The sequence below is a fragment of the Oncorhynchus keta genome, chromosome 15 (assembly GCF_023373465.1).
Source record: "Oncorhynchus keta strain PuntledgeMale-10-30-2019 chromosome 15, Oket_V2, whole genome shotgun sequence".
In the NCBI taxonomy this organism is placed as follows: Eukaryota; Metazoa; Chordata; class Actinopteri; order Salmoniformes; family Salmonidae; genus Oncorhynchus; species Oncorhynchus keta.
This window is the reverse complement of record NC_068435.1, coordinates 14981264-15042211: the sequence shown is the minus strand read 5'-3', so window position 1 is coordinate 15042211 and position 60948 is coordinate 14981264. Positions and strand designations below refer to the sequence as shown.

Sequence of the window (60948 nt, the reverse complement as noted above, 5' to 3'; positions counted from 1 at the left end):
AGGCAAGACTGAGCAAGTCCGAGTATGGGGGAAGAAACTACACATATAACCTAAATCAAATCTAATAACATTTTATTGGTCACATACACATATTTAGCAGATGTTGTTGCGGGTGTTGCGAAATGCTTGTCTTTTAAACCTCATTTTGCCTTGGGCCTACTTGTTCAGCGGTGGGAAATAAATGTCACTAACAATGCATGAAATTTAAGACGTTGAGTCACCTGTAACTCATCATACATGACCCGAAGTCTCTCTGCTCCATTATGTTTTTATGCCCCCCTTCTCACACACACACACACACACACACACACACACACACACACACACACACACACACACACACACACACACACACACACACACACACACACACACACACACACAAAATAAAGTGTGTTCATGCAATTGTTTGTTCGAACTGATAAAGCATTGTTTGACATGTCCACAGATGTGCTCATCATGAAATAATCAACGGAATTATCCCACAAGATTGCAGCATAAATATTTTGGTAATGTGCGTATTTATGTGTACAATTCAACTTTTGATGTAATTAGAATGATATTTATTCTGTTCCTATGCAGGGTGTAATTAGAATTATATTTATTCTGTTCCTATGCAGGGTGAAACTGAAAGGATTTGGTGGAGAGCAGAACAGAAAGGCTTGGCCGCATAGAGGGAGGCGCCTTTAGTGCTCTCCTGAAACCAAAGCCTTTGAAGATTAAAAAAAAAACTTCAAGCAAAGAGGACATAACCTGAAAAGTTGGACGCATGAGAATTATGTACCTTTAAAGGACATCGTTGTGTGAATTTTCATCGCCAAGCCATGCTCCACGGCCGACCAGGGGCTTGCTGGGGAAAAGTGTCTGACCTCACTGGCGCGCACGCAGATTGGACTAAAACGCATTGGATAGCAGGTAAAGTAACGCACCATTTATGATTGAATTCTACAAATAATAATATTTGTTTGATTAGGAAATAATGCATTACGACTACATTAGGCATATCATTCATTTAAAATTGTGACATAGGTTAAATGTAAATTACATTTAATTACATTCCTATTCGTTTACTTGTGCGTAATTGTACATGGTTGCCATGAAAGCTACAGTCCTCGCCTGTCATTCGTTATTTCCCTTGTCTTGGTGTTTGCTTTGACAACAATTCAATAGCTGGTTTGATGTCAAAGGCATTCTTTTCACATCAGCTGTTTTTGTCATACATAACTCTTTGCTCACAGCTGCCATCTATATTGCCCTGACTTTATGAGTCACCAGATTTTCTATGCAGACCTATTGGTATTTTTATCATAAAATGTTTATCTATTATACCCTCTACTGATTGTGTATCTGTAAACCTATTGAACACTAACTATCTTTATATTAATAATTCAGCCCTTTCATCTTTGTGTTTCAAATTAGCTCTGAAAAGCTCACTCTGTGTGTACATTGACAATGGCCCTGCCCAATGTAGGCTAGATTGACTACAATATATGTTCTCCTTGACCTTTGTTCTTGTGCCAATTCCCCAGTAGGGCCAGATAATCTCTTACTTTGAGGAAATAGTAGCAGTCAGGAAGTATTAGTGAGTGACCCTCCCCAGCGGTGGGCTGCAATCTGAATATCAAATCGTCATTCACACACACCTGCTAATGTTCAATGTGTGTCCCCCTCAGAGCGTGCACACTACCTCACACACAGGAGTATGCATTTCCCTGATTTCCATTGCCTCCCAGGTGCTAGAGAACTGTGAGAATTGTTGGCCTTGGCTGGTCTCTCTTGGGTAGTCTCTCACCTCCTCATGGTTACCTGCATGGTGTTCAGCTGTTTGTACCTGTCTGATTGGCAAACCTCTTTCAATCTGACCATGCCCTCTTATTGGTAATCAATAAGCAAACACATACATGCAAAACGCTTCATTGCCTTTTCTTTTGATGCTGTGTCATGTTGATGTTCTGGTGCTCTTGGGACTGTCAAAACCCTGTGCCCTACATGTTTCTCTTCATGCTATCTAACTACAGGTCTCTAACTACAGGTCTCTAACTACTGGTCTCTAACTACTGGTCTCTAACTACTGGTCTCTAACTACTGGTCTCTAACTAATGGCCTATAACAACAGGTCTCTAACTACAGGTATCTAACTACTGGTCTCTAACTACTGGTCTCTAACTAATGGTCTATAACAACAGGTCTCTAACTACAGGTCTCTAACTACTGGTCTCTAACTACTGGTCTCTAACTACAGATCTCTATCTACTGGTCTCTAACTACAGGTCTCTAACTACAGGTCTGTAACTACTGGTCTCTAACTACTGGTCTTCTGTCAGTTGACCTCATACTCACCTCTAATGGGAAGGCTGCGTGCTGATGCAGTGGCGGCTTCGGTCTCAGTGTTCGGCCAGCAGCACTGTGTAGATTGGGGAGGTCAGGGAACTGGGCTATGTTGATTTAAGACTGTCCATTTACTTTGGAATCTCACTCCCGGGTAGTGGTGTGTGTGTGTGTTTGAATAGTAAACAAACAAACATTTGACCAACTGGGAACATTTTGTTGGTCCCCACAAGGTCAAATGCTTTTTCTAGGGGGTTTAGGGTTAAGGTTAGAATTATTGTTAGGGTTAGAATTAGGTTTAGGGTTAGAAGCTAGGGTTAAGGTTAGGTTTTTGGGTTAGGGTTAGGGTATGGGTTAGTGTTAGGGAAAATTGGATTTTGAATGGGACTGAGCCTCCACTGGTTCCAATTCCTCGGGTCAAAGGTCATGGAGGTCTGCACCGCGGTTAGTAGTGGTCAGATCAACTGGACACTCCTTTTCCCTTTGACTGCGACCTCCTTCTGGCCTGCATGGTCTTTTTAAACACGCTTGGAGTTTATGGGTATGAAAAGCTGCTGTTTGGTTTAGAGGTGTATATCTCTACACTCTGATGCTTCTTCTTCGCTCCTCTTTCATTGCTCATTGCATCTTAATATCTATCCGTATTGCCTCTGACAGGCAGTTAGTTCCAGCGCAATGTAAAAATGGATCAACATGTTATATATTTTGTTATTAACCCGCTAGTCACTAAGCTCAAGTGTTATTCAAGTTCTAGTCCCTCCCCCTAGTGGTAAGCAAATATTAGATCATTTAAAAATTGGTATCAACTGCAGGTTTTACATATGACTTCCTGTAAGATCTAGAAATCCAGTGTAATAGATTTATATGTAGAAGTCTACGCAGGGGAGGCTTGCCTTGTCTGTGAGAGTGTGACTGACGTTACTGGATAATGTCACCCTGATTGAGCCTTTAAGATGAGATGGAGGAGAATAAGTCATGAGAAATAGATTATACAACCCGGAGTGCCACAGGGCAACCTCAACCTCAATCTGGAATTGTTTAGAGAACTCACTGAGCCACAATACGTATTTTGGGGTGAAGTGAAGGAGGCATGCTCTGACTAAAATACATTTCAATTTGTACTTAAAAAAACCAACTGCTCACTCTTCCATTTGTGTCTTACTTTCTTGCAGTTGACACAAACTGCTAAGTATACTAGAATTATACATGTATTATTGCTCTTAATGTCTATTGCTGATTTAACAGACTTACATTTAGAACAAAGCGATAGTTACCACAGCTCCATTCATCATGGTGTCATGGTCTGCTTTGAACTGACGGGCCAGCAGGTCATTACGAGAGGGGCTCAAGACAAGTGGGCGACACGGAAACGCTTTGCAGGGCATTTGTTCATCCAGACACACTAATGGTCAGCTTTCCCTGGGCCTGGACCCACACTGAACTGAATTTAAATAAATTAGTGAGGGAGGGTGTTGGGGGTGTTTGTGTTCTCTCTCTCTCTCTCTCTCTCTCTCTCTCTCTCTCTCTATATATATATATATATATATATATATATATATATATATATATATATATATATATATATATATACAGTTGAAGTCAGAAGTTTACATACACCTTAGCCAAATACATTTAAACTCAGTTTTTCACAATTCCTGTCATTCAATCCTTGTAAAAATTCCCTCTCAGTTAGGTCAGTTAGGATCACCACTTTACAAATTATGTCAATTAGCCTATCAGAAGCTTATAAAGCCATGACATAAATTTCTGGAATTTTCCAAGCTGTTTAAAGGCACAGTCAACTTAGTGTATGTAAACTTCTGACCCACTAGAATTGTGATATAGTGAATTATAAGTGAAATGATCTGTAAACAATTGTTGGAAAAATTACTTGTGAAAGTAAATGTCCTAACCGACTTGCCAAAACTATAGTTTGTTAACAAGACATTTTTGAAGTGGTTGAAAAACAAGTTTTAATGACTCCAACCTAAGTGTATATAAACTTCCGACGCCAACTGTATATATCTCTCTCTCACTCTCCCTCTATCACTCTCTCACTCTCTCTCACTCTTTTTCTCTCTCTCCCACTCTCCCTCTCTCATTCTCCCCCTCTATCACTCTCTCACTCTCTCACTCTCTCTCACTCTTTTTCTCTCTCTCCCACTCTCCCTCTCTCATTCTCCCCCTCTATCACTCTCTCACTCTCTCTCACTCTTTTTCTCTCTCTCCCACTCTCCCTTTCGCACTCTCCCTCTCTCTCCCTCTCCCTCTCTCCCTTTCTCATTCTCCCACTCTCATTATCCCTCTCTCTCTCCCTCTCACTCTCTTCCATCACTCTCTCTCTCCAACTCTTCCTCTCCAACTCGTCCTCTCTCTCTCATTCTCCCTCTCTCAATCTCCCTATCTCTCCCTTTCTCCCTCTGTCTCTCCCTTTTTACATGTTTTAAATTGAACCTTTATTTAACCAGGTAGGCCAGTTGAGAACAAGTTCTCATTTACAACTGCGACCTGGACAAGATAAAGCAAAGCAGTGCGACAAAAACAACAACACAGAGTTACACAAACAAACGTACAGTCAATAACATAGTAGAAAAATATATGTACAGTGTGTGCAAATGTAGAAGAGTAGGGAGGTAAGGCAATAAATAGGCCATAGAGGCAAAACAATTACAATTTAACATGAACACTGGAGTGATAGATGTGCAATGATGACGTGCAAGTGGAGATACTGGGGTGCAAAAGAGCAAGTAGATAAATAACAATATGGGGATGAGGCAGTTGGGTGTGTACAGGTACAGTGATCGGTAAGCTGCTCTGACAGCTGATGCTTAAAGTTAGAGAGGGAGATATAAGACTCCAGCTTCAGTAATTTTTGCAATTCGTTCCAGTCATTGGCAGCAGAGAACTGGAAGGAAAGGCGGACAAAGTAAGTGTTGGCTTTGGGGATGACCAGTGAAATATACCTGCTGGAGTGCGTGCTATGGGTGGGTGTTTGGCTATGGTGACCAGTGAGCTGAGATAAGGCAGGGCTTTACCTAGCAAAGACCAATAGATGACCTGGAGCCAGTGGGTTTGGCGACGAATATGTAGCGAGGGCCGAGAGCATACAGGTCGGAATGGTTGGTAGTATATGGGGCTTTGGTGGCAAAATGGATGGCACTATGATAGACTGCATTCAATTTGCTGAGTAGAGTGTTGGGGGCTATTTTGTAAATGACATCGCCGAAGTCAAGAATCGGTAGGATAGTCAGTTTTACAAGGGTATGTTTGGCAGCATGAGTGAAGGAGGCCTTGTTGCGAAATAGGAAGCCGATTCTAGATTTCATTTTGGACTGGAGATGCTTAATGTGAGTCTGGAAGGAGAGTTTACAGTCTAACCAGACACCTAGGTATTTGTAGTTGTCCACATATTCTAAGTGAGAACCATCCAGAGTCGTGATGCTAGTCGGTCGGGCGGGTGCGGGCAGCAAACGGTTGAAGAGTATGCCTTTAGTTTTACTAGCATTTAAAAGCAGTTGGAGGCCACGGAAGGAGTGTTGTATGGCATTGAATCTTGTTTGGAGGTTTGTTAACACAGTGTCCAAAGAAGGGCCAGATGTATACAGAATGGTGTCGTCTGCGTTGAGGTGGATCAGAGAATCACCAGCAGAAAGAGCAACAACATTCATATATACAGAGAAAAGAGTCGGCCTGAGAATTGAACCCTGGGGCACCCCCATAGAGACTGCCAGAGGTCCGGACAACAGGCCCTCTGATTGGGCACACTGAACTCTGTCAGAGAAGTAGTTGGTGAACCAGGCGACGCAGTCATTTGAGAAACCAAGGCTGTGGAGTCTGCCAATAAGAATGCTGTGGCCAGGTCGATGAAGAGGGCTGCACAGTACTGTCTTTATCAATGGCGGTTATGATATTGTTTAGGACCTTGAGCGTGGCTGAGGTGCACCCATGACCAGCTCTGAAACCAGATTGCATAGCGGAGTAGGTACGGTGGGATTCTAAATGGTCGGTGATCTGTTTGTTATCTTGACTTTACAAGATTTTAGAATGGAAGGGCAGGATGGATTTAGGTCTATAACAGTTTGGGTCTAGAGTGTCTCCCCCTGTTGAAGAGAGGGATGACCGCGGAAGCTTTCCAATCTTCGGGAATCTCAGATGATACGAAAGAGAGGCTAGAAAATAGGGGTTTCAACAATTTTGGCGGATCATTTTAGAAAGAGAGGGTCCAGATTGCCGAGCCCAGCTGATTTTTAGGGATCCCGATTTTGCAACTCTTTCAGAACATCAGCTGTCTGGATTTGGGTGAAGCAGAAGCTTGGGGGACTTGGGCAAGTTGCAGCGGGGGGTGCAGAGCTGTTGGCTGGGGTAGGGGTAGCCAGGTGGAAAGCATGGCCAGCAGTAGAAAAATACTTATTGATATGTTTGATTATCGTAGATTTATCGGTGGTGACAGTGCTTCCTTGCCTTAGTGCAGTGTGCAGCTGGGAGGAGGTGCTCTTATTCTTCATGGACGTAACAGTGTCCCAAAAGGTTTGGGAATTATTGCTACAGGATGCAAATTTCTATTTGAAAAAGCTAGCCTTCACTTTCCTAACTGACAGAGTATATTGGTTCCTGACTTCCCCGAAAAGTTGCATATTTACATTTACATTTAAGTCATTTAGCAGACGCTCTTATCCAGAGCGACTTACAAATTGGTGCATTCACCTTATGACATCCAGTAGAATAATCACTTTACAATAGTGCATCTAAATCTTAAAGGGGGGGGGGGTGAGAAGGATTACTTATCCTATCCTAGGTATTCCTTAAAGAGGTGGGGTTTCAGGTGTCTCCGGAAGGTGGTGATTGACTCCGCTGTCCTGGCGTCGTGAGGGAGTTTGTTCCACCATTGGGGGGCCAGAGCAGCGAACAGTTTTGACTGGGCTGAGCGGGAACTGTACTTCCTCAGTGGTAGGGAGGCGAGCAGGCCAGAGGTGGATGAACGAAGTGCCCTTGTTTGGGTGTAGGGCCTGATCAGAGCCTGGAGGTACTGAGGTGCCGTTCCCCTCACAGCTCCGTAGGCAAGCACCATGGTCTTGTAGCGGATGCGAGCTTCAACTGGAAGCCAGTGGAGAGAGCGGAGGAGCGGGGTGACGTGAAAGAACTTGGGAAGGTTGAACACCAGACGGGCTGCGGCGTTCTGGATGAGTTGTAGGGGTTTAATGGCACAGGCAGGGAGCCCAGCCAACAGCGAGTTGCAGTAGTCCAGACGGGAGATGACAAGTGCCTGGATTAGGACCTGCGCCGCTTCCTGTGTGAGGCAGGGTCGTACTCTGCGGATGTTGTAGAGCATGAACCTACAGGAACGGGCCACCGCCTTGATGTTAGTTGAGAACGACAGGGTGTTGTCCAGGATCACGCCATGGTTCTTAGCGCTCTGGGAGGAGGACACAATGGAGTTGTCAACCGTGATGGCGAGATCATGGAACGGGCAGTCCTTCCCGGGAGGAAGAGCAGCTCCGTCTTGCCGAGGTTCAGCTTGAGGTGGTGATCCGTCATCCACACTGATATGTCTGCCAGACATGCAGAGATGCGATTCGCCACCTGGTCATCAGAAGGGGGAAAGGAGAAGATTAATTGTGTGTCGTCTGCATAGCAATGATAGGAGAGACCATGTGAGGTTATGACAGAGCCAAGTGACTTGGTGTATAGCGAGAATAGGAGAGGGCCTAGGACAGAGCCCTGGGGACACCAGTGGTGAGAGCGCGTGGTGAGGAGACAGATTCTCGCCACGCCACCTGGTAGGAGCGACCTGTCAGGTAGGACGCAATCCAAGCGTGGGCCGCGCCGGAGATGCCCAACTCGGAGAGGGTGGAGAGGAGGATCTGATGGTTCACAGTATCGAAGGCAGCCGATAGGTCTAGAAGGATGAGAGCAGAGGAGAGAGAGTTAGCTTTAGCGGTGCAGAGCGCCTCCGTGATACAGAGAAGAGCAGTCTCAGTTGAATGACTAGTCTTGAAACCTGACTGATTTGGATCAAGAAGGTCATTCAGAGAGAGATAGCGGGAGAGCTGGCCAAGGACGGCACGTTCAAGAGTTTTGGAGAGAAAAGAAAGAAGGGATACTGGTCTGTAGTTGTTGACATCGGAGGGATTGAGTGTAGGTTTTTTCAGAAGGGGTGCAACTCTCGCTCTCTTGAGGACGGAAGGGACGTAGCCAGCGGTCAGGGATGAGTTGATGAGCGAGGTGAGGTAAGGGAGAAGGTCTCCGGAAATGGTCTGGAGAAGAGAGGAGGGGATAGGGTCAAGCGGGCAGGTTGTTGGGCGGCCGGCCGTCACAAGACGCGAGATTTCATCTGGAGAGAGAGGGGAGAAAGAGGTCAGAGCACAGGGTAGGGCAGTGTGAGCAGAACCAGCGGTGCCGTTTGACTTAGCAAACGAGGATCAGATGTCGTCGACCTTCTTTTCAAAATGGTTGACGAAGTCATCTGCAGAGAGGGAGGAGGGGGGGAGGGGGAGGAGGATTCAGGAGTGAGGAGAAGGTGGCAAAGAGCTTCCTAGGGTTAGAGGCAGATGCTTGGAATTTAGAGTGGTAGAAAATGGCTTTAGCAGCAGAGACAGAGGAGGAAAATGTAGAGAGGAGGGAGTGAAAGGATGCCAGGTCCGCAGGGAGGCGAGTTTTCCTCCATTTCCGCTCAGCTGCCCGGAGCCCTGTTCTGTGAGCTCGCAATGAGTTGTCGAGCCACGGGGCAGGAGGGGAGGACCGCGCCGGCCTGGAGGATAGGGGACATAGAGAGTCAAAGGATGCAGAAAGGGAGGAGAGGAGGGTTGAGGAGGCAGAATCAGGAGATTCTGGGTTGGAGAAGGTATGAGCAGAGGGAAGAGATGATAGGATGGAAGAGGAGAGAGTAGCGGGGGAGAGAGAGCGAAGGTTGGGACGGCGCGATACCATCCGAGTAGGGGCAGTGTGGGAGGTGTTAGATGAGAGCGAGAGGGAAAAGGATACAAGGTAGTGGTCGGAGACTTGGAGGGGAGTTGCAATGAGGTTAGTGGAAGAACAGCATCTAGTAAAGATGAGGTCGAGCGTATTGCCTGCCTTGTGAGTAGGGGGAAGGTGAGAGGGTGAGGTCAAAAGAGGAGAGGAGGGGAAGAAGGAGGCAGAGAGGAATGAGTCAAAGGTAGACGTGGGGAGGTTAAAGTCGCCCAGCACTGTGAGAGGTGAGCCGTCCTCAGGAAAGGAGCTTATCAAGGTATCAAGCTCATTGATGAACTCTCCGAGGGAACCTGGAGGGCGATAAATGATAAGGATGTTAAGCTTGAAAGGGCTGGTAACTGTGACAGCATGGAATTCAAAGGAGGCGATAGACAGATGGGTGAGGGAGAAAGAGAGAATGACCACTTGAGAGAGATGAGGATCCCGGTGCCACCACCCCGCTGACCAGAAGCTCTCGGGGTGTGCGAGAACACGTGGGCGGACGAAGAGAGAGCAGTAGGAGTAGCAGTGTTGTCTGTGGTGATCCATGTTTCCGTCAGTGCCAAGAAGTCGAGGGACTGGAGGGAGGCATAGGCTGAGATGAACTCTGCCTTGTTGGCCGCAGATCGGCAGTTCCAGAGGCTACCGGAGACCTGGAACTCCACGTGGGTCGTGCGCGCTGGGACCACCAGATTAGGTGGCCGCGGCCACGCGGCGTGGAGCGTTTGTATGGTCTGTGCAGAGAGGAGAGAACAGGGATAGACAGACACATAGTTGACAGGCTACAGAAGAGGCTACGCTAATGCAAAGGAGATTGGAATGACAAGTGGACTACACGTCTCGAATGTTCAGAAAGTTAAGCTTGCGTAGCAAGAATCTTATTGACTAAAATGATTAAAATGATACAGTACTGCTGAAGTAGGCTAGCTGGCAGTAGCTGCGTTGTTGACACTACACTAATCAAGTCGTTCCGTTGAGTGCAATAGTTTCTGCAGTGCTGCTATTCGGGGGCTAGCTGGCTAGCTAGCAGTGTTGTTTACGTTACGTTGCGTTAAAAGAACGACAATAGCTGGCTAGCTAACCTAGAAAATCGCTCTAGACTACACAATTAAAGACGGCTATGTAGCTAGCTATGTAGCTAGCTACGATCAAACAAATCAAACCGTTGTACTGTAATGAAATGAGATGAAAATGTGATACTACCTGTGAGTGCGACAAGGTTGTTGAGTTCAGTTCAGTAGACGTTGGCTAGCTGTTAGCTGTTAGCTGTTGGCTAGCTAGCAGAGTCTCCTACGTTAAGGACGACAAATAGCTGGCTAGCTAACCTCGGTAAATTAAGATAATCACTCCAAGACTACACACTCTAAACTACACAATTATCCTGGATACAAAGACAGCTATGTAGCTAGCTAACACTAAACTAATCAAGTCGTTCAGTTGAGTGTAATAGTACTACAGTGCTGCTAATCTGTGGGCGTTTGCTAGCTGGCTAGCTGCTGGGCGAATAGCACTGAAGGCTACGTTAGGGCGACGAAATACAATAATTATGCAATTATCTCTGATACAAGGACGGCTATGTAGCTAGCTAAGAAGAAATTGCTAAGATTAGACAAATCAACCGTTGTACTATAATGAAATGTAATGAAAAAGTTATACTACCTGCGGAGCGAAGTGCGATGCGACCGCTCGCTCCAACCCGGAAGTTGAATGAGCATATCACAGGGGGCTTTACGATGCTAATGCAGAATGCCACAGGATGTTTTTGTGCTGGTCAAGGGCAGTCAAGTCTGGGGTGAACCAGGACCTATATCTGTTCTTAGTTCTACATTTTTTGAGTGGGGCATGCTTATTTAAGATGGTGAGGAAAGCACTTTTAAAGTGCCACCAGGCATCCCCTACTGACGGAATGAGGTCAATATCCTTCCAGGATACCCGGGCCACATCGATTAGAAAGGCCTGCTCGCTGAAGTGTTTTAGGGAGCGTTTGACAGTGATGAGGGGTGGTCGTTTGACCGCGGACCCATTACGGACACAGGCAATGAGGCAGTGATCGCTGAGATCCTGGTTGAAGAGAGCAGAGGTGTATTTAGAGGGCTAGTTGGTCAGGATGATATCTAAGAGGGTGCCCATGGTTACAGATGTATGGTTGTACCTGGTAAATTCCTTGATAATTTGTGTGAGATTAAGGGCATCTAGTTTAGATTGTAGGACAACCAGGGGGTTAGGCATATCCCAGTTTAGGTCAGAAACAATAACAAATGCGCCTGAGGTGACCAGTGGCGTTGTTTCATCTTATGCTTCTCTCAGCTTTAAGGATTGATGTTCAGTTGTACTACTCTCTCTCCCATCCAGAGCCATCCAGAGCCAAACAACTTAATTCCATTTCAGAATAAGGATGTAATGAAATATGGGGACAAAGTCAAGTGGGTCTGAATACTTTCTGAAAGCAGTGTAATAATGTTCTTCAGAGTCCAAAACATTGATAGTGGACCCTCTCTTACCTTACTTAGTCTTCAGTCCTCACGGGTGTCTTAACAATGACCCTACGCTGGTATAGCCTGATCTCAGATCTGTTTGTGCTGTCTTGCCAATGCCTAGCATGAAAAAGAATGTGTCAATGTGGTGTGACAGTTACCTTAGGAGTTGGCAAGACGACACAAATATAAATGGCACCAGGCTGGGGCTGTTCAGCTTGATGAAGCACTTTTGATACGAATCTCTTAGTATGAATGAAAGCAGTAATATCTCATTAGCCGTCTTTGATCTGATATGTAATGGCTCTTCTGTTGTGTATCTTCGTGTGATATACCTGAGAAATACAGCCCTCTTACCTAAGACTATGTCAAGATGGTCACATAGGGCAGAAAAGTCTCCAGTAAGTAGAACCCAGAACCATATCTTGCTCACCAGAGACTAACTTTCATAGAACTCTTCAATGCAAGAAAACACACTGACATTGTCTATCCGGATACTCTAGCTAGCATCTCCTCCAGGGATCTCCAGCCCAGGGAAGTGTTGTACACACCTTCTGATTGGCTGCTTCTGACCAGGGTTATCTGAGCCGCAAACATTGGCAGGTATCTGTTTCTCATTTTAGGCAGAGTTCTGTGGGTTTTTGACAGGCGACAGCTGAGCTAAAGAGTGGAAACTGGCACTAACAAGCAATTACCTCCGCCTCTCTCCAGCCTGGAAGGCATTAGGGGATTATGCAGCATAATCAGATCCTCTGGTTTTGTCGCTGCTGACTACAGTTTAGTCTAGCGTCAGTTAGAAGGACATATCTGGCACATTGTGGTCAGAGTGGTATTTGGTATTTTATTAGGATCCCCATTAGCTGTTGCAAAAGCAGCAGCTACTCTTCCTGGGGTCCACAGAAAACATGAAACACAATAGAGAATGACATAATACAGAACATCAATAGACAAGAACAGCTCAAAGAACGACTTTTTTTAAAGGCACACATAGCCTACATATGAATGAATGCACACAAATGATCTAGGTCAAATAGGGGAGAGGCGTTGGGCCACGATGTGTTGCTTTATCTGTTTTTTGAAACCAGGTTTTCTGTTTATTTGAGCAATATGAGATATAATACTGTACGCTTTCTTGAGTTTGTTCTGGATTTGAGGACTGTGAAAAGACCCCTGGTGGCATGTCTGGTGGGATAAGTGTGTTCTGGACCTGGGGACTGTGAAAAGACCCCTGGTGGCATGTCTGGTGGGATAAGTGTGTTCTGGACCTGGGGACTGTGAAAAGACCCCTGGTGGCATGTCTGGTGGGATAAGTGTGTTCTGGATTTGAGGACTGTGAAAAGACCCCTGGTGGCATGTCTGGTGGGATAAGTGTGTGTGTCAGAGCTGTGTATAAGTTGACTATTCAAACAATTTGGCATTTTCAACACATCGTTTCTTATAAAAAGAAGGTGATGCAGTCAGTCTCTCCTCAACTCTTAACCAAGAGAGACTGGCATGTATAGTATTTATATCAGCCCTCTGATTACAATTAAGAGCAAAGCGTGCCGCTCTGTTCTGGGCCAGCTGCAGCTTAACTAGGTCTTTCCTTGCAGCACTGGACCACACGGCTGGACAATAATCAAGATAAGATAAAACTACAGCCTGTAGAACTTGCTTTTTGGAGTGTAGTGTCAAAAAAAGCAGAGCATCTCTTTATTACAGACAGTCCTCTCCCCATCTTTACAACCATTGAATCTATATGTTTTGACCATGATAGTTTACAATCTAAAGTAACGCCAAGTAATTTAGTCTCCTCAACTTGTTCAACAGCCACACCATTCATTACCAGATTTAGCTGAGGTGTAGAACTTAAGGAATGATTTGTACCAAATACAAATGTTCTTAGTTTTAGAGATGTTCTGGACCAGTTTATTACTGGCAAACCATTCCATAACAGACTGCAACTCTTTGTTAAGGGTTTCAGTGACTTCATTTGCTGTGGTTGCTGATGCTATATGGAATAAATCATCAGCATACATGGACACACATGCTTTGTTTAATACCAGTGGCAGGTCATTGGTACAAATAGAAAAGAGTAGATGGCCTAGAGAGCTGACCTGCGGGACACCACACTTTACATGCTTGACATTAGAGAAGCTTCCATTAATGAAAACCCTTTGAGTTCTATTAGATACCGTAGATAGCTCTGAATCCACAATATGGCAGAGGTTGAAAAGCCATAACACATAAGTTTTTCAACAACAGCTTATGGTCAATAATATCAAAGGCTGCACTGAAATCTAACAGTACAGCTCTCACAATCTTCTTATTATCAATTTCTTTCAGCCAATCATCAATCAGTTGTGTCAGTGCAGTACATGTTGAGTGCCCTTCTCTATAAGCATGCTGAAAGTCTGTTGTTATTTTGTTTACAGAGAAATAGCATTGTATTTGGTCAAACACAATTTTTCCAACAGTTTGCTAAGAGCTGGCAGCAAGCTGATAGGTCTGCTGTTAGAACCAGTAAAGGCTGCTTTACCACTGTTGGGTAGCGGAATGACTTTGGCTTCCCTCCAGGCCTGAGGACAAAGACTTTCCTCTAGGCTCAGATTAAAAATATGACAGATAGGAGTGGCTAGAGAGTCAGCTACCATCCTCAGTAGCTTTCCATCAAAATTGTCAATGCCAGGTTTGTCATTATTGATCGATAACAATAATTTTTCTAACTTTACAAAATTCAAACTTGAAATACTTTCCTTTGCATGAATACAATTGCTCACTGTTCGTTGTTGGCATTTCCTGTCTAAGTTTGCCTACTTTGCCAGTGAAATCATCAATAAAATAATTGGCAACATCACATTTTTCATGATGAATAAGCCATCTGATTGGATGAAAGATGGAGTTGAATTTGTATTTCTGCCCATAATTTCTTTTAAAGTACTCCAAAGTTTTTTTTCATCATTCTTTATCACATTCCATCACATAATTTCTCAATTTGCTGTACATAAGCCAGTCAGATGTGCAGCCAGACTTAATTGCCACTCCCTTTCCCCCATTTTCAACCATACAGTTTTTCAATTCCTCATCAATCCATTGATCCTTAACAGTTCTAACAGTCTGTTTCTTAACAGGTGCATGTTTATCAATAATTGGAAGAAGCAATTTCATAAGTTCATCAAGTGCAGCGTCTGGATGCTCCTCAATAATCACATCAGACCAACAAATATTTTCAACATCATCCACATAAGAGTCACAGCAAAATATTTTGCATGATCTCTTATACACTATTTTAGGCCCAGTTTATGTAACTTTGGCTTTCCTGGATATAGCCACTATATTGTGATCACTGCATCCAATGTGTACGGATACAGCTTTAGAACAAAGTTCTACCGTATTGGTAGAAATGTGATCGATACATGTGCATTATCTTCTTCCTGTAGTGTTTGTAAACACCCTGATAGGTTGATTAATAACCTGAACCAGATGACAGGCACTGGTTAAGGTAAGAAGCTTGACGAAAACCAGTCAATATTTAGATCCCCAAGAAAGTAGAACTCTCTGTTTATATCACATACACTATCAAACATGTCACACGTATTATTGAGATACTGACTGTTAGCCTATAGCAACACCCCAAAAGAAAAGGCTTTGGATGTTCCAAGTGAACCTGCAACCACAACACTTCAATAACACTTGACATAAGATTTTCTCTAAACATTACAGGGATATGGCTCTGAATACAGTATATACAGCAACACCCCCATTAGCATGTCTCCTCTATAGATGCTATATCCTTGTATTGCTACTGATGTATCATCAAATGTATTATCTAAGTGAGTCTCAGAAATGGCTAATATATGAATGTTATCTGATGTTAACAAGTTATTGATTTCATTAACCTTAAATCTAAGGCTACAAATATTAATATGGGCTATTTTCAGCCCTTTCCTGGGTAGCTTATCAGAGATATACATAATACTGAAAAGAGCAAACAAAGCACATTCTGCAGTCCATTAATCAATTGGTGTGTGTGTGTGCTGCAAATTTGAAGCTACGAACCCATAGGCTTGGCTCTCATCCCTTCCAGGCTTCTGGTGGACAATGAGCCTGTCATAGCGGATGTAAGCAATGTCCCTACTCGCTCTGGCAGCTTTCATGACTGGGATCAGTTCTTTCCTCTTTTGGCGCACAGCTTCAGGATTGTCCTCATTGAGGAAGATATAAGTTCCTCTCCAGTACTTGGCTCTCTCCAGAACAGCTACCTTGTCCTTGAACTTCAGAAACTTGACCACTATTGGCCTGGGTCTGTCACCTGGGCCGGTGGTGGGTTCTCCAGTCCTGTGGGCGTGCTCCACCTCAATCTTCCTGTGGTCCATCTTCAATGTCTTAGAGATCAATTCCCTCACTTTGTCCTCAGACTCTGTCCAGGTCTCATGTGGAGATTCTGAAATTCCATCCACAACCATGTTGTTCCGCCTTGATTGTCCCTCGAGATTTATCCGTCATTGTTATCATGGATTCACACACAGAACTGATGTCCTCTCTCAATGACTTACAGATTGCTGTCATTTTGCCGTTCTCCTGTTTCAACTCATCAAGCTGGGAGAACTGCAAACTATTCTTCAGGTCCTGGACCTGTCTGGTCAGCTCGTCCATTCTTTTATTTGTTGACTCCACAAGTATTTGGCAAAACACTTGAAGCTAATGGCTTGTTGTTGTAACATTTGCTTGTACTGTAGGTTTCTTTTTGTTAGTTTAAAGGATCCTACACGTGTGATAGAGAGACACCACTGTCCTCAACAGTACTCCCGCTGGCTTTGGCCTTTGTCATGGTAGCTAGCAACGTAGGTTATGCTGTTACTCCTCGCAGTTCCAGACAGGGCAGGTCACAGCGAAGATTGAAAACAACAAACAGCAGGGATCTCGACAGACACAAACCCGGGCCGCTCCGCAGTCCCAACCATAATGGCTAACCGCGTTGTGGGCTGTGCTCAAGGCTACCCTGCTAGCTTGATATGCAGCTAGCTAGCAGCTAGGCTAGCTTCGACGCCAGATAGCTCCTCAGACCCGTCCTTGGTCGGCAGGATCACTGGAAAGAGACAAGCAGTCCCAGCAACTGATGCCAAATGCGTCGCGGGATCCAAACTAAGAAGCTAGCCCGCTACCAAGAACTTTCCAATGCACTTTCAAACAACAAACTTTCCAAACAATCAAAACCGCAGCTCTTCCTCGTTCCGCGTTCAACAAGAAGTGATGTGAGGGAGGGTATGAATCGAACCCAAACCCACCACTTTAAGGGATGAATCAAACCCAAACCCACCACTTTAACACATAAGAACACACAGTACGGGACTGTGGAGATTATGGGTGTGTGTGTTTGCTGCCAGCATAGTACAGAATCTGAAAAGCAACAAGTTGTCAACTGCCAGGTGTACAAATGGTCTGTTCTGACTGGATGGACTGGACATATTAGAACAGGTTTGCACAGGAACCAGAATGAATAAGGAACATACATGCCGTGTATATCATCATAGGTGTTATGGAAGTGTCTGTACCCAGATAAAAGTGTGTCTGGTAATGATCAGGGGAAGACACGATAGTGGCTAGTAATTGAATCTCCTCTTTCTCCCCTTTTATTGTGATGGTGATTTAGTGAGCTCCGTCCCCCTGCTGTAGGGCTCTGTCTTTGACAGGTAATGCTGGAGGATAGAACACCTCTAATGGGCTTCCTTATAGAAGATTGTTCTGTTCTGGAGAGACTGGATCTGGGCTGTTAAAGGCGAAGTTCATGATTTTACAACTCGATGTTAAATGGTTCCTCACCTTAAAAGTAGTCTATTGACCTGGAGAAACTGTAATCCATGGTCTGGTTTTCTTCAGCCACTTCAAACTTCAGTTAACTTTAACCACCGCTAACTGAAATTCTAAAGTAGTTATGGATATAGCTAGCTATACCCAACTCAGTGATGATAATGTCAAACATGTTTATGTTCAAGCAATATCATTTGTCCATATATTAGTCTTGGGTGGAACACACTCCAGCCAAGAGCAAATATCAACTTAGTTTATTTACTATGAATGTGTCATTATTTATTGTTTAATACTGTTTACAATATTTGTATATAAACATTTCAGTCATTTAGCAGATGCTCTTATCCAGAGCGACTTACAGAAGCAATTAAGGTTAAGTGTCTTGCTCAAGGGCACATCGACAGATTTCGTTCACCTAGTCGGCTTGGGGTTTCGAACCAGCGACCTTTCGGTTAGTGACCCAAAGCTCTTAACCGCTAGGCTACCTGCCACCCTCACCAATAAGGATAGCTTACATTTTTCTTCCCATCTCATTGCAAACCTAACCTTACTCAGAGCAAATTTACAATTCAATGTGTACGTATGTACAGTACCAGTCAAACATTTGGACACACCTACTCATTCAAGGGTTTTTCTTCATTTGACTATTTTCTATATTGACATCAAAACTATGAAATAGCAAATATGGAACAATGTAGTAACCAAAAAAGTGTTAAACAAATCAAAATATATTTTAGATTCTTCAAAGTAGCCAACCTTTGCCTTGATTACAGCTTTGCACACTCTTAGCATTCTCTCAACCAGCTTCACCTGGAATGCTTTTCCAACAGTCTTGAAGGAGTTCCCACATATGTTGAGCACTCGTTGGCTGTTTTTCCTTCACTCTGCAGTCCAACTCATCCCAGTCCATCTCAATTGGGTTAAGGTTGGGTGATTGTGGAGGTCAGGTCATCTGATGCAGCGCTCCATCACACTTTTTTGGTTACTACATGATTCCATATGTGTTATTTTATAGTGATGATGTCTTCACTAATATTCTACAATATAGAAAATAGTCAAACTAAGAAAAACCCTTGAATGAGTAGGTGTGTCCAAATTGTTGACTGGTACTGTAATTCGTGGGTGTATTCAATAAGGGGAGGAAACTGTACCAACAACACAAATATAAGGTGACAAGCAATCACCTCTCCTTGTTTCAGTTCTGCGAATGAAGAGGCTGCTGACCAAACCAAAGCCTTTAATCAGACCAGTGAGGCCAATCACACACACACACACACACACACACACACACACACACACACACACACACACACACACACACACACACACACACACACACACACACACACACACACACACACACACACACACACACACACACACACACACACACACACACACACACACACACACACACACACACACACACACACACACCATGATCACAGGCTCTGAAGTTCTGGAGGTCTTCAGGACTCGGCTAGCCCACCTCCACATTCTACCCCCTGAGGGGCTGGAGGCGTTGGGCTGTAAACAGCTCCAGAGCGATGGGGTGAAATGAGCCGGGCAGACAGGCCCACATACACCCAGCATACAAGGCTAAAGGAGGCTAAACGCTCCCAGCTGTGGCATTAAGGACTCAAAACAAGGCCTCTCAAGGGACCAAGAGGGGATCTGTTGAAAAAGCCCCTTTAGCCTCTCTCTCTCACAATGGTCAGCTTTTAAATCAGGTTAGGGGAGAGGGAGTTGGATTGCAGTCTCTCTGCATACACACAAACACACACACAAACACACACACAAACACACACACACATTTCCCTCTGCTTTTCAGGTTCCATTTTGTAAGAGACAGACGTCTGCATTCTCCCTGGTCCTGATTTGACTTACTGTTTCTCAGTAACTATATTGATATAGTCAAGCCTCTGAAGCAGGTTGGAGATGCACACACAGTCCCTATCGTACCGGTTGTACTGTCTGTCATCTTGTCAGTACTCCCTCGTCCTGGGTAAAGATAGCATTGTGATGATTGTCTAGGATGCTTCCCACATGGCATCCTATTCCATTGATGGAGCACTTCGTTTGACCAGAGCCCTATTTTTAACCAAGGTCCCTGTGGTCCTTGGCCAAAAGTAGTGCACTATGAAGGGAATAGGGTGCCACTGGAGACATACCCTGAGGGTTGTATTTAGAAACATTGCCGCAGAGTTTACATACCTCGCTTCTATCTGATGGATGATAGATTACTGTTGATGCATCTTATATAGATAGGCCTATGCTTGTTTTCACTGAATCATGTTATGTGGCGCTGTTTTTGGTCTTTCTGTGCTGAATTTTGTTTGGCCATAGCATCTGTTGATGATGTCGAAATCAATCTTAAATGGGCTTTGAGATTCCCAGAGGAGATTGAATAAAGATTTTCTCGAGAACACGAGTTGTTTCTAGTCAATCCCTCCACATGTGAACGTTTCCTATGGTGTTACTTAAATGGCACATCAGCTGGGGTATATATGGAGAGCTGAGAGGACAGAGAGAACCAGTAGGATGGAAGATGAATGTAGTGTAGGAGGATGCTAAATCCATGAATCTAAAGTGACACCTCAGCCCTTTGGAGAGAGACGGAAAGGTGATGTCACTGGTTTCTGTTTCTGAGCTGTATTTATTTAATAGTCTGCTGTTCTAGCAAAAGGTGCTTGACTGTCTTAACAAATTAAGTGGAACAAGCACCCTTTCTTTTTTTTTTAGCATAATCTGTCTTCAAGTTCAGTGAGTGTGAATCTGCACTATTAGTGCTATTTACTTGTTTGTTTTCCTTTACTGTTCACCTCAAAGTTGGTGCTGAAAACCCGGGGTCAAACCAGGGACCTTCAGCTGATGTGCTGAACGCCAATCAAATGTGTGTTTGAGCCTTTGAAGGTTCTTTACAGTAACAGTCCTTAGGTGAGATGTGCGGAGCTATCATTGACATACAGCTAACCCGGTCACACCGTACGCCTCCTATAGAAACATCTACATTTAATCCATGCTCAAACCCCTTATCACGACCTCCTCATCTCTGTGGTTTCCTCTAAGATCTCTGTGAAGCATCACCGCTGTATGTGATCCCTGTGTTCCCCTTCAACAGAACCAGCTCTATCTCCTTCTAAAGAAGTATTTGACAGGTATCTGACTGCAGGTAGCCTTTATCTGGACAGGAGCCGTTCTGTGTCTGTATGTACCGACAAGATGACACTAGCAGCCCGCATCATGTTGTTAGTTTATGTTATTCTTGTAAGAGTGTGTTCTTAAGGTCGGGACAATTGACAGAGCGAGGCCTTGTTCTGCTTTCTCTCCAGGTGGGCCAAGATGGAGGACGAGGAGGAGAGACAGACCAGGGGTGACCACCAGACCATCAGCAGGTGCACCTTACCACCTGAGGAATGTGAAGGTGAGTTACTTATTAGCTTTACCGTCATCATAATAACCACCAGATTCATCATGATTTACTTCATCATCCATAATCATCATATTTATCATCCTCCTTATTTATAGTTGTCATATTGTTGGCTGCATTGGTCCTCTGCTCCGTGTACCAATTATCATGGACTGTCCTCTCCTGTAGGTGCTGCTGTGGATGGTTGTCTCTCTGCTGCCCCTGGTGGAGGGGGCCTGTATGGGTGCTGGTTTGGAGGCAGACTCTGTCCAGGCTGTGGGACTGGTGGGAGGGATGGGGGAAAGGCAGCTCCCAGACACTCTACCTGAGGTGGATGAGGAACAAGAGGAGAAGAGTGACCCGTACTCCCCCTGGCATGGCCTCTATGGTAAGAGTGGAACTAGATCTACATGTTCAACAGGACCTTCAATTTAAGCCTTGCACTTGTTAATCAGGCATGATGTTCTCCATGAAAAGAGAAGAGTAAACAAAGGGTGTGCCATTCGATTCTAGAGTATAAGCCACTGATCTTAACTTTCTCTCTCTCTATCAAATTCATATTGCTTTATTGGCATGAAGTACAATTTGTTGATATTAACAAAGCAATTGTACAGCATTTCAGAAAATTAAGTACATTGCAATGAGGAAATGAAATACAATTCAGTAGTAGTAATAATAATAGTACATATAATAATGTATGCAAGTACAACACTACTGCTATTGTATTGTCTAATTTTCAGGTCAATAAATTGAATTTAAATAAAAGAAGATTAAAAAGAAGAAGAATTATGGCTAAATAAAACAACAAAATCTCTCTCCCCCTCTCTCTCTCAGACCTCTCTGTGATGGACGAAGTGGACGACCACCCTAGTGGCCGGTGGGGGAGACGTTCCCCTCGCAACACCGACGCCGAACCAAAAGGCTCGGCCAAGAAAAAGAAGAGGAGGAAGAAGAAAGAGAGGGATAGAAAGGGCAAAGGGAAGGGCCGGCAGCCCCAGCAGAGCAGCCCAGACTGCAGGGTGGAGAAACGAGAGATGCGGGTGCGGGACTTGGGCCTGGGCTTCGACTCGGACGAGATCGTCCTATTCAAGTTTTGCGTGGGATCCTGCCAGTCGTCCAGGACCAACTACGACCTGGCTCTAAGGGCCCTGATGGAGGACGGGTCCCTGCCGCGGAGGACCTCCCGGCGAGTCAGCGCCCACCCCTGCTGCCGGCCCGACAGCTACGAGCCCGTGTCCTTCATGGACGCCCACACCGCGTGGCAGACCATCCAGTCACTGTCGGCGGCCAGCTGCATGTGTATGGGCTGAGGGAGCCAGCCTGGAGGAGGGAGAATAGGAGGGGGTGGCGACTGGCTGTCACTCACCCCTGCCTGAGAATATACAAATGGTGGCTCGCCATTGAGGCCTAGGGAGAGCCTCTGGGTTCTGGAAGGGCAGAAGTGGTCGCTCCGAAACATATGCAGCGGGGCTGGTCCCCAGTACAAAGCAGAATGGAGATTCTGTAGTGTCTATGATGGTGGAGCGAGGCCACGCCTCTTCCCGTTGTCAATTTCTTGTTGAGGATAAGTGGATTTGTTGGCAATGGGAAACTGTCATGAGTGAATGGCAAGACGGTGACCACACAATGGTGGGATTTGAATATTCACAGCAGTTGGGATATGTATAAGACTGACCTGGGGTACTGCTGAAAATATTGACTCAAAGGTCTCAAAGAGGACCACATCGCATTGCATTTGACCACAGGTCGACAAGCTCAAAACACTTTTGACAATGTCAACATACAGTATGTTAATTCCTTCAAAACAGAGATCTTCCATACCATAATTGCATTTTTCAGTGTTGACTTGAACTCTACCAAATGGATGCCATGCATCTCTTTGAATTACTGTATTATAACCAACATATTTATCACAAATAAGTTATTTATTTATTATTGTTTCATATGAGATGGACTGTAGATTTATATTTATTGTCATGATCACATATCCCGTGGGTTGTGTTGCTGGGTCCTTTGTCATTGAATTGTGTGGGATGTTGTTTTGAAACATCAAAAAGATCAGAAGAAGTGGCAAGAACCTCAACCAAGGTTGGGGGAGTAATGGATTACATGTAGCGGATTACATTTTTTTATAAACTGTAATCCGTTACATTAACAGCAAAAATATTGTTATCAGATTACAGATACTTTTGAAAAAACAAAATGATTACTTCTAGGATTACTTTTACCCCATTCACGTCCTTGTACTATATTTAGTACAATATCAAAATGCACCACTGAACAAATTCTGTTTGGTGTAAATGCATGAATGCAAGTGTCTAGACAGGACACATTGAAATGTGGTGTCAACATAGTTACTGCAAGTGTCTAGACAGGACACATTGAAATGTGGTGTCAACATAGTTACTGCAAGTGTCTAGACAGGACACATTGAAATGTGGTGTCAACATAGTTACTGCAAGTGTCTAGACAGGACACATTGAAATGTGGCGTCAACATAGTTACTACAAGTGTCTAGACAGGACACATTGAAATGTGGTGTCAACATAGTTACTGCAAGTGTCTAGACAGGACACATTGAAATGTGGTGTCAACATAGTTACTGCAAGTGTCTAGACAGGACACATTGAAATGTGGCGTCAACATAGTTACTGCAAGTGTCTAGACAGGACACATTGAAATGTGGTGTCAACATAGTTACTGCAAGTGTCTAGACAGGACACATTGAAATGTGGTGTCAACATAGTTACTGCAAGTGTCTAGACAGGACACATTGAAATGTGGTGTCAACATAGTTACTGCAAGTGTCTAGACAGGACACATTGAAATGTGGTGTCAACATAGTTACTGCAAGTGTCTAGACAGGACACATTGAAATGTGGTGTCAACATAGTTACTGCAAGTGTCTAGACAGGACACATTGAAATGTGGTATCAACATAGTTACTGCAAGTGTCTAGACAGGACACATTGAAATGTGGTGTCAACATAGTTACTGCAAGTGTCTAGACAGGACACATTGAAATGTGGTGTCAACATAGTTACTGCAAGTGTCTAGACAGGACACATTGAAATGTGGTGTCAACATAGTTACTGCAAGTGTCTAGACAGGACACATTGAAATGTGGTGTCAACATAGTTACTGCAAGTGTCTAGACAGGACACATTGAAATGTGGTGTCAACATAGTTACTGCAAGTGTCTAGACAGGACACATTGAAATGTGGTGTCAACATAGTTACTGCAAGTGTCTAGACAGGACACATTGAAATGTGGTGTCAACATAGTTACTGCAAGTGTCTAGACAGGACACATTGAAATGTGGTGTCAACATAGTTACTACAAGTGTCTAGACAGGACACATTGAAATGTGGTGTCAACATAGTTACTACAAGTGTCTAGACAGGACACATTGAAATGTGGCGTCAACATAGTTACTGCAAGTGTCTAGACAGGACACATTGAAATGTGGTGTCAACATAGTTACTGCAAGTGTCTAGACAGGACACATTGAAATGTGGTGTCAACATAGTTACTGCAAGTGTCTAGACAGGACACATTGAAATGTGGTATCAACATAGTTACTGCAAGTGTCTAGACAGGACACATTGAAATGTGGCGTCAACATAGTTACTGCAAGTGTCTAGACAGGACACATTGAAATGTGGCGTCAACATAGTTACTACAAGTGTCTAGACAGGACACATTGAAATGTGGTGTCAACATAGTTACTGCAAGTGTCTAGACAGGACACATTGAAATGTGGTGTCAACATAGTTACTGCAAGTGTCTAGACAGGACACATTGAAATGTGGCGTCAACATAGTTACTGCAAGTGTCTAGACAGTACACATTGAAATGTGGCGTCAACATAGTTACTGCAAGTGTCTAGACAGGACACATTGAAATGTGGCGTCAACATAGTTACTGCAAGTGTCTAGACAGGACACATTGAAATGTGGTGTCAACATAGTTACTGCAAGTGTCTAGACAGGACACATTGAAATGTGGCGTCAACATAGTTACTGCAAGTGTCTAGACAGGACACATTGAAATGTGGTGTCAACATAGTTACTGCAAGTGTCTAGACAGGACACATTGAAATGTGGTGTCAACATAGTTACTGCAAGTGTCTAGACAGGACACATTGAAATGTGGTGTCAACATAGTTACTGCAAGTGTCTAGACAGGACACATTGAAATGTGGTATCAACATAGTTACTGCAAGTGTCTAGACAGGACACATTGAAATGTGGTATCAACATAGTTACTGCAAGTGTCTAGACAGGACACATTGAAATGTGGCGTCAACATAGTTACTGCAAGTGTCTAGACAGGACACATTGAAATGTGGTGTCAACATAGTTACTGCAAGTGTCTAGACAGGACACATTGAAATGTGGTGTCAACATAGTTACTGCAAGTGTCTAGACAGGACACATTGAAATGTGGTGTCAACATAGTTACTGCAAGTGTCTAGACAGGACACATTGAAATGTGGTGTCAACATAGTTACTGCAAGTGTCTAGACAGGACACATTGAAATGTGGCGTCAACATAGTTACTGCAAGTGTCTAGACAGGACACATTGAAATGTGGTGTCAACATAGTTACTGCAAGTGTCTAGACAGGACACATTGAAATGTGGTGTCAACATAGTTACTGCAAGTGTCTAGACAGGACACATTGAAATGTGGTGTCAACATAGTTACTGCAAGTGTCTAGACAGGACACATTGAAATGTGGCGTCAACATAGTTACTGCAAGTGTCTAGACAGGACACATTGACATGTGGTGTGGTCCTTCTGTAGCTCAGTTGGTAGAGCATGGCGCTTGTAACGCCAGGGTAGTGGGTTCGATTCCCGGGACCACCCATACGTAGAATGTATGCACACATGACTGTAAGTCGCTTTGGATAAAAGCGTCTGCTAAATGGCATATATATATATATATATATAAACATAGTTACTGCAAGTGTCTAGACAGGACACATTGAAATGTGGTGTCAACATAGTTACTGCAAGTGTCTAGACAGGACACATTGAAATGTGGTGTCAACATAGTTACTACAAGTGTCTAGACAGGACACATTGAAATGTGGTGTCAACATAGTTACTGCAAGTGTCTAGACAGGACACATTGAAATGTGGTGTCAACATAGTTACTGCAAGTGTCTAGACAGGACACATTGAAATGTGGTGTCAACATAGTTACTGCAAGTGTCTAGACAGGACACATTGAAATGTGGCGTCAACATAGTTACTGCAAGTGTCTAGACAGGACACATTGAAATGTGGTGTCAACATAGTTACTGCAAGTGTCTAGACAGGACACATTGAAATGTGGTGTCAACATAGTTAATGCAAGTGTCTAGACAGGACACATTGAAATGTGGTGTCAACATAGTTAATGCAAGTGTCTAGACAGGACACATTGAAATGTGGTGTCAACATAGTTACTGCAAGTGTCTAGACAGGACACATTGAAATGTGGTGTCAACATAGTTACTGCAAGTGTCTAGACAGGACACATTGAAATGTGGTGTCAACATAGTTACTGCAAGTGTCTAGACAGGACACATTGAAATGTGGTGTCAACATAGTTACTGCAAGTGTCTAGACAGGACACATTGAAATGTGGCGTCAACATAGTTACTGCAAGTGTCTAGACAGGACACATTGAAATGTGGTGTCAACATAGTTACTGCAAGTGTCTAGACAGGACACATTGAAATGTGGTATCAACATAGTTACTGCAAGTGTCTAGACAGGACACATTGAAATGTGGCGTCAACATAGTTACTGCAAGTGTCTAGACAGGACACATTGAAATGTGGCGTCAACATAGTTACTGCAAGTGTCTAGACAGGACACATTGAAATGTGGTGTCAACATAGTTACTGCAAGTGTCTAGACAGGACACATTGAAATGTGGTATCAACATAGTTACTGCAAGTGTCTAGACAGGACACATTGAAATGTGGTGTCAACATAGTTAATGCAAGTGTCTAGACAGGACACATTGAAATGTGGTGTCAACATAGTTACTGCAAGTGTCTAGACAGGACACATTGAAATGTGGTGTCAACATAGTTACTGCAAGTGTCTAGACAGGACACATTGAAATGTGGTGTCAACATAGTTACTGCAAGTGTCTAGACAGGACACATTGAAATGTGGTGTCAACATAGTTACTGCAAGTGTCTAGACAGGACACATTGAAATGTGGTGTCAACATAGTTACTGCAAGTGTCTAGACAGGACACATTGAAATGTGGTGTCAACATAGTTACTGCAAGTGTCTAGACAGGACACATTGAAATGTGGTGTCAACATAGTTACTGCAAGTGTCTAGACAGGACACATTGAAATGTGGTATCAACATAGTTACTGCAAGTGTCTAGACAGGACACATTGAAATGTGGTGTCAACATAGTTACTGCAAGTGTCTAGACAGGACACATTGAAATGTGGTGTCAACATAGTTACTGCAAGTGTCTAGACAGGACACATTGAAATGTGGTGTCAACATAGTTACTGCAAGTGTCTAGACAGGACACATTGAAATGTGGTGTCAACATAGTTACTGCAAGTGTCTAGACAGGACACATTGAAATGTGGTGTCAACATAGTTACTGCAAGTGTCTAGACAGGACACATTGAAATGTGGTGTCAACATAGTTACTGCAAGTGTCTAGACAGGACACATTGAAATGTGGTGTCAACATAGTTACTGCAAGTGTCTAGACAGGACACATTGAAATGTGGTGTCAACATAGTTACTGCAAGTGTCTAGACAGGACACATTGAAATGTGGTATCAACATAGTTACTGCAAGTGTCTAGACAGGACACATTGAAATGTGGTATCAACATAGTTACTGCAAGTGTCTAGACAGGACACATTGAAATGTGGTGTCAACATAGTTACTGCAAGTGTCTAGACAGGACACATTGAAATGTGGTATCAACATAGTTACTGCAAGTGTCTAGACAGGACACATTGAAATGTGGTATCAACATAGTTACTGCAAGTGTCTAGACAGGACACATTGAAATGTGGTGTCAACATAGTTACTGCAAGTGTCTAGACAGGACACATTGAAATGTGGTATCAACATAGTTACTGCAAGTGTCTAGACAGGACACATTGAAATGTGGTGTCAACATAGTTACTGCAAGTGTCTAGACAGGACACATTGAAATGTGGTGTCAACATAGTTACTGCAAGTGTCTAGACAGGACACATTGAAATGTGGTGTCAACATAGTTACTGCAAGTGTCTAGACAGGACACATTGAAATGTGGCGTCAACATAGTTACTGCAAGAGGACACAAATAATGACAATCAAAATTGGGATTTTGAGAAAATCTGAAAAAGTAATTAATATGACTATGTATTTTGAAATACATTTCAGAATGAAATAGTTGAAAAGCATATAGTATTGTTATGTGACCTGTTCAAAGCCCAAATATATGATTCAACTCATTGTTGTTTGTAAACTACAGACCTTTCTGTATCGTACAATAGTTTCTCTTTGGTCAAGTCATGTGAATGTTCAAAGGATCAGATCTTTATTTTATTTTATTTAACTTTTATTTAACTAGGCAAGTCAGTTAAGACCACATTTTTATTTACAATGACGGCCTACCCCAGCCAAACCCTAACTGGGATGACGCTGGGCCAATTGTGCGCCGCACTATGGGACTCCCAATCATAACTGGTTGTGATACAGCCCGGAATCGAACCAGGGTCTGTAGTGACACCTCTAGCACTGAGATGCAGTGCCTTAGACTGCTGCACCACTCGGGAGCCCCATCTTAATAATGTTTGGTATATAGATTTTCTGGACCAATATATAAATCTAAAAACAATATCTAAAGACACCCCAGTGGGGGAAAAAGTACTCAATTGTCATACTTGAGTAAAAGTAAAGATACCTTCATAGAAAATGACTCAAGTAAAAGTCACCCAGTAACATCCTATTTGAGTAAAAGTCTAAAAGTATTTGGTTTTAAATATACTTAAGTATCAAAAGTAAGAGTATAAGTAATTTCAAATTCCTTATATTAAGCAAACCAGACAGCACCATTTTATTGTTTTTTAAATGTATAGATAGCCAGGGGCACGCTCCAACACAAACATCATTTACATGCAAAGTATGTGTTTAGTGAGTCCGCCAGATCAGAGGCAGTCGGGATGACCAGGGATGTTCTCTTGATGTGTGTGAATTAGACCATTTTCCTGTCCTGCTAATCATTAAAATGTAACGAGTACTTTTGGGTGTCAGGGAAAATGTATGGAGTAAAACGTACATTATTTTCTTTAGGAATGTAGTGGAGTAAAAGTAAAAGCTATCAAAACTATAAATAGTGAAGTAATGTACAGATCCCCCCCCAAAACTACTTAAGTAGTACTTTCAAGTATTTTTACTTAAGTACTTTACACCACTGAGAAATCCACAACACTCACACACAGTAGATTATACGGTGTAAGCAAACCCATGTAGATTGTGGCATGCTGCAGCATTCTTCCTCTTTCTCTTCATTGCTCACAAGCACACGTGTACACACACCTATGACAGACATTGATGGCTGTGGAATGTGTTTACAAAGTATTTATGAAACCTTTCTGTTTTCACAATTACGTTCAAATCAGCATTGAAAAAAGCCGAAAATACACGTGTTTCCGCTTGAGTCTGAGATCACTATGTTGACACACCAAATGTGTTTGATGATGGGTCGTGATAAAAGAGCAGGCATAGGCTTTTGTTGGCTACAGTGCAAGCAAGCTACGTCTTCCAATGGTGCTACTGCTGTCGCCATCCAAAGATTATCCTATTTAAATAAGCACAAGGAAGACAGCAGTGGTGTAGCCCACAGGCCATACCGAAATCACTTATTATTGTTATCTACATAGTGCATTGATGTGAATCACACTGGTGCTCTCTCATTTAGCTATTTGCCTTACGGATTGTGGTTGTTGTGGATGTCTGTTCACACGTGTATACGTGTATATGTGTATTTTAACCCAATAATGGTGGAATTGAAGAAGTCTAAATTGACTATCAATCATTGTTTTTGCGACCAGTTGACAGCCAGTGAAAAATGCGCTCTTGCAACAGCTGCATATATAATGCTGATCCCAGCCAATGGAATACAAGTTTAAAGGAGTTCCTCCATTCCAATCTCCTCCATGGTATTGTGCTCTATACTGTCAAAACTAGTTGAATTGAAGGAGACCACAAGTGGGGATTTTATTGCACAATATAATTCGTGTTGATAAAGAAAACATGTCCATAGGTCAAATGAACACATGCTCACACTAGCGCACGTTTAGTAGACGTAATTAAATTAAACAGCTGCAAATGATCGAAATATCAAAGTGCCACCAACAAAAACGTAAATAATAGGCCTATAAATGCAGCATATGCATTCATTTTTCGGTAGTGCTCAAAGCATGCGATTCCATGAGAGCAGCATTTCTTTTTAAACTCGGAGCAACGAGCCCAATCAGTCCTCTATGACAACACAACCATAATCAACAGGTCTTTCGTTTTTGGGTTATGCTCAGGTGTAACAATTTGGCTCATCTATATTTCCATATATCCAAGTCCTATTCTTGAAGATGAAGGGGTATGAAGATAATTGGAATGACTGAAAATCTGACAGACTTTGGTTTTAAAAGTAAAGATTTAGCGAAATCGTATTATTATCTGTATTGCAGTAGAAAGCAATGTGTTAGAAGAAGCCTACATAACCAACCCATAAAGTAAAATATAACATCCATATATGGTGGGCTATTTAAACTCTAACATTGATTTATCCTGCAATAGATGTCATTCAATTGGTAATATTCATTTGTTGTCCTCTTCTAGTGCTACTTAAGGGGAAAGTAAACTAAAAGTAACTGAAAGTAATCAGATTACTTTACTGAGTTGGGGTAATCCAAAAGTTACCTTACAAATGAAAGTGTTTGGACAGGTTACTAACTGTTACTAACTGTAACAGACTACATTTAGAAAGTAACCTAGCCAACCCTGATGTCAACATAGAGTATGTCTCATTTCACACAAAGGAAGTTAATAGTCCAGAAGTGGAAAACTTTACCAGGTTACAAGCTTAGTTGAGTTATTTGTCATTGTTGTTTCAGTATTTCAGAGCAATATTACAGTCAATATTATTAATGTTATTATTATTATAATCATTATTGAAATGGTTTCCTGTATTTTTGTACAATGGCATTATTCTGTGTAGGAATAAAGTATTTCTAAATATACAATGGATTTCTTATTCTTTCCAAGGTTGACCCCATAACCCTTTCTTCACCTCTGCTGGGTTGGGAGTCCTATATCTCACCATCATAGGGGTGCATTTAAATCATTCATCTGCATTGACCTGAACCAGGAAAGAAAACACAAGAAAGTGGGATTTTGCTTTCGCATGTCCACTTCTTTCAGATCAATGCAGAAGTAGAGGCGAGAGTTTCAAATGAAGACTGTTGTAGATGTACCCATGGAGACAGTCCTTTTCAGCTCGAGTTGTTTTACAGGGACTCATCCTTGTGTTATAGTGCTCCCTACAGGTTGGATATATAAATACAGGAACATGGAGCGAAAGGTGTTCAGTTCACACTATTCATCTCAAGAGGGCATCACAACCCTTCACACTATTCATCTCAAGAGGGCATCACGCTCCTTCACACTTTTCATCTCAAGAGGGCATCACGCTCCTTCACACTTTTCATCTCAAGAGGGCATCACACTCCTTCACACTTGTCATCAATGGTCTCAGAGTGTGTGACCATTATTAGGTTAACGATCTCTCAACACAAGTGTTCATTGATATTGTTCTCAGGAAAATAAGATGCAATAAACAACACCAAAAACATGTATGGAGCCATGCTTCATTTAATAAATTAGACCACAACTTGATGACAAGTCACTTGATGTCACCATGACTCTTAACTGTTGTCGGAACCGATCTTGTTTAACCTTGATCAGCTTTAAATGTGTGCTTTCCGTAACTTGCTTGTCATTCACACACTAGTCATGAAGTGCATTTAGTTAAACATATTTCAGGAAACAACGTGTGCTGTTTAGCTGATTTAATTCCCCATTAATACAAAAACGCACAACACTAATGATATATATTTTTCAAAAGAGCTCACAATAAATAGCTTTAAAACACATTTAAATAGGAAAGTTAATCATCACTCACAGTTATGTTATCAAAAATATGAAACAGTACAAAACTAAGTTGGACATGTTGGTACATTCATTTACTATTCTCTGCATGCAACACTGGAATGGCACAGAAAGAAGCATCATTTCCAATACGTGATTAAGCCAGTGCATTATTGTCTGTCTGCATTAAGTCTGCATTAAGTTGTGCGCATCATTTAACAGAAAAAAAGACATATATCAAAGAATGATATGTGAATATATTGAGAAGATCAAATAAAATGGGCCACTGTGTAAAAATGTAATTCTTTAATTCATTGAATTCAAAAAGCATAAAGATAATGCTGTGTTGAAGGCAAGTAGGTGTATATGGTCCCCTTAGAATATGATCATAGTACAATCACGTTACAGATTCATAAAGTGCATCTTAAAATGTCCAAATGGGTCCATTTTGTAAAATCTCCTGTGTGCAGAAGCCCAGCCTTTGTAATCTGGCCTGTAGGCTGCATCAAGGTAAATGACCTGTGTCTGTCTGGCTGTCTGTGTTCAGCATATATATGCCATTTAGCTGACGTTTTTATCCAAAGCGACTTACAGTCATGTGTGCATACATTCTACGTATGGGTGGTCCCGGGAATCGAACCCACTACCCTGGCGTTACAAGCGCCATGCTCTACCAACTGAGCCACAGAAGGACCATCTCAGACATTTGCTGTAAAAGTCTATATGAAAACATTTATGTTTGTTGGGAAACAGTTGATTAGAGGCACTTCTCCGATTGACAGGAGCTTAGTGTGCTGAAGGTACAGGTGACTATGTCCACTTTACTGACGTGGCTATGAAGACCTGCTGGTGAGCACATCTCCGGAAGCGCCTCGCTGCTTCCGAGCTGTGACGCGATCATGGCCGGTTTGGACACCACCGCTATCTCCGCCTCGAAACCGATCACGGTAGTCTGGTCTACACTAAACGGATGGAAGTTCGCCTGCGCCGTGTCAAGGTCCCAGGCTTGTCGCATGGTAAAGTCTGTAAACGATTTATTTTTGGTGGTAACCTGGTTCTCCGAATCGTTTCTGTAGTTGGTCGTGCGTAATGACGCGTAACTGGTCTCGTTGCTGTGTTCAAACGACGGGAGTGAATGATGACTGCTAGTGCCAACCCAGCCTAAATTACGCCTGCGGCCCGCCTTGACTTGTCCAACTGTCTTCTTTAACCTCTCACAGCCCTTGACCAACAGGTTCTTCCTACAGAGGATGTATACCCAGGGGTCCAGAATGGGGTTGAACGAGGCGAAGCGAATGGCCATCAGATCACTGCGGTAATCTGGATTCACTCCGGCACAGATGTTGGAAGGACCATACAGCTGGTTTACAAAGATGCGCACCTGTCAGATTGATATATAAAAGTTGTTTATGTGGAAAAAGCAAACCAATTTTCAGCAATATACTATTAATTTGTGTCTGTGTTGGATAGTTTAGGCCATATTTGAATCTCATGCCCATAACATAATGCATGCACAATAACTTAAATTACATTTCCAATATTAGCATTTCACTTACCACCAAAGGAATGGAGCACACCAGGAAAACGATGGTCATAAATATCAGCAGCCAGAACATTTGGATCTCAGCCGCGGACGGGCAGGTGACGGAGGGCAGGAACACGCGCCGTGAGCCTACTTGCGCGGACACCTTCGCTCTCACTATCCGCGTCTTCTGGCTCATCCCCACAAGTGACCGACACACTGCGAAGTTGCACAGAACTGTCACCGCAATCAACACCAACATGAACCCGCCATACAGAAACGCGTACGAGGCAGCGAGGGGGTCCGTCGCCCTCCAGTCCAAAAAACACCAAGTGCCCGGGAAGTGGCGCACATGCTTCCCGAAACCAAAGCTGGGCATGATGCACAGCACAATGTTAGCTAGGTAGATGCCCATGAGCGCCAAACGCGCCGTCGTCCGGTCAATGTATTGGGAGTAAAGATACGCGTGGTTTATGGCCAGGTATCGTTCCACTGCCATAGCGCACAGAATGGACATTCCAGCCGAGCCGAAAAAGAGCATAGAGAACGAGAAAAAGTCACACAGTAGCTCTCCACCGGGCCACCTCTGGGCTATGTAGGTGGCGATAACCACCGGGCTGGTGAAACAGGTGCCCAACAGGTCCGTGATAGCCATTCCAACAACCAGCGTATAGAAAGTGGTCTCCTTCTGCTCTTTCTTTGAGATGCATAACACAACAATGGCAATGAGGTTCCCCATGACTCCAAAAGCGAACATAGTGGCTGAAGTGACCAGCGATTTTGATTCCAGTCGCAGTGGCGGGAAAGTGCTTTGGTTGTGGGAGACACAGAGCGGTTGAACTAGTTCTGAAATGTTCGAGCCATCGCCATAGACGGAATTATTCATAATTCCTAACTGAAACAAAATAGCTTGATAGCTTCAACTTCTTAGAAACGTTCCCTTCCGAAAATTTCCAGAAGTGTCTCTTCACAAGTTATGAACACATCAAAAGCAATATATATATAAAAAAACGTAGCCTACGACACCACAGAACACAAGTTTCTGAGCTTTGTTTTTCTTCTACCAGCCGTTTCCAACATTTCCCACAACAGTGTGCTTTGGTTTGTGTTGTTTCTACAACTGCACCTGCCGCTGCTGGTATTTAAGCTACAGGCTGCTCGCTCGCGCACAGCTACTGATGTCAATAATGTGACGTCAGGTGCACGAGGTATAGCCTACTACGATATTTCTAGTTTCAATATTGGACCCTGCACGACTTCAACACAGAAATAGACCAATTATGACAAACGTCTATCCTTGGAAAGTAAGTGCGTGACAATTTTTACAATAAACGTTCAACCGTTTGTTTTCATACATGCACTTATTCAACAGTAGACCTGTAGTCGGTCTACTCAGTGCACAGCCCAGCAACAGAGCCCGGTGTTCTGAACCACATCTATGCTTTTATTAATGTTACAGTCGGGAGTAGCCACTTTATGTCAGCTATGTAAGGTCCCCTAGCACGTCAGGACCATGGACAGCAACTAACCAGTCAAGACTATGCAGCTTCACTATTGATTTGAGGAAACATAGCCTTAGCCTATTTGTTGGATAGACTGACATTCAAAACTGTCACACGATGTTGGTAGAGGAAATATTTACTGGATGTTGAAAGGTGCCACCATGGATTCCCAATCAACCAATGAGAACAATGACATTGGGCTACCAAGGTCTTAAGAGTTACATAAATTGGCTTTTAAGAATGTTGGTATGTAAATGAAATAGAGAAAGCTTGAAAGCAATCCATTTGCAGGCAGGAATTTCTTCTTCTTGAGAACATATTGCGAATGATTACAGGACTTGAACTTGTAAGATGCTGGGAACCTTTAAGTACAGATAGTCTCTCGGGGGTGGCGTTGTTGTGATTCAAGAAAGGTTGGCACTGAAGAAGCACTACCATTACTTATTTTCTATTTTTGTGGCACAAAACATTTCCGGCAGTCAAAGGCCACAGCCTGGATTCAGCCTAAGATACCAGTCACCTCCGACACAGCACAGTTGATGGTTATCGTGGGTTAATGCTGAAATGATTGAATCTTAGCTTCCTTGGTACAATGGGACCAATGGAATAATCAATGCCACGATCTATGCCTACCCTGCACACCACTCACACTAAATCAACCTGAAACTGAAAAGCCCCAATGCAGTAATGTTTCTTATTAACTCTTCTGATAAAACCCCCACCCTTTTCCCACCTCTTCAGGTTTTTGGTGGGTCAGTTCCTGGTATTTAATTGGCAATTAGCTAACCTCTTCCACTTCAATACGAGCAGTACAACAAGACTAGAGACTCTGTTTGTTTTACTTTAACAACAAATGACCTAGTTAGCTAATAAAAGTTTACAATAGTTTTCCTATTCATATCTGGATCCTGGGACGCAGTTAGTGTTAATGCTGGGACCGCTGATATATGTCCAGGGATCCTAGCTCAAACAAGGTGGTAATACATTGGCAAAGCAGCTAGCCTAGCTGCTAGCTATCAAGCTAGGCAACCTGGGCTACTATTGCTGGATACCAAGCACTCTAAGCAGTTAGCCCTTGTGGCTAGGACCGTACTTCAATTTGTCTCGTTTTTAGGACCACCGATTTCCAGAGGTTTCTACTGCTGGCGTCTCTCGTTTCACGGAGTGAATAGAGGGCTCGTCCTACTATCATTACTATCATGCCTCCGAAAAATGACGAGGATCACATCTCTGCTGGGCAGGTACTTGAACTCTTGGAGAAGCAGAACGTTTTCTATAAGGAAATTATACTTTTGCAGGAAAATAACTTTAAGTTCACACAGGATACACTCCCCAGAAACTGTTCCTCTATATGGAATGAAATCACCACAGTCAGGGAGGGCCTCCAGAACATGTCTGGGAAGGCAGAATGAAATCACCACAGTCAGGGAGGGCCCCCAGAACATGTCTGGGAAGGCAGAATGAAATCACCACAGTCAGGGAGGGCCTCCAGAACATGTCTGGGAAGGCAGAATGAAATCACCACAGTCAGGGAGGGCCTCCAGAACATGTCTGGGAAGGCAGAATGAAATCACCACAGTCAGGGAGGGCCTCCAGAACATGTCTGGGAAGGCAGAATGAAATCACCACAGTCAGGGAGGGCCTCCAGAACATGTCTGGGAAGGCAGAATGAAATCACCACAGTCAGGGAGGGCCTCCAGAACATGTCTGGGAAGGCAGAATGAAATCACCACAGTCAGGGAGGGCCTCCAGAACATGTCTGGGAAGGCAGAATGAAATCACCACAGTCAGGGAGGGCCTCCAGAACATGTCTGGGAAGGCAGAATGAAATCACCACAGTCAGGGAGGGCCACCAGAACATGTCTGGGAAGGCTGATTACCTGGATGGACAATCGAGGAGAAATAATCTTGTAAAAGATGGTATCCAGGAGAGCCAAAGTGAGACATGGGCTGAATCAGAGGGCAAAGTTCGAAAGCTGTTTTCTGAGGAGCTACAACTGGATCAACAGGTAGAGCTGGAAAAGTGCTCACCGTTCTGGGAAACCAGGGGTCACTAGTGGCGCCAATGGTGGTGCCAATGGAACCAGACCCAGGCCAATTGTAGTGAAATTCCTCAGGTTCAAGGATAAGCTTTCAGTCCTTGAAAAAGCCAAACGCCTTAAAGAGTCCTTCGTCTTCATCGATGAGGATTTGTCAGATGCAGCCAGTCAAAGAAGAAAGGAACCTAAAACCAGCCATGAAGGCTGCAAGAGAACAAGGTGACATAGCATATCTATATCTATATATATCTATATCTATGACAAACTGATTGTTCACCCTCCCTCTCATGGAGTTAGGAGGAGCAACAGACACAAGTAATTCCAGCCTCACACACACACACTAACTGAGGATCTCTCTCTCAGATTCAAACTGCTGATTCATGTTTGGACATGTAAATACTGTAAATCTACCAAAGAAAGGTCTGTTAATTGCTCACTTGAATATATGCAGTTTAAGGAACAAAATTCATGAAATATGCTGTCTAGTGCAGTCAAACAATATTCATGTATTGGCAATATCAGAGACTCACTTGGACTCTTTTTTTAAGGATGCTGAGATCTCTATACATGGATACAATATGTTCAGGAGGGACAGAAATAGATATGGAGGTGGAGTTGCAGTTTACAGCCAGAATCATATTCCAGCAAAACAACGTCAGGACTTAATGTTGAATGGATTAGAGGCGCTATGGGTACAGGTGCATTTACTAAATTTGAAACCTATAGTAGTTGGTTGCAGCTATAGGCCCCCTAGTGCTGATGTGAAATATCTTGATGGAATTTGCGAAACGTTGGATAAGGTTATCTCATGAAAATAGGGAAATATTTTTTTTTAAAGATATATTGATTTTTTTGAACACCAACTGTCCAATGAGAAAGAAACGTATTTCTGTTGCCAACATATGTAACCTGACCCAAGTTATGACATTGCCAACCAGAACGTTCACTAATAGGTCCAGTATCACATCATCAACTTATTGATCACATTTTTACTAACATGGTTGAACATTGTTCTAAAGCTGTATCAGTGGCACTAGGTTACAGTGATCATAACTTGGTTGCACTCATTAGGAAAACTAACATACCAAAGGCTGGCCCTAAAATAATCTACCGCAGGTCCGACAGCATCATATACCCTTTATAAAAGATTGTATCATGAAGGAGAGGCAATGCATGTTCGAATTTCATCAAGTAGAAAGGGAAGAGGTAGAAAGGATGCTGTTGTCTCTTTCAGTCACCTGGTATAGATAACCTTGACGCCAAATTGCTTAGAGTTACAGCTAACCAAATATCTACACCAATCTCTCGTATTTTTAACAAGTGCTTGATGTATGGGGTATGCCCAGAAGTCTGGAAAGAGTCAAAGGTTATTCCATGACCTAAAGATGCAATAATCTGCATTCACTGGTCCTAATAGTCGTCCATTAAGCTTGCTGCCTGTGTTGAGTAAATTATTAGATCAAATTGTATCTGTACAAATCAAGGATTATTTCTCAATTAAAGGTCTGATAACTGGTTTCCAGTATGCATACAAAGAAGGGCATTCTACAAGCACGGCCTTAGCACAAATGACAGATGATTGGTTAAAGAGTATGGATCGACAGGAAGTTAGTTGGTGCAGTGTTGCCAGATTTCAGTGCTGCTTTTGATGTAATTGACCATGAACTGTTACTAGGTAAACTCAAATGTCATGGTTTTAAGGCTGCAGCTCTATCCTGGATGGAAAGCTATCTATCCAGGAGAAGGCAAAAAGTGTTCTTTAATGGTAGCTTTTCAAACAGTAAAGATATACACTGTGGTGTTCCTCAAGGAAGCTGCCTAGGCCCACTTCTCTACTCTATCTTTACTATTGATTTACCTTCAATAATGAACAAAGCAAGAGTGGTCATGTATTCAGATGACTCTACAATGTATAGAACAGCATCAGAATGTAATGAGCTGTGAACTAAGAATGGTGTCTGAGTGGGTTGATATGAACAAATTGATGTTGAACATTTCAAATACTAAATGTATTCTCTTTGGTTCAAAATATATGCTTGCTGATGACCCCCAATTTAATTTGTCGATGAATAGAACGCATGTAGAGCAAGTGAAAAAAATGAAACTACTAGGAGTCATGTTGGAAGTAGCTTTATCATGGTCAGAACACATAAATTATTTTGTTATTAAGATGGGTAAGGGAATTGCTGTCACAAGAAAATGTTCAGAGTATGTAACATCTAGCACACTGAAACAGGTGATTCAATCCCTGGTCCTATCACACTTAGAGTACTGTCCAGTTATATGGTCAAGCCCTGGTCCTATCACACTTAGAGTACTGTCTGGTTATATGGTATTATCCAAATGCATCAGAATCTCTCATGGCTTCACGTTAAAAACAAATTACTATCTAGTCTTCTGATTTTCTTTGGGAATGTTATATTTTTTTAAAACACAGTATTTTTCAGTCCAGTCAGTACATACTAGCAACACGCATAACCACCAAACTAGACAGGCAAGTTCAGGGCAGCTTAAACAACCCAAGCCAAGGACAAAACACTTTAAATATACAGTTTTATATAGAGCCATAGCTGAATGGAACTCTTTAACAATACATATTTCTCAGGCAAAAGTAAATCCACCTTCAAGAAAGAAATAAAAGAACATCTAATGTGATAGACCATATGAATGGACAGGAAATAGAAAGCATCAACTGAATGTTAAATGTGTTTCCTGTCAGGTATTTTAATGATCTGTATTGTCTACTTGTTGAATGTTTGTGAAGTCTTGAGTGTGGCTGTTTGTAATGTCTTGTTAATTGGTGTTGGACCCCAGGAAGATTAGCTAGCGTTACGGCGTGAGCTAATGGGCATCCTAATAAAAATGACAAAATGACAAAATGACACATTGAGTCAAGCTAACAGAGCTGACCAGCCAATGACCTCCTATGATTGAGTGTAGACTAGCCTAGGGGTGCGAAGGTGAACAGCAAGGCACTGGAGTGAAGAACCACCTGTCTGGCTGGTTCCCGCCTCTCCACTGGGATTTTCCGCCTCTGACCCTATGACGGGGGCTGAGTCACTGGCTTGCTTGCGTTCTCCCATGCCGTCTCTAGGAGGGGTGCATCACGTAGTGCCAAGCTTTTTTCGCTATACTCAACTTGAATGGGTTGAATCACTAACGTGATCTTCCTGTTGGGTTTTGCTTCCCCTCGTGCTCGTGCGGTAGAGGAAATATTCATGGGCTATATTCAGTCTTGTCTCAGGGTAGAAAGTTAGTGGTCAAGTGGATATCCCTTTCGTGGTGTGGAAGCTTTGCTTTGGCAAAGTGGGTGGGGTTATATCCTACCTGGTTGGCCCTGTCCAGGGTTACTTTGGACAAGGCCAAAGTGTCCCCTGACCCCCGTCTCAGTCTCCAGTATCTATGCTGCAACAGTCTTTGTGCCGGGGGGGGGCTAGGGTCAGTCTGGCCTATCTGGTGTAATCTTCCTGTATTATTTGGTGTTCTGTGTGATCTTAGCTATGCTCCCTCTAATTCACCCATCTCTCTCTCTCTCTCTCCCCCCTTCCGGAGGACCGGAGCCCTAGGACCATGCCTCGGGACTACCTGGCCTGACGACTTCTGGCTGTCCCCGTCCCGTCCACCTGGTCGTGCTGATGATCCAGTTTCTGCTGTTCTGCCTACGGCTATGGAACCCTGACCCGTTCCCTGGGCGTGCTACCTGTCCCAGACCTGTCGTTTCAACCCTATCTCTCCCTCTCCAACCAAGGTGCATGAAGTAGATAACTGAAGTAGAGATATTGAGCAACTCTTGGAGGACAATGGAAGTAAATAAAAAAGCTTATTTATTGTTAAAAGTCAAACTTATTTGGGCCTTTTTCAGGCCATCTAGTAATCTTCCCACAGGGTAATACTCTGCACCTGACTATGTAACGGAATTCCTCTTCTTCAGAGGAGGAGTAGCAAGGATCAGACCAATGTGCAGCGTGGTAAGTGTCCATAATGATATATTTAATAAATCAACAGACCACTGAACAAAATACCCAAAGTACAAACAAACAACCGACCATGTATATTATATACATTGTGTGCAAAAGGCATGAGGAGGTAGGCGAATAATTACAATTTTGCAGATTAACACTGGAGTGATAAATGATCAGATGGTCATGTACAGGTAGAGATATTGATGTGCAAAAGAGCAGAAAATAAAATAAATAAAAACAGTATGGGGATGAGGTAGGTAAAAATGGGTGGGCTATTTACCGATAGACTATGTACAGCGACAGCGATCGGTTAGCTGCTCAGATAGCAGATGTTTGAAGTTGGTGAGGGAGATAAAAGTCTGGGGAGAAACTCTGTCTAGAAGTCCATTAGGCTGGGATTCTGAACAAGCACTTTGTGACAACTGCTGATGTAAAAAGGGCTTTATAAATACATCTGATTGGAGACATTTTCATGTTTTAGCATTTGTTTTTTAATGTTTTATCCCGGGCTGAAGAAACAGGTGCAAGGTTTGCAGCTGGAGGCGGTATGTAGTAAATCTGTGCCAAAGCTAAGTTTGGAGGCCATTCTTTCACTCCTCTGATGGAGCTTGTCAGAAAAAACAAAGCTTGTTTGACATTTCATAAACGATTCTCTCCTTTCTCTCTAATCTGACATTCTCCCTGACAATTAATGAAGAAGAGAATACTTACTACCTATTCTTGAAAAGTTCAGACTCAACATTATTCCTTCTGTGTATCTGTCTAGCTGCCACTGCCTTTTGAGTCAACATGACTGTGCAAACTGCACAAAATGACCTAAGTGTGTTTAGATTGTCTAAAAGTGAGGATGAACTATACCTTTAATTGTCTGATGAAAGTTTAATGAAACTACTTGCTTCATTTCACTGTTAATGTCATGTCCTGACCTTAGTTCCTTTTTTATGTCTCTATTTTAGTTTGGTCAGGGCGTGAGTTGGGGTGGGCATTCTATGTTTTGGTTCTGTGTGTTATTTTTCTAGGTGTTTGGCCTGGTATGGTTCCCAATCAGAGGCAGCTGTCAATCGTTGTCTCTGATTGAGAACCATACTTAGGCAGCCTGCTTTCCCATTATGGGTTGTGGGTAGTTGTTTTCTGTTTCAGTGTTTGCACCATACGGGACTGTTTCTGTTTTCATTTATTCTCTTGTTATTTTGTATTTAGTGTTCAGTTAATTAAAGTTAACATGGACACGTGCTGCGCTTTGGTCTACTCCTTCCTCAGACGAACATCGTTAAAGTGCAACCAAGCCAGGATTATCTGTTCAAATTGCAGGACAAATGCTGATAGTACATGGATATGATCATGATTTATAGGAAGAAAAAAAATTGCATGCAGTTTTGCAAAAATGAACCAGACCGTTATTTATTTATTTTTACAACATCTTGTATAGTACTTTCAATCGTGATTCCTTTTTAGAGCCGCAAACAGTGAAAGGCCATTGACTTTCTTTACATATACAGATGTATCTCACCAGTGGTAAAAATGTTATTCTGGTGTACACTGAGTGCTTTCTTTCATTCTATTTGTATCTTTGCAAAAAATAGAACATGTGCCAAAATCCACATGAGGAATGGATGACCCAGGGTTGAGATTGCTGTATAGAGATTGGTCAGATAGCAACTGGATGGCCTTCCATGTGAGTTTATTAATCTGCCAAGGAGGCTCACTGTGACTCTGAGACTCCACACAGTCAAGTATACCACAGCCAATATGAGCCCCAGAAACCAGGGCTGGATAATCTAATCTGGAATAATGAAAAAATGTATCATATCCAATGGTAGAGGCTATAACGGTAGCCTACAATATGGCCGTGGCTCTCTGTCTCTGTCTGTGTAAGTGGATTCCTCTCTTCCTAGTGTGACGAGCTATCGGCCAGATCCCCCTGGGTGTGTGTGTGGTTTTACGCACTGTCTGTACTCCTCTTAGTAATAACCCTGAGCCCTCCTTCGGATGTCAGCTCCCTCCGCCCACACACACACACACACACACACACACACACACACACACACACACACACACACACACACACACACACACACACACACACACACACACACACACACACACACACACACACACACACACACACACACACACACACACAGTCTTGCAAACTAACCTTGTGGGGACATACAATTCAGACCCATTCAAAATCCTATTTTCCTTAACCCTTACCGTAACCCTAACCCAGACCTTAACCCTAACTCTAACCCTAACCTTAATCTAAAAACCTAACCTTAACCTTCATCCTAAACCTAACCCTAGCTCCTCACCCTAAACCGAACCCTAGCTCCTAACCCTAACCCTAGCTCCTAATCCTAACCCTAACCCTAGCTCCTAACCCTAACACTAATTCTAACCTTAACCCTAAACCCCCTAGAAATAGCATTTGACCTCGTGGGGACAAACAAGATGATTGTTACACACACACAAACACTACCTGAGGGACAGATCACCACCCTCACGCTCTCATGCGTCCAACAGTATGGGAGGCCAACTGTGCGTGTGTTTGTAAAGCATTCGGAAAGTATTCAGACCCCTTGACTTTTTCCACATGTTGTTATGTTACAGCCTTATTTACATAAGTATTCAGACCCCTTGACATTTTCCACATGTTCTTATGACACCGCCTTATTTACATCTTCTTTGGGCACTGTGTTAACAACCCTCCAGACAAGCTTCAATGCCATACAACTCTCCTTCCGTTGCCTCCAACTGCTCTTAAATTCAAGTACAACTAAATGCATGCTCTTCAACCGATCGCTACCTGCACCTGCCCGCCTGTCCAATATCACTAATCTGGACAGCTCTGACTTAGAATACGTGGACAACTACAAATACTTAGGTGTCTGGTTAGACTGTAAACTCTCCTTCCAGACCCATATCAAACATCTCCAATCCAAAGTTAAATCTAGAATTGGCTTCCTATTTCGCAACAAAGCATCCTTCACTCATGCTGCCAAACATACCCTTGTAAAACTGACCATCCTACCAATCCTCGACTTTGGCGATGTCATTTACAAATTAGCCTCCAATACCCTACTCAACAAATTGGATGCAGTCTATCACAGTGCAATCCGTTTTGTCACCAAAGCCCCATATACTACCCACCATTGCGACCTGTACGCTCTCGTTGGCTGGCCCTCGCTTCATACTCATCGCCAAACCCACTGGCTCCATGTCATCTACAAGACCCTGCTAGGTAAAGTCCCCCCTTATCTCAGCTCGCTTGTCACCATAGCATCTCCCACCTGTAGCACATGCTCCAGCAGGTATATCTCTCTAGTCACCCCCAAAACCAATTCTTTCTTTGGCCGCCTCTCCTTCCAGTTCTCTGCTGCCAATGACTGGAACGAACTACAAAAATCTCTGAAACTGGAAACACTTATCTCCCTCACTTGCTTTAAGCACCAACTGTCAGAGCAGCTCACAGATTACTGCACCTGTAGATAGATAGCCCACCTATAATTTAGCCCAAACAACTACGTCTTTCCCTACTGTATTTAATTAATTAATTAATTTTGCTCCTTTGCACCCCATTATTTTTATTTCTACTTTGCACATTCTTCCATTGCAAAACTACCATTCCAGTGTTTTACTTGCTATATTTTATTTACTTCGCCACCATGGCCTTTTTTTGCCTTTACCTCCCTTCTCTCACCTCATTTGCTCACATCGTATATAGACTTGTTTATACTGTATTATTGACTGTATGTTTGTTTTACTCCATGTGTAACTCTGTGTCATTGTATCTGTCGAACTGCTTTGCTTTATCTTGGCCAGGTCGCAATTGTAAATGAGAACTTGTTCTCAACTTGCCTACCTGGTTAAATAAAGGTGAAATAACATTAAAATAAACATAAGTAATCAGACCCCTTGACTTTTTCCACATTTTGTTATGTTACAGCCTTATTTACATAAGTATTCAGACCCTTTGCTATGAGACTCGAAATTGAGCTATGAATGTCCTTGAGTGGCCCAACCAGAGCCCGGATTTGAAACCGATCGAACATCTCTGGAGAGACCTGAAAATAGCTGTGCAGCGATGCTCCCCATCTAACCTGACAGAGCTTGAGAGGATTTGCAGAGAAGAATGGAAGAAACTCCCCAAATACAGGTGTGCCAAGCTTGTAGCGTCATACCTAAGAAGACTTGAACAATTTAGCCTAACTCTCTCTCCACACAACTCTTTGAGCTGTAATGAAAAAATGGATAGGTTTGCTTAGGAAGTAGATATCCAGCCTAGATGTAGAGTAGGGATATCAGGGTACACATTCATTAGGTTGAATAGAGGGACATGTGTTTTGAGTTGAAGATCCCCTGCTAGTATGGTATGTGTAAAGACATGCCACCTTTAAGTGGGCTATAGCCTATACCAGGGGTGTCAAACTCATTTTACCCAGGGGTCCTCATTCGGTCTTCAACGAAGTACGGAGGGTCTCACTGTCTTGTTTTCATTCGGTGGTCATTAGCGAGCTGGACACAGTCAATAAAATGCATGAATGTAGGTCCAGTATAATTTCTAACCCAGTTTAGATTTGGTTTTAGTCATTTTAAAGTATATTGTTTCCCCTATCCCCAATTTTCTTTAAACATAAAACAAAAAAACTCAAACCACCTGCTGCCTGTATATTTGACACCCTTGGCCTATACCCTCCAACCATTTCATTCACTAGGGATTGTGGAGCCTCTGCTATCTCGCCCCTATTCATAAGGCATGTTGTGTAGTATGTTGTCTGGTTGGTAACTGTTATGGTAATGAGCTGTGTCTCTTGTCATGTACTTGTCGTACTGCATTCAAAAGCTGCAATTAAAAACAAATGAGGTCCAAGGTCAACAAAGAAATGTGACAATTCACAGATGGTGTTACATCTGCCCCTGCCTCGCCCGCTACTTCCACGTTGCCAGATCGTAGCCTCTGTTCAGTCAGTCAGCATTGCTAGCCGTTTGTTCCTGCATAGATCTTATTATCTTGTGGTGCCTGTTTTCCCAAGCCTGATGCTGCTTTTCTCACTGCTACAGTTCTTTCCGCTCTGACTCTGGTCCCTGTCGCCAGTCCCTCGTCTCGTCAGTCCTGCTCCCCTGCCCTGGATCCCCGCTCTACTGTTTCCTTGGATTCCGCTCCGGACCTGCTAATCCTGCCCCTGCTCCACTTGCCCCAGCCTCAGTCTCAGTTCCTGGTTCCTTGCTACCCGCCCAAGCTCCCCCTGGCCTGCACCCCATCTCACCCCCGTTTTTCAATAAATACCTTGTTTACCTTATCTCAGTCTCCTCGTCTGAGTCTGCACTTGGGTTCAGCACCTCAGGCCAAAAGGTATTGCTCTTTGCGGGACCTGCCATTGCAAGTGGCATCGCAGAGACTTTCCCCCTGATTCATTGGTCCATTTGAGATTGACCATGTCATTAACCCCTCTGCTGTGTGCCTGAAACTCCCAGACTCTCTCAGGATCCACTTTACCTTCCATGTATCCCTGATTTAAACCTGTCTGCTCCAGTCCTGTCTCCTACTGCAGCAGCTCCTCCGCCCCCTCGGCTCATCGATGAGCATCTGCCTATACAGTCCAGCAGCTTCTGGACGTGTGCCGTCGGGGTCGTGGCTGGCAGTACCTGGTGGACTGGGAAGGATACGGGCCTGAGGAACACTGTTGGGTTCCCCGCCGTCACATTCTGGACCCCTCACTGTTACGGAATTTCCGTACCTCACACCCAGATAAGCTACGTCCGGTTGGGCGCCGGGGGAGGGTGTACTGTTACATCTGCCCCTGCCACGCCCTATACTTCTCATTCGGTGTCTTCCTAACCTGCCCTCTCTCTCTGTCTTGTCTGTGTGCTGGAGACCTGTCCTGGACCCCCGCTCTACTGCTTCCTTGGATTCTGCTCCGGACCTGCTTACCCTGCTTCTCTTACTGCAGTCTGTTCCTGGTTCCCTGCTACCCGCCTGAGCTCCCCCTGGCCTGCACCCCATCCCCCCCGCTTTTCAATAAATACCTTGGTTACCTTATCCCTGTCTCCTCATCTGAGTCTGATCTTGGGTTCGCCTGCTCCACCTCGCGTAACAGATACACTCCTTTAAATTAGTGAATTTACATAGACAATGAACCCATGTAAAAGAAAACCACTGGTTGAATTTTAGCATTGGCAGAACAATGATCTTTTCCTGCATGCTCGACTGAAGGTGGTGTTGTATATGATGCCACAGTACGGGATTGTCCTCTTTAATTATTGTTAGTCAAAATTGATGGACACGTTTTCTAGTCAGAGGTCAAAAGGTGATGGTGAAGTCACTTACATAAAGTGCATGCAGGCATGACTATAAGTGGCTTTGAATAAAAGTGTCTACTAAATGGTATATCTTACATTTATGTTATTATATTAGAAAGGACAAGGAAAATGCAGGGCTGCCTCACTCTTAAGATAGAAGTAATTGCTCAAGAAACTAGAACGTCTGACCATTTGTCAATAGCAAAAAGGCCCTACTTCATAAACTCCCATCTTATCTAACTGTGCTGTTGAAGTATAGACACCTCAGTTGCCTAACCCGTTCACAGGATTGGTTAACTCTTGAGGTTCCTACGGTCTCCACCGAGCTAGGTAAATCTGCTTTTAGGTTTAATACACTCTATGGCTGGAACAAAATTCCAAATACATTTGATCTTCATGTTCTGGTAACATTCGGGCAATTTAAAGTATTAATTGGGGACTTATATGTGGACAATGTAACTGTTTTTCTGGGTAATTTTTTTATGTTTTATGATTGTGATTTGGTATAAATAAGTGTAGGTGTATATAGAGTTGAATTCAGAAGTTTACATACACCTTAGCCAAATACATTTAAACTCAGTTTTTCACAATTACGGACATTTAATTCTAGTAAAAATTCCCCGTATTAGGTCAGTTAAGATCACCACTTTATTTTAAGGATGTGAAATGTCAGAATAATAGTATTTAGTATAGTATAATATAGTATAATATTTCATCCTTCTTAATCCCTCTAAAAAATCCCTGTTGGGTGAATTTTGGCCTGTTCCTCCTGACAGAGCTGGTGTAACCGAGTCAGGTTTGTAGGCATCCTGTCTCACACACGCTTTTTCAATTCTGCCCACAAATTTTCTATAGGATTGAGGTCAGGGCTTTGTGATGGCTACTCCGATACCTTGACTTTGTTATCCTTAAGCCATTTTGCCACAACTTTGGAAGTATGCTAAATGGTCATTGTCCATTTAGAAGACCCATTTTTGACCAAGCTTTAATTTCCTGACTGATGTCTTGAGATGTTGCTTCAATATATCCACATAATTTTCCATCCTCGTGATGCCATCTATTTTGTGAAGTGCACCAGTCCCTCTTGCAGCAAAGCACCCCCACGACATGATGCTGCCACCCCTGTGCTTCACGGTTGGGATGGTGTTCTTCGGCTTGCAAGCCTCCCCCATTTCCCCCCAAACATAACGATGGTCATTATGGCCAAACCGTTCTATTTTTGTTTCATCAGACCAGAAGGACATTTCTCCAAAAAGTACAATCTTTGTCCCCATGTGCAGTTGCAAACCGTAGTCTGACGTTTTTATGGTGGTTTTCCAACAGTGGCCTCATCCTTGCTGAGCGGCCTTTCAGGTTATGTCGATATAGGATTTGTTTTACTGTGGATATAGATACTTTTGTACCTGTTTCCTCCAGCATCTTCACAGGGTCCTTTGCTGTTGTTCTGGGATTGATTTGCACTTTTCGAACTAAAGTATGTTAATCTCTAGGAGACAGAAGGCGTCTCCTTCCTGAGCCGTATGATGACTGCGTGGTCCCATGGTGTTTATACTTGCGTACTATTGTTTGTCCAGATGAACGTTGTACCTTCAAGCGTTTGGTAATTTCTCCCAAGGATGAATCAGACTTGTGGAGGTCTGCAAAAAAATGTTTATGTCTTTATTTTGCTTTTCCCATAATGTCAAGCAAAGAGGCACTGAGTTTGAAGGTAGGCCTTGAAATACATCCACAGGTACACCTCTAATTGACTCAAATGATGTCAATTAGCCTATCAGAAGCTTCTAAAGCCATGACATAATTTTCTGCACTTTTTCGAGCTGTTTAAAGGCACAGTCAACTTAGTGTATGTAAACTTCTGACCCACTGAAATTGTGATACAGTGAAAATAAGTGAAATATTCTGTCTGTAAACAATTGTTGGAAAAATGACTTGTGTCATGTACAAAGTTGATGTCCTAACCAACTTGCCAAAACTAAAGTTTTTTAACAAGAAATTGGTTGAAAAACGAGTTCTAACAACTCCATCCTAAGTGTATGTAAACTTCCGACTTCAATTGTATTGGGTATAATATATATATTTATTTATGTTGTATCATTTGAAAAGTAGACCTAGGTCTCAATATGTCTTCCCTGTTAAAATAAATGATAAATATAATATCCACGGGCTGTTCCCACTTGTCATAAACTGTTTAAACCAACATTTATTCAAGAAAAAAATCTATGTGAAGACTTTGAACTGACTTGGGAACTGATTTTATTCGCAAGGAAAGGAATTTGTGCACTGTTGTCTTTTTCTACCCAACTTTGAAACTAAATCCAATAAGACAGTTAATTTATTTGTTGAAATCATGTTATTTGACAACTCAATCAAATGTAAATCAAAACTAGATGTTGAACTGACCTCTGTGCCCAGTGGGTTTCTAGCAAATTGACTCATAGCTAGAAACCAGAAAATGAACTGCAATCTATTTGTTCCTTATGATTTTCACAACTGAAGTGGAGGGACAATAGAGGAGAGAGTATGAGGCTAGCAGAAATTGGAGAGTTGGTTGGTTTTATGTGTGTTGGTGTGCACACATACATTCACACACACACACACACACACACACACACACACACACACACACACACACACACACACACACACACACACACACACACACACACACACACACACACACACACACACACACACACACAAGCCCACACATACACACACACACACACACACACATGCCCACACACACACACACACACACACACACACACACACACACACACACACACACACACACACACACACACACACACACACACACACACACACACACACACACACACACACACACACACACACACACTACCTGAGGAACAGATTGCCACCCCCACGCTCCACTACGTCCAACAGTATGGGTTTAATGAGGGTTCTGCCGTGTGTGTGTGTGTGTGTGTGTGTGTGTGTGTGTGTGTGTGTGTGTGTGTGTGTGTGTGTGTGTGTGTGTGTGTGTGTGTGTGTGTGTGTGTGTGTGTGTGTGTGTGTGTGTGTGTGTGTACACAAGGAAAGCATGTCATTACTATTCCATACAGAACGTTCCTTGGAGATCCCTCTCCTAATCAGAACAATTTAGCCTACCTCTCTCTCCACACAACTCTTTGAGCTGTAATGAAAAAATGGATAGGTTTGCTTAGGAAGTAGATATCCAGCCTAGATGTAGAGTAGGGATATCAGGGTACACATTCATTAGGTTGAATAGAGGGACATGTGTTTTGAGTTGAAGATCCCCTGCTAGTATGGTATGTGTTAAGACATGCCACCTTTAAGTGGGCTATAGCCTATACCAGGGGTGTCAAACTCATTTTACCCAGGGGTCCTCATTCGGTCTTCAACGAAGTACGGAGGGCCTCACTGAAAATATATTTATTCGCTGTCAATATTTGCAAAAATAGTCCTATATCTATCATGTTTTAGATGTTCTCTTCTCCCTGAGTGTCTAGTTTACATTTCGGTGGTCATTAGCGAGCTGGACACAGTCATTAAAATGTTTGAATGTAGGTCCAGTATGATTTCTAGACAGTGTAGATTGGGTTTTAGTCATTTTAAAGTATATTGACATTGTTTTAAATTAATGAACCCTTGTATATTGAACCCAAGTATATTGACATGTATTTAAATTAATGAACCCATGTTGAAAAATACAACTGGTTGAATTATAGTACTTGCCACAGTTAATGGCCTGTTTTCACACATTCATCCCCACATCATTCACTCAGAGGTCATGCCTTCAATTATAGATTTTCTGCATTATACACCTTGCCATTCTAGCATTGGAATAACAATTATATTTTCCTTCATCCTCGCCTGAAGGTGGGGTTGTATATGATGCCACAGTACGGGACTGTCCTCTTTAATGATTGAAAGTCAAAATTGATGGACACGTTTTCTAGTCAGAGGTCAAAAGGTGATGGTGAAGTCACTTACATAAAGTGCATGCAGGCATGACTATAAGTGGCTTTGAATATAAGCGTCTATTAAATGGTATATATTATATTATTGTATTACATCATTATATTACAAAGGACAAAGAAAATGCAGGGCTCAATCCTAAGATGTGACATCATTCCCAAAGTAGAAGTAATTGCTGCAAAGAAACTAGAAGGTCTGTGACCATTTGTCAATAGAAAACCAATATCCACAGGCTGTTCCCACTGGTCACAAACTGGTTGAATCAATGATGTTTCCACGTAATTTCAACAACAAAAATCTATGTTACGACTTTGAACCGACGTAAAAACGGATTTTATTCGCAAAAACTGCAATCTATTTGATCCTTGTGTTTTTCACAACTGAAGTGGAGGGACAATAGAGGAGAGAGTATGAGGCTAGCAGAAATTGAGCTGTTGGTTGGTTTTGGGTGTGTCGGTGTACACACATGCGCACACGCACACACACACACACACACACACACACACACACACACACACACACACACACACACACACACACACACACACACACACACACACACACACACACACACACACACTACCTGAGGGACAGATCGCCACCCCCACGCTCGGCTGCGTCCGACAGTATGGGTTTAATGAGGGTTCTGCCATCTGTGTGTGTGTGTGTGTGTGTGTGCTTGTATGTTAGTGACGTGTGTGTGTATACGCATCCGACGCATCTCATTACCATTCCACACAGAACATGCCTTGGGGATCCCTCTCCAAATAAGAACAATTTAGTCTACCTCTCACTCCAATCTACTCTTAGAGAAGTAATGTAGCTTTTTGTCCATCAAGGAAAATGCTATGTCTTGCGCAAACCCAACACCTCTAATCATCCCGGAACACCATCCCCACATGATGCTGGTGGTGGCAGCATCATGCTGTGGGGATGATTTTCATAGGCAGGGACTGGAAAACTGGTCAGAATTGAAGGAATGATGGATGGCTCTAAATACAGGGAAATACTTGAGGGAAACTTGTTTCAGTCTTCCAGAGGTTTGAGACTGGGACGGATGTTCACCTTCCAGCAGGACAATGATTCTAAGCATACTACTAAAGCAACGCTTGAGTGGTTTAAGGGGAAATATTTAAATGTCTTGGAATGGCCTCGTCAAAGTCCAGATGTCATTCCAATTGAGAATCTGTGGTATTACTTAAAGATTGCTGCACACCATCGGAACCCATCCAACTTGAAGGAGCTGGAGCAGTTTTGCCTTGAAGAATGGGCAAAAATCCCAGTGGCTAGATGTGCCAAGCTTATAGAGACATACGCCAAGAGACTTGCAGCTGTAATTGCTGCAAAAGGTGGATCTACAAAGTATTCACTTTGGGGGGGTGAATAGTTATGCACGCTCAAGTTTTCAGTTTTAATTTTTTTTTATTCAAGCCTGGTTGGACTGGCCTCGTTGACATGCAGTAGATACCGTGCAGATCTTCAGCACAGGGACAAAGTGGTGCCACGAGTCTCCAGAAATAAACAGATGTTGATAACATTACAATAAAGACCTTACGTCATCCCTAGACAACTGACTGGTAGTTAAATGCATAACTTATTTCAGCCACCTACAAGCAGTTATTTTTTTGATCATCTCGGGATGAAGAGGTAATATTCCGCCTCTCGAACGTTCTGTTTGCTTTAATTGACACCTCTCCTGCACCCCTCTGTGTGGTTGCCAGACAAACACAGAACACTTGACAGGAAAAGACAACACTTAATTACATGAGCACTGAGTGCTGCCTGGTAAAGATGTTCTGTGTCTACAGTAGGTGTGGTTTGTTATTTATTACAGCAATAACTTCAGCAGGTTTCACTGCTTGAGTAGTTCAGTTGCTCCAGGGGGGTTTGAACCAGTAGCAGAATAGACACAAATCCGTGTCCTAAATCTCTAGACGAGAAAATCAAAGATGTCAAAACCGTTAATTTGTTTGTTTTGCAGGTTTTTAATAAAGAAAACCGAGATGATTTTTATTGAAACATGAAAATAGACATTATGTGTCTGCATTGGACAGTTTGGCTGCTAAGAGCGAGATGAGTGCACTTCATTTATTTTTTCTTATTTATTAATAGAGAAAATGGAGACTGCTTGGATTGAGACACTGCTGAGGGAGATGGTAGCCCTAGTGGGACAGAGGGAATTCAGAAGAGGAGGGAGTCAGAAGACTATATTAAATTAGGTGTAGCCTCCTCCTGTCTCCCACCCCCTACCACACACACACAGATGCACACTGATGATATGAAACAATACCCATAAGCTTGTGATGCCCTATTGCGTTCCCCGCATGCCCGCATCGAGACAAGAGTTAGCGGTGTTGGCTCGTAGAGGTAGACGTAACGTAACGTCAGCGTCATTACGATGTTGATAGTGTTTTGGGGCAGCAAAGCTCCATTCCGTCACACTGCTCAAATTCTTCCTGTAGGGGAAATCACTGGCTCCGTCCCACAGAGCCCCAGGCTGCCCCCGATGCCAAGCTCATTAAATAGATGGCTATGACTCATAACTCTCTTTCTCTTTCAGTCTTTCACCCTTTCCCTCTCTCTTTCACTGTCAGATTTCACTGTATGTATCTTTCTATTTCCCTCTCTCTCTCTTCAGGTAGTTGGTGAGGTAGTGCGCTCACGGTCTTGCAATACATTCTATAGCACAATATCCTCATGGAATGGAGGAGCAATTTGCATGGTTAAACTGTAGTCAGGTCAGCTAGATGCGTGGATGGGTAGTGTGGAACGGACCCCTGCAGGCTCCGTGATACATAATCACTGTATGGTGTGTCACACCCCCACACAGATAGACAGATAGATATGACTCTAATTGAAAAAGTTTATTCCAAAAACGCTATATCCAACTATTTTTCACATTTGTGTTTTTTTCCGTCAGAAATGATTGCTTATGAGTACCTTCATTGGGTGTAAAATATTACAGTTATCAGATTTTTAATTCATAGATTTTAGAATTGAATGAAAATGTTTTTTTTAAATTTAAGCAAAACTCTGTATATTGTTTAGCTGGAAGTGAATGTCCATATCCTGTATAGTTTGACTCCGATGTGTTGTCTCACCTATCTTAAGATGAAAGCACGAACGGTAAGTCGCTCTGGAAAACAATCATCTGCTCAATGAGTAAAATGTCAAAGATAAATGTTTTACATACAGATCTCATATTACTGTATTTAATTATATAAAATAAATATATATATTGATGTCACAAATGTATCATTTGTACAGTTCTTTATAAGTTAGTTACAGTTGAAGTCAGAAATTTACACACTTAAGTTGGAGTCATTAAAACTCATTTTTCAACCACTCCACAAATTCCTTGTGAACAAACTATAGTTTTGGCAAGTCGGTTAGAACATCTACTTTGTGCATGACACAAGTAATTTTTCAAACAATTGCTTACAGACAGATTATTTCACTTATAATTCACTGTATCAGAAGTTTACATACACTAAGCTGACTGTGCCTTTAAACAGCTTGGAAAATTCCAGAAAATTATGTCATGGCTTTATAAGCTTCTGATAGGCTAATTGACATCATTTGAGTCAATTGGAGGTGTACCTGTGGATGCAATTCAAGGCCTACCTGCTTGATAACAGTGGGAAAATCCAAATAAATCAGCCAAGACCTCAGAAAAAATATTGTATACCTCCACAAGTCTGGTTCTTCCTTGGGAGCAATTTTCAAACGCCTGAAGGTACCACGTTCATCTGTACAAACAATATTACGCAAGTATGAACACCATGGGACCACGCAGTTGTCATACCGCTCAGGAAGGAAATGCATTTTGTCTCCTAGAGATGAACGTGCTTTGGTGTGAAAAGTGCAAATCAATCCCAGAACAACGGCAAAGGACCCTGTGAAGATGCTGGAGGAAACAGGTACAAAACGATCTATATCCACAGTAAAACGAGTCATATATCGACATAACCTGAAAGGCCGCTCAGCAAGGAAGCAGACTACGGTTTGCAACTGTTTGGCCATAAAGACCATAGTTTTGTTTGAAGTAAAATGGCTGAGGCTTGCAAGCCGAAGAACACCATCCCAACCGTGAAGCACGAGGGTGGCAGCATCATGTTGTTGGGGTGCTTTGCTGCAGGAGAGACTGGTGCACTTCACAAAATAGATGGCATCATGAGGTAGGAAAAGTATGGAATGGGCCAAAATTCACCCAACTTATTGTGGGAAGCTTGTGGAAGGCTACCTGAAACGTTTTACCCAAGTTAAACAATTTAAAGGCAATACTACCAAATACTAATTGAGTGTATGTAAACTTCTGACCCACTGGGAATGTAATGAGGTAATTTTGGATGTAATTTTGGAGAAATGTCCTCTGGTCTGATTAAACAAAAATAGAACTGTTTGCCCATAATGACCATCGTTATGTTTGGAGGGAAAGGGGGAGGCTTGCAAGCCGAAGAACTCCATCCTAACCGTGAAGCACGGGGGTGGCAGCATCATGTTGTGGGGGTGCTTTTCTGCTGGAGGGACTGGTGCACTTCACAAAATAGATGGCATCATGAGGTAGGAAAATTATGTGGATATATTGAAGCAACATCTTATTGTCCAACTTATTGTGGGAAGCTTGTGGAAGGTTAACCGTAACGTTTGACCCAAGTTAAACAATTTAAAGGCAATGCTGCCAAATACTAATTGAGTGAATGTAAAGTTCTGACCCACTGGGAATGTGATGAAAGAAATAAAAGCTACAATAAATAATTCTCTCTACTATTATTCTGACATTTCACATTCTTAAAATAAAGTGGTGATCCTAACTGACCTAATACAGGGAATTCTTACTAGGATTAAATGTCCGGAATTGTGAAAAAACTGAGTTTAAATGTATTTGGCTAAAGTGTATGTAAACCTCAGACTTCAACTGTAGTGGTCTGATAATACTGTGGTATTAGAGGAGGGAGGAAGCAGAAGGTGAACATTTCCTCTCGCAATGACGTCCTCGTCTGCAGCTTATTATTTGACACATTCTGTCTATTTGACATTTTAAGTTTAGATGAAATTATGAAAATGGCACCCAGAGAGGGTAAAATGTATATGTTATATTGCTGTGTATTGTGTACAGATGGATCAGAGGTAAACATGTCTATGTTATATTGCTGTGTATTGTGTACAGATGGATCAGAGGTAAAATGTCTATGTTATATTGCTGTGTATTGTGTACAGATGGATCAGAGGTAAAATGTCTATGTTATATTGCTGTGTATTGTGTACAGATGGATCAGAGGTAAAATGTCTATGTTATATTGCTGTGTATTGTGTACAGATGGATCAGAGGTAAAATGTCTATGTTATATTGCTGTGTATTGTGTACAGATGGATCAGAGGTCAAATGTCTATGTTATATTGCTGTGTATTGTGTACAGATGGATCAGAGGTAAAATGTCTATGTTATATTGCTGTGTATTGTGTACAGATGGATCAGAGGTAAAATGTCTATGTTATATTGCTGTGTATTGTGTACAGATGGATCAGAGGTAAAATGTCTATGTTATATTGCTGTGTATTGTGTACAGATGGATCAGAGGTAAAATGTCTATGTTATATTGCTGTGTATTGTGTACAGATGGATCAGAGGTAAAATGTCTATGTTATATTGCTGTGTATTGTGTACAGATGGATCAGAGGTCAAATGTCTATGTTATATTGCTGTGTATTGTGTACAGATGGATCAGAGGTCAAATGTCTATGTTATATTGCTGTGTATTGTGTACAGATGGATCAGAGGTCAAATGTCTATGTTATATTGCTGTGTATTGTGTACAGATGGATCAGAGGTAAAATGTCTATGTTATATTGCTGTGTATTGTGTACAGATGGATCAGAGGTAAAATGTCTATGTTATATTGCTGTGTATTGTGTACAGATGGATCAGAGGTAAAATGTCTATGTTATATTGCTGTGTATTGTGTACAGATGGATCAGAGGTAAAATGTCTATGTTATATTGCTGTGTATTGTGTACAGATGGATCAGAGGTAAAATGTCTATGTTATATTGCTGTGTATTGTGTACAGATGGATCAGAGGTAAAATGTCTATGTTATATTGCTGTGTATTGTGTACAGATGGATCAGAGGTAAAATGTCTATGTTATATTGCTGTGTATTGTGTACAGATGGATCAGAGGTAAAATGTCTATGTTATATTGCTGTGTATTGTGTACAGATGGATCAGAGGTAAAATGTCTATGTTATATTGCTGTGTATTGTGTACAGATGGATCAGAGGTAAAATGTCTATGTTATATTGCTGTGTATTGTGTACAGATGGATCAGAGGTAAAATGTCTATGTTATATTGCTGTGTATTGTGTACAGATGGATCAGAGGTAAAAATGTCTAGGTTATATTGCTGTGTATTGTGTACAGATGGATCAGAGGTAAAATGTCTATGTTATATTGCTGTGTATTGTGTACAGATGGATCAGAGGTCAAATGTCTATGTTATATTGCTGTGTATTGTGTACAGATGGATCAGAGGTAAAATGTCTATGTTATATTGCTGTGTATTGTGTACAGATGGATCAGAGGTAAAATGTCTATGTTATATTGCTGTGTATTGTGTACAGATGGATCAGAGGTAAAATGTCTATGTTATATTGCTGTGTATTGTGTACAGATGGATCAGAGGTAAAATGTCTATGTTATATTGCTGTGTATTGTGTACAGATGGATCAGAGGTAAAATGTCTATGTTATATTGCTGTGTATTGTGTACAGATGGATCAGAGGTAAAATGTCTATGTTATATTGCTGTGTATTGTGTACAGATGGATCAGAGGTCAAATGTCTATGTTATATTGCTGTGTATTGTGTACAGATGGATCAGAGGTAAAATGTCTATGTTATATTGCTGTGTATTGTGTACAGATGGATCAGAGGTAAAATGTCTATGTTATATTGCTGTGTATTGTGTACAGATGGATCAGAGGAAAAAGGACTCGCTGTATTCATCTATTTTCAATGGAGTAAAGTGGGATTTAGAAGATTTTAAATTGGGTGGTTTGAGCCCTGAATGCTGATTGTCTGAAAGCTGTGGTATATCAGACCGTATACCACGGATATGACGAAGCATTTATTTTTACTGTTCTAATTATGTTTGTCACCAGTTTATAAAAGCAATAAGTCACCTTGTTGTTGCGTCGTTCCACTTAGCCGTGGTATATTGGCCATACACCACACCCCCTCAGGCTTTATTACTTTAATAACACATGGTAGATGATGAGAGAGAGTGAGGAGAAAGTCTATCATAAAGAAGAATACATCAATATTACATTTTGCACTTTAAGATGTTTTGTTGTTTTAAGGATACATTTCCATTTGTTATTCTTTGGAGAGGACTGTAATGACACTACTCCAGCTTCAAAATCCCCCTAATGGTCTCCCTACAGAACATGTCAACAGATGTGTGTGTGTACAAGTGCTCTGGTTACTGTGCAGGGACTAACGGATCCATTTTGGTCCTTTTCTCATGTGGAGAGGCTGAGTCAACGTCCTCCAATGATTGAAAACAGACATTCACTCTAATGGTCCCTTCACAGGGAGTCTGTCTCATCACACTCACTCTGCCAGGTGGCTGGCGCCATATTGGACATCTTCATCATGCTACGCTTGGCCTGATCACAGAAACCAATTAATAAACACACACATGTCTAACACAAACTCATGCACACACAGGTTGCGCAGATATACACAAATACATACGTACTGTATCATGGAGGCTCACTCACACACACACACACACACACACACACACACACACACACACACACACACACACACACACACACACACACACACACACACACACACACACACACACACACACACACACACACACACAGCTAATGTGGTGAGGTGAGAGAGTTCACTTTTTTCAGAGCTCTCTTTCTAGAACAGTCCTCATTATCTTCCACAGATAACATGCACCATCTTTCAAACAAGTCTCCAAACATTGCACTGACACTCCAGACCTACCATTTAGAGAGTGATTAGTCCAATCCTTTGATGTGAAACTTCAAGACATGTTTTGTTCAGAAGCATTGCTGGGTTCATCTGTTTGTGCTGCGTGTGTGTGTGTTTGTGCACCTGTGTGCTTGTGCCTTTGTCCTTGTGTGTGTGTGTGTGTGTGTGTGTGTGTGTGTGTGTGTGTGTGTGTGTGTGTGTGTGTGTGTGTGTGTGTGTGTGTGTGTGTGTGTGTGTGTGTGTGTGTGTGTGTGTGTGTGTGTGTGTGTGTGTGTGTGTGTGTGTGTGTGTGTGTGTGTGTGTGTGTGTATGTGTTTGTGTGCATGTGTGCTTGTGCGTGTGTGTGTGTGTTTAGCTAGGACCAGAAGCCCCCACCAGAATAGTAAACAACAACAAAAATGTCCCCACAAGATCAAATGTTATTTCTAGGGTGTTTAGGGTAAAGGTGGTGTCAATTCTTACACAGGGACACTCAAAGTCAGTCTTAAATTAATCATTCTTTATTATCAGTGCGCTGGAGAGGATCCATCCAACTCAATGCACCAAGTACACATGTCGATCAGGAGCTCCAACGGGGCAGTCCCGTTAGATCCCATATATACTGGTTACAGACATGTTACATAGGCATAGGTTTGGTTCCTGCATGTGTCTGGCACAGTCTCCTATCTTAACTTATAGAACAAATTCTGGGGGTTCTGCCAGATGGTCCTAAGGAAGAGGTCATGACGGCCCCCCTCATATCTTTACCAGGCACAGGCTGGAACCAACCATTTTTTATGACACCAAAGACAAAATGAAAAATTTCAAGACTGTCTCTTCACAAAGTAAAAATTCCTTCACAGTAGAATTACTGTGTGTCCCCACAAGGTTAGTTAAACAAGACTGTTTGTGTGTGTGTGTGTGTGTGTGTGTGTGTGTGTGTGTGTGTGTGTGTGTGTGTGTGTGTGTGTGTGTGTGTGTGTGTGTGTGTGTGTGTGTGTGTGTGTGTGTGTGTGTGTGTGTGTGTGTGTGTGTGTGTGTGTGTGTGTGTGTGTGTGTGTGTGTGTGGAATAGTAGTCTTCAAGTACTCAGCACTCAAACATAAAGTTGAAGTGCCGAACTCCCTCTACCTAGCCTCTTGTGGTATCTTCCAACTACATTATAGCTCCCAAGACGGCCTGTCTGTCTGCATAGACACAGTCGAAGTTCATTGAATCAAGGTGTCTGAAAACATATAGAATCTTAATGACTGTTCTGTCTGGCACTGGTGAGAACAAATAAAGGAAGCAATCAAATGATATCGCTCTGTAGGTGTCCAAATCATTGAAGTACAGATCATCTTTCTATATTTTGGATGTAAATAAGATTGGCATGTGATTACATATAATATAATGATTATTACTACTATTATTAACATCTCCACACCAGTCTAACCACAGAGGGAGAGAGGGGGGTTGAGAGAGAGAGAGAGGGAGAAAAAGACAGAGGGAAGGAGAGAGTGGGAGGGAGGGAGACAGAGGGAAGGAGAGAGGAG

At 42.6% G+C, this 60948-nt stretch overlaps 2 protein-coding genes across 2 annotated transcripts; one reads left to right on the top strand and one right to left on the bottom strand.

Annotated features, from left to right (window-relative positions):
* The first annotated feature begins 650 nt into the window (after nt 1–650).
* Nucleotides 651–31218, top strand: LOC118395184 (artemin). The gene is made up of 4 exons (XM_035788942.2): nt 651–915; nt 20873–20964; nt 21139–21337; nt 21784–31218. The coding sequence occupies exons 1-4, from the start codon at nt 825–827 to the stop codon at nt 22257–22259; spliced, it is 858 nt and encodes a 285-aa protein (XP_035644835.2). The 5' UTR covers nt 651–824; the 3' UTR covers nt 22260–31218.
* A 1279-nt stretch (nt 31219–32497) lies between these two features.
* On the bottom strand, nt 32498–34654 carry ptger4c (prostaglandin E receptor 4 (subtype EP4) c). Its single transcript, XM_035788881.2, has 2 exons — nt 33688–34654; nt 32498–33512 (listed from the first exon to the last, which is right to left on the bottom strand). Exons 1-2 carry the CDS (start codon nt 34537–34539, stop codon nt 32889–32891), a joined length of 1476 nt encoding a protein of 491 aa, XP_035644774.1. The 5' UTR covers nt 34540–34654; the 3' UTR covers nt 32498–32888.
* Nucleotides 34655–60948: the final 26294 nt, after the last annotated feature.

Coding starts and splice junctions, on each gene's coding strand:
- LOC118395184 (XM_035788942.2), top strand. CDS start 825: ATGCTCCACGGCCGACCAGGGGCTTGCTGGGGAAAAGTGTCTGACCTC. Junction 916..20,872: donor TAAAACGCATTGGATAGCAG/GTAAAGTAACGC, acceptor CTTTCTCTCCAG/GTGGGCCAAGATGGAGGACG. Junction 21,338..21,783: donor CCCCTGGCATGGCCTCTATG/GTAAGAGTGGAA, acceptor TCTCTCTCTCAG/ACCTCTCTGTGATGGACGAA.
- ptger4c (XM_035788881.2), bottom strand. CDS start 34,539: ATGAATAATTCCGTCTATGGCGATGGCTCGAACATTTCAGAACTAGTT. Junction 33,513..33,687: donor TGTGCTCCATTCCTTTGGTG/GTAAGTGAAATG, acceptor TCAATCTGACAG/GTGCGCATCTTTGTAAACCA.